Source organism: Marmota flaviventris, chromosome 13 (genome assembly GCF_047511675.1).
Source record: "Marmota flaviventris isolate mMarFla1 chromosome 13, mMarFla1.hap1, whole genome shotgun sequence".
In the NCBI taxonomy this organism is placed as follows: domain Eukaryota; kingdom Metazoa; phylum Chordata; class Mammalia; order Rodentia; family Sciuridae; genus Marmota; species Marmota flaviventris.
In genome coordinates this window covers 17,674,442-17,746,530 of record NC_092510.1, presented here as the reverse complement: position 1 = coordinate 17,746,530, position 72,089 = coordinate 17,674,442, and positions in this window count along the sequence as shown.

The following is a 72,089-nucleotide window of genomic DNA, read 5'->3' as shown; positions in this document are numbered from 1 at the left end:
CAGATTTAGGCCACTCCAACTAGCAGATTGGTGAGCAACACAAAAAGGAGAAGAGGTTAACAACCCCAGCCCTTGCTCTGCCTGCTACTCTCTCTCTCTCTCTCTCTCTCTCTCTCTCTCTCTCTGTCAGTACACAGCCCAAGAAGAAACAGAAACAAGGATAGTTGAGCATAGGTAGTGACCATCCATTCATTTTCTTTAACTGTTTTATTCATCTCAATGGAGAAAATCTTTTAATTTTTCAGTATGAATCTTTTCCATTTTTTGTTCTTGCTGTGTTGATTGGCTTGTAGATATCTATATATATATGTGTGTGTGTATATTACATATATGAATGTAATATACACACACACATATATATACATTCACACACACACATACATTTCTCATATTTAGCATTTTTAAGATGTAGTGGTTTTTCTTTTTTGAGGGTTAGGGCTTTTGATCTATCTATCTATATATTTTTTGTTTTGTTTTTGTTTCTCTTGTTTCTTTTTCTCTCCATTCTTGTCCTGCTAACACAACATTTTCTTGTTCTCTCTCTACTTTTTCTTCTCCTCCTTCCTTATAACCATCACTGGATACATCTTATCTGCATTCTCTGTTCACAATTTGAACATTCTAAACTCTCTTTATTCTATCATATTTTCTTTTCTCTTAATGAACTGTATTTTTAACATCTTTTAGAACTATATGGTTTGTATAACTCCTGCCCCCAACATTTATGTTGTTGTGATTCTTACTACTATGGATGACAGAGTTGACACCTGCTGTTTATATTAATTCCAGATATAGTTCATGGTTATTTACTGTTTTGGCTGTTGACAATTGTTGAACCCATCATTCTTGTTTCTGTGGTAGTGTTGTAGATATCATAGTAGGCACCAGGTATTTATTTATTTTTTTCAGATTTCAGTTTCTTTTTTTAAAATTTTTCTTTAGTTGTACACAACACCTTTATTTATCTATTTATTTATTTATTTATGTGATGCTGAGGATCGAACCTAGTGCAAGGCAAGTGCTCTACCGCTGAGCCACAACCTCAGCTCCTCACAAGGCATTTATTTTAATGCTGTATATTGTTTGCTTCTCTGTGTGCTATTACTTGTTTCCCTTTTTTCTGTGAGGTTCAGGTAATACACAGGGACACTGAAAGTTCACAGGGAAGAGATTTTGATACTGAATTAAACTCAGCCAAAAGAAAGCACACTTTGCTCCACACATAAATTAACCAAACTCAAACTACAGCTATACTTTTCTACAAAGAAGAGAAGAGACTAAAACCCAAAGCTCCAAATAGAAATCTCTATGGGTGGGTTTTCAGTTTCACTATGGACATCCACTTCTACAACAAATAACAACAACAATGACACAGAATTACCACAAAGCCTGAGAATACCACACCTGTGAGGGGGGGTCTCAATCTAGATTACTCTAAGACAATTTGGCAAGGGAAAGCTGTGGTCCAATCATAAGCATGAAAGATATATACATCCCAACAAATGCATAAACTCCAACACAGGAATACAAGAAATGTGAAAAAACAAGGGATAGTTAACTGGCAACTTACCCCAAAGATATTGAAATGGATGAAATATCAGATTAAGATGTCAAAAGAATGATTATAAGAATAATGAATTCCAAGAGAACACAGAAAAATGACTGAATGATTTAAGGAAGTCAATATGAATGAGAAATTCAGTAAGGAGAAAGAGATTTTTAAAAGAACCAATTAGACGGGGCTGGGGCTGTAGCTCAGTAGTAAAGCACTTGCCTTGCATGTGTAAAGCACTGAGTTTGATCCTCAGTACCACATAAAAATAAATAAAGATACTGTGTGTTCATCTACAATTAAATAAATATTAAAGAAAAAATGAACCAATTAGAAATCTTGGAAATGAATGACAGAATAAATCAAGTACAATATTCAGTTAAAAGTCTCTTTAATAGAGTAGACAATGCTGAAGACAGAATCTCAGAGATGGAAGACAAAGTGACTGGCCTTGAACATTTAGAGAGTATTAAAGAAAATAAGTAACCCTAACCATAATGTACAAGAACTCTGGAACAACATTGACACTAAATTTAAGAATCAGAGAAATTGAAGGGGGTGTGAGATGAAGACTCATGTCATGGATAACCTCTTTAAAGAAGTAACAGAAATATTTCCAAGCTTTGAGAATGAATGGACATTCAGCTACAAGGAGGCATTTAGAACCTTAAATAGACAAGGAAAAAAAAAGAACTTCTCAACAATACATCATAATTAAAATGTTTTACATACAGCAAAAATTCTGAAAGGTTTTGGAATGATGTGTTCCAAGTCCTGAAAGAAAATAATGTCAACTTGCTGTGACTTGCATGGCTGAACCTTTAGAAAACCAAAAAGGGGTGATATGGAATTAAGAAAAACACACAGATATTGAGAGAAAGCTGGGATCAGATAGAACACTGCTGTCTGATGGAGAAAGAGTGACTGAAGAGCTGGCCCAGCAAATTTGTTTATTTTATAGGTTCTCATCATCAAGAAGTTAAAGACTATAGAGGTATTGTTTTTTGCACACTAGAAAGTTACCGGGCTACAAACATTCTTGGAGCTATTTCACTGTTACAATGCTTGGAGCTTCCTGCAGCACTTAGGAAGCCCCTTGTCTAAAGTTAATGTTAAGCAGGCAGGTTTGGAAGTAGCAGCACTGGTGAAACATTGTGGTTTTCTTGATATACTCAGAAATCCTCTATTCTCTGGAGCTTTGTGTCTGAGATCAAGGACAAAACTGATAAGATTCTTTCACAGAGCCTCTTCAGGCTGGCCATCACCATAGCAAGTTGGCATCCCTTGCACAGAAACATTCCCAGATAGCCGGCACACCACAGCCATGAATCAATCATGGACTCCCAATCTGAGTCATCACTGTCCACATCAACCAATATTGCTATATCTAACAAAGCATCCTTCAAAATTGAAAAAGAAATAAAAACCTTTCAAGGTAAGCAGAAGCTAAATGAATTCATGACTACAAAGCTGACACTACAGAACTTATTTAAAGAAATACTGCCTACAGATGAAATAAAAAGTGAACAAATCTCATTTGAAGAGTAGCTAAGTAAATGAGAACGAGAACTAAATTACATATTGTAAATCAAAATTATTTTTCTTCTCCCTAAAGAGTTTAATTTAACTTTTATTCCCGTCTATACTTGGCATTGAATCCAGGGGCACTCTGCAATTGAGCCAAATCCTCAGACTTTTTTATTTTTTAAATTTTAGACAGCATCTGGCTAAGTTGCTGTGGCTGTCCTATAACATTGCATTCTCTTGCTTCTACCTTCTGATTAGCTGGGGTTATAGGACAAAACCACCCTACTGGCCCCACATTTTTTGTCTTTTCTTGCAGGATGATTCTTCTAATAATGATTCCTTCTCTCTCTTTCTCTCTTTGTTAGAGAAATATTTCATTTATTTTTCAATTTTGAAGTATAATTTCTCTGGATATAGAATTCGAATTTGACGCTTCTTTTTATTTCAACCCTTTAAATATTTCACTCTACTGTTTCTTTATGTTTGCATGGTTTGTGTTGAATTTGTCCACAATTCTTATCTTTGTTTCTCTCTTGTTTCTTTTTGGATATTGGTTTTTTTTTTTGGTTCTTGCCATTCGAATTTGATATGCTTGGATGTGGTTTTCTTTTTTTTTTTTGTTGTTGTTGTTGATTTGTTTATTTATCTTAGTATATGTACTTTCCTGTTTTGTTTTATCTGAACTTCCATGATCTGTGGCTAATATTTTAAGTAATTTTAGAAAATTCTCAGCCATTATTCCTTCAAATATTTCTTTTGCTTGAATCTTCTCCTGCTGGTGCTCAAATTACTTGTATGTTACATACTTTGAAGCTTGTTCAAAGATAATTTGGATTACAAAATTGTTTTCCCCGTTTCATTTCAGTTTGGGAAGATTCTATTGAGATTTATTCAAGCACACTTATTCTTTGTTTGGCCATATGTAGTCTAGTGATGAGCCCATTAAAGGCTAAAATATTTCATCCAAGAATCGCATAATATACATTTTTCTCAAGCTCATATGGAACATTCACAGATTATTTCTTTGTAAAACTTTTTTTTTTTTGTAGTTGTAGATGGACAGCATGCCTTTATTTTGTTTATTTTTATATGGTGCTGAGGATGGAATCCAGTTCCTCACATGTGCTCTGCCACTGAGCTACAACCCCAGCACTCACAGATTATTTTTTGCAACAGAAATATAGCCAGCTCTTCCCTCTTTGTGTAGAGTCTCTAGTGGCTGCTCTCCTGTTTCTAGGATCAATTACTCTCTAGAGTCTTATTCTGTATTATTAAAAAGAATTTGTAATGCTCCTGCAGTCCAAATGTGGGATCAAATATCTCCTCCACTTCCTTAGTCCCACGCCCATCCCTCAACCAATATATGTCCCCAGCCATAACACAAGAGTCTCTTCTAGTAATCATCACTCAATTCTTTGAAGCTACAGTGGCCAAATAATGTCAAATAGATCCCCATCTATCATCAAGTTCACAGCTGTTTAATGGCTGAACGCAGTGATAGCTGGTAAGAAAAACATCAAAGAAGTTGGAGCACCAACGGAGGAAAGAAATGTGATATAGAAGTAAAGATGTCATGAAATCATCATGAATTGAAAGTGAAAAGAACCTGACATACTATTACCAGTATTCAGACTTGCCAGGTGTAGGGGAGAATTAGGTGCAATAGGGCTCATCCTGGCTCCACCACAGTTTCTCCCCTTTGTCCTGGCTCCCTGACTACATGCCTATAAAAACAACCTTTAGATTCTATGAGACAAAGAGGCTTATTATTATGGTTTGGGTGTGAGGTGTCCCCCAAAAGCTCACATGTGAGACAATGCAAGAAGGTTCAGAGGAGAAATGATTGGGTTGTAAGAGTTTTAACACAATCATTAGAGGGAATGAGTCAGCCAGCTAGCAGAAAAGCCAGTACGAGGAAATTCAGAGCATGTGACTCTCATTCTGGAATGATTTCCATGTACCCTAGACCTGAGGACTCTAATCAAGAGATGTGGAGGATGAAAGAGTTTGAGTGATTGGCTTGAGGTCACATAAGAAGTCATACCTGGCACCCAGATATTCGCTTCTATTCAGAGAAACGTTGGATGAGACAGTTAGAGTTTGCATTCACAGAGCATCTAGGAAGTAATCTCTCCAAATTGAGGTGAGCAAGGGTGAGCCCACATGATGATTATGTAAGTTTACCAATGCCTTACTGTGGGAGAGAGGTTATGCTGGCAACAAGAATGGGTGATTTCCTCTGTAGGGATTCTTGCTCTACCTACTGATACAACTTTATTTAGGTCATCTTCATTTGTGGCATGGTCCTTGACCAAGTTGTATTCTGATGTTTCTACTCCCTACCAGAGGGAACACCCACAGGAATCAAAATTGTTTCCATCTTTGTCTCCCAGAAATTTCTGGGCTCTTGGATCCAAAAGTTATTAATATTTTTCATGTTTCTTAACCTAAAACAGAAGTTTTGAGACAAATGTTAGATAGTGTGTTGGATAGTGCCATCCAGATTTGCATGTGGGAAAGATATTTAATTAGTGTTCTGATAAGGGAAGAAGGAGGAGGGCAAAGTTGAAACAGATCCTAGGTTGAAAGAGGGAGAGCTATTTAATGGTAGTAGCAGCTCCATTGACTTCAGAAAAAAAATATAAAGATGGGCTTCTTAAGTGGATGGGTGCTATGTTGAAGTCCTCTAGGAGGTAGAAGGATTTTTTAAGGGATGAAATGATGTTTGCTGATAAGACTAGTAGTCAAGGCCCATTAGCTTAGGAACTGTGACAAAACATTGCATTGTCCAACGTTGGCATATTGCTTTATACTAAATAAACAGGCAAAAGGTCCCCACGAATGACTAATATTGGATATCTTCCTACTTTTCAAAGTGGGGTTTTTTTCACCAAATTTAATTTAGAAACATCACATACTGCTTGTACTTAAGAACTTTGGAAAACATTTTCTCCTGTTCCTCACTTTTATTTTGTAGTGCTAGGGATTGAACCCAGGGTCTCATGTATGTTAGGCTAGTGTTTTGCTACCGAGCCATCCCCCTACCCCCAAATTTGTGCCTTTATGTATATTGTAACATTTAATCTTCATAAGGCTTTGAAGCAGGTAACTTTTCCTCTTTTTTCAAAAGGGTAACCTGAGGGATATAGAAACTAGTATATTTATTGGGCTAGCATGGAAAAGGAAGCCAGGAATGGACAGTCCTTACTCCCTTATTGTGAGGAATTAGTCATATATAAATCACCTTGAACATTATGGTTTGGATTTGGAAATGCACTCCCCACAACATATTAGCTAATTCAGAAATGTTCAGAGGTAAATGATTAGATTACGAGAGTTGTAGCATCATCAGTGGAGCAATCCATTTGATGGGATCATAATTTGAATGGACCACTGGGTGGTCCACATAGACAGGTAGGGTGTAGCTGGAGGAAGTGGGACACTGGGGACTGTCCTAGGGGAATGTATCTTGACCCTTGATGCTTGGGTGCTTTCTGCTTCCTGGCTGCCATGAACTGAGCAGCTTTCCTCCACCATGTTCTTCCACCATGTTGTTCTGCATCACTTCAGGCTCAAAGCAATGGAGTCAGCTAACCATGAAGTAAATCTCGGAGACTGTAAGCCCAAAATACACTTTTCCTTCTCTAAGTTATTCTTGTCAGGAATTTTGGACATAGCAATGAAAAACTGGCTAGCACAACAAATATAATTCAATTGACTTAAATAAAAAAGAGAAGTTGTCAACTCAGGTATCTGAAAAAAATTGGGAAGGAAGGCAAGCTTCAGGCAGCAGGGTTCATGCTGGGCCTCAATTGATGCCATCAGGATCATTTTTTTATTTGTTTCTATTCATGCCTTTAATTCTAGACTCGCTTCATTTTAAGACTTTGAGTCTAGTAAGTTCATAGCTACATCCTCTAAGTTTCAAGGGTAGGAGAAATGGGTCTCTCACTAGGTCCTTTCAAAAATCCCTTGGATTTTTATTGTCTCCACTTGGTTCCCACACCCTTTCCTTACAAATCACTGCTACCAGAAAAATGAAATGCTCCTTTTCACCATTTCTGAGTTATATATCATCCTTAAAATAAGAGTAGAGAGGAAAGACAACTTCACTTGCTCATGGTCTGAAACTGAGAACGGAGTTAGTTCCCCAGAGGGCAATAAGGCGAGTGAATGCTAGGTGACAAAAACAAAACCCAAACAGATGTCTACTACAGCATTCTTTCTTACCATTCCATTTCTGCTTTATTCTCCAAAGTGATGTCATTTAGTAAGCATAGAGTTGCAGGAAGAATGTTGATTCTGGGGAGTCTTTTGGAGAAGAAAGAGGTGGATTGATTTTCAGAGCAAGGGGCTTTAAGTGGGAGGAATCACTTGGAGGACCCAACATCCAGTTGAATAGGCCATCCAATAACCTGACCTCTCATGCACCCTTTCTCATCTTAGAGCCAGTTACCCTCATTCCAGGTCAGTGATTGCCACTCCATAGAACTTAAAACTAGGAATATCTGTGACCTCTGAAAAAAATACAGTCTGACATTACACACTTTGTCCTTCTGGCTTATGCCCTCAATATGCCAATGTTTCAATCCTATTCATCCACCAATATTTCTCTAAATTTCTCCTCTTTCCAAGAAAAATTTCATAGCCTACCCTAAACCACAAATCTGAATAGCTTCACTTTAAACGGTCTCCCCCAATCTCCTATCATCTTTTCTGTGCAGCAAATCCAACTCTACCTTTTTTGGATCTGTCATCTAAAATGGGGCTACTTCTCTGGGGTAATAAACACACACACACACACACACACACACACACACACAAGTATATTGGTGCCACCATTAAGTCATCATCTACAATTAAATGGTCAGTTTCAATATACCTGAAGAGAATCCTTTCATTCCTTCTGTGATTGGTTTGTGCTAGGCACTTGGGACGCACCAATGAGGAAACAAAGCTCTTATTAGGAGTTTTTATGATTGCTTTCTTAGTCATTTCCCTTGCTTGTCTACTCAAAACTATTTCACTTTCTTAAACTTCTCTAGTCTCCTCCATTAAGCATATGTTTTGGACCACCATAGAAGAATAAAAACTGAAAAGTTACTCCAAATACCTTGAACTCGCATACCTCATTTGCTCTTTCCTTCCTATTATTCTGCAAAAGATTTCCTTGGATGCCTGCCTTGATTCTCCCAGGCTGGAATCTGTCCGTGCTTTCCAATTCACAGCAGTGTGTTGGGACATTAAGCTTAAATTCTACCTCCCAGGATGCGACCATGTCTACCTTATTGATGGATTTGTACCCAGCATTTGGTAATTAGAATCTAGTGGGGCTCAGAAACATCTGGAGGGGTGAAGAAGCAATGGGGAGGATTTCAGATGGATGCACTGGGGTGAGGCGATGCTGGGGGCTGGAGTGATGCCAGGGCGGGCCTCTGCTGGGGGCAGGGCAGGGCTGTGTGGGCGGGGCACGGGGGCGGGGCCAGAGAAGTTGTTGTTTGGCTTCTTAATGTTGGCAGTGGGTCTCAGCTCTGTCTTCTTGATCCCTTTTCCTTTACTTCCTGAAGATAAGAGTTGTGATTTGTCTCCAGATGAGGTTCTGCCAGGGGTTTCTGTCACCTGAGTGACCTTCTTCCTGCTCTGTCTGAAGGATCTTTTTCCCTTCACCTCCATGACTGACCTGGAGGTGGAGCCTACAGGCCGCAAAGCTGCTGCACTCCAGCAAGTCAGAAATGGCTCAGAGGCCTATATGTGGGGCTGTGCCTGGGAAACACTCATGGAGGAAGATTATACTAATTAGAGAACAATAGTGACAGCTATTAAGGCTTCACTTCGCACAGGCTGCGTGCCCTTACCTAAGTCACATAACCTAAGTCTCGTAGCTCATATATGACGTGGGAGATACTAATCCTTAATGACAGGACTGGGCATGAGAAGTGGAATGAACTAGTAGATGAAGAGCTCTGTTCAGGTAGGACCCAAGTTAAGGAGTGGGCCCAGGGCCTTCTGCACTTACCTCATGGGATTTGCCAGGCTCAGAGAGCCCAGTGCCTTGGCAATGCCTGCAGTGGATAGAAGGAACTGTGTAAGGGTCCAAGTGCCAGTCCAAATGCTGCATTAAGAAAGCATCATCCCTAATTCTGTAGGACTAGAAACTAGAAGATGGATGCTCAGAACTCATTGTTTTCATAGGACTCAACAGTTGCTTCAATCTGCTGTCTCACATGGACTCCAGTGAGTCTAGTAGGAGTGGTTGGTGGGTACCCTGGAAAAAGCTTATCAAGACCTAGTGCCAAGGCTGACAGAAATGAGGTCTGCTCCTAAGGTGTAGAAGCAGAATTGTTTGTCACTCCCTTAAAGATCCAGGACAGTAAGATCTGAGGCTCTGCAGTAGATAGGACTGCAAACTTTTTTTAGGTAATTCTTTGTTTAATGATACATTCATTTATTTATTGAATTCCTACTATGTGGTTTTGTAATTCTACCTCTTCCGAATCTAATCATGCTTAGATTTGGAAGACATAGAAGGGAATCCTTTTAGTAATTTTCTGTTTTAGAGAGTAATATGTAGCAAATTTGAAAGAAATGAAAAAGTAGAAGGAAGAACCCCACAGATTTCCAGCCTCAAAACAATTAGTCTTAATATTTTGATGTTTCTTTTCAGATATTGCTAAGTTTATCTCTTACATTGCTTAAAAATATGCCCTTAAAAGGAAAAACACACTATTCATACACATTTTTGTGTTATTATAAGCTGTATCTTTTGTACATTGTCTTCATTTTCTTCAGGTATATATATACCCAAGAACGTTATAGCTGGATCAAATGGTAGTACTATTTTTAGTTTTTTAAGGACACCTCCATATTGTTTTCCATGGTAGCTGTACTAATTTACAGTCCCACCAATAGAATATAAGGATTCCTTTTTTCTTCACATCCTCACCAGCATTTATTTTTTGTTTTATGATAATAGCCATTCTTTTGTTTCCTGAGCTATTAGAATCCTGAGGAAATCTTTGCCTGTGCTGATATCTTAATGTATTTCACCTATGTTTCCTTCTAGTAGTTTCAGAGCTTTGATCTTATATTAAGGTTTTTGGTCCATTTTGAGTTGATTTTTGTACTGGATGAAAGAGAAGGATCTAGTTTCAATCTTTATGTGGATATCTGGTTTTCCAAGTACCTTTTGTTGAAGAGGCTGTCTTTTCTTTAATACATATTTTTGCCTTCTCTCTGATGAGTAAGTTGACTGTTGATGTGTGAATTTATTTTTTGGACTCTCTTGCCGCTGTCTGGCTGGGCACAAAATCACGAGCCACTCACAGCCTTGTAGATTCAAATAGCAATTCTTTATTCTCGAACTGTCACCGGCACTCTACACTCACGTTCTGGGAAAATCCACACACTCCACCGGGCTCTGCATACCAAATACTCTCTGAATCCCACAAGAACTCAATGGGAACTCAAGGAGCGGGCGCCTGAGGCAGCAGGATATGCCCTATTCCCAACAGGATCCACCTTAAACCTGGAACCATCCTATTACCAGCAGGATTGACCCTAAACCCAGATCCACCCTAAACCTGGATCCACCCTGGTCCTTGAGCACGGTCACCTTTCTCAAACATTCATGCAATGTCACTGCAAATGACCTGGGTCCAAGGCAAGCCCATTTCCACAATGGAGAGTCCTCCCTCTAAGCAACATTGGGTAGGCTGACAAGGAAATTGCCATGCGTCATTCCTACTTGGCTATGGCTCTCAGCATCTCCCCCTTTCTGATTAATTAAACAACAAGCAATGTGGCTTAGGGACCGTGCCTGTTAGGTTGTCCAATTCAACATATGGTTCTTACCCGTCATCGGATGATCTGACCTCTAGGCGTCAGCCTCCTGTCTTAGGTTGGTACCACTGCAATTGGATCATACCCGTCACTGAGTACCGGTCCAGCATACAGCCATACTTGTGTATAGGCCTATGCACCAGTGGGGGGGGTGATGTTCTTTGCCTCACCTCTGTTGGCCCCCAAATTTTAGACCATCAATAGCAGAAGGGAGGAGGATACAGAAATGCCATGACAACAAGCCAATTGATGGCTCCTTTGGAAAAATTGTATCACTGGTGACACCATCAGCAAAGATATGCCAGCACTACCACAATTCGCTGCACCAACAGACAGTTCACAATGCATACAAGTGATACATAGTCCAGGCAAGTTCTGCAAGCAGTTCAAAGTGGAGGAATCTATCAATATGTCCATTCCCTCCCAAAATAAATCGACTCCTTGATTGAGCATTACTTGTTGAGTTATTATTCATTGATGCATCAGTTTATACAGTTTACTGTGATAGCTATCAAAGAAGCTGTAGTTTGGTTTTATCTTTGTCTTCACTGGCATTGGGATGAAGATAGGAATTCTGGCAATGAATGCTAAAAAGAAATTATTTAACATTACATTATCCTGAACAGAATTATTAAATATAAGGAAAAGGAAAGGCGAAAGTAAACAAACAGATCTGTTAACCACCTTTAAAAACAATCCTTAACAGCTGTTTACCTAATTTAAATTAAACCATTTAAATCATGTGAATAAAAAAAATTCGGATCTATTTTTTCATGAGCGCTCCTCATATATGAAATATGGACATACGCACATACAGACATACAACACAAAACACAAGAGTGCACATAAATGTACAACACATAAGACAATAGTAAAGGCCTTGTAGCTTTAAACAGGTGAAATTGACATTGCAATGTTTAAAAACTCCACAGTCAAAAAATAAAACTGATCAGAAAAACATTAACCTAGGTTTGTATGAGCTCAAAAAGTAAAGTAGAACTTTATGATGTGGGAAAAGGCAATAATAAAATAGATATTGAAAAAAGCATCCTGGTTAATCACTGTTGCAGATGTAAGAATAGCCTAGCTGGAGCTCTGGATATTAGTTGTTATGGATTTGAGTCAAATCATCTTCTTTTTGGTCTGTAGAAATCGCTTTGGTTAGTCTCTCTTGAATCCAAATCGGCTGCTGTTCTCCCTGTGGAAACACACAAACAGAACCCTGTCGCGACCCCTTGCCCGCAAGGAAGACGCAACACTCGGGAATCTTCTTTCAGCAGTTTATTCAGGTCCCTGATATTTCTTATTCTTTCTTCTTCTTCTCTTCTCTTCTCCGGATGCCCCTCCCAGCCTTAATAAAGCATCCCAAGCCCCAATGCAAAGCTGCCGCGTGGAGCTTTCTCACAGGGTGGTGTACAGGGTGGTGAAAAATCATGTGCCAACTCTCTCAGATAAGGAGTTGTTTGTCACATACCACAGCGGAGCCAGCGCCATCTCATAATGGCGACCATAGTCTGCAGAAACGGCAGAAGCGGCTCACCACAGTTCCCCCTTTCTGTTTTATTAAAACAATACAGGCGAGAGTAGAGGTCCTATCCCACTGTGCAGAAGTGGCTGCATAGTATGACTCAGTCCTAAGGAGGGCCCTTCCCCAGATCCGAGGCCATATCAGCCGACGCCTTTTTTCGTGGGGCGGGGCGTGGATGCGTCTAACCCGCATGCAATAGGACATGCTCTCCTTGAGGTCCACGTCAAGGATCACTCAAGTGCAGTGCCTTGCCTCGCATCCTGTATCGTGACGATGGTGGACGAAGGGGGATAGCTGAGGCTGAACTGTGGCTGTTATTAAAGACAAACAAGTTGACAGCACCCTGAAAGAAAGGCACGGACTTTAAAGCGATAGTAAAGCACTAGTGTGGAAACCCATCTGCGTGCAATGGCAGCAAGACCGGCAGAGTGCAAGGGCTTTCCAACACTAAGAGAATAACAAGGAAAGTCATGTCGATCCCAGTGCAATGTTATAATAACTTGGGGTGCAACGACCATGACAAAGGTTTACTGTTTAAGATGCGCAAGCCAGACTTGAGGTGAGTTGCCATTTTCTAAAGCTGCAAGAGCTTGTATGATCATAGCCTTTTCTTGTGCATGGCGAGTTTTAAGGCGACAGAGAAGCCACAAACAAAGTATAACACTGAAGCAACACATTGCACCAAAAATGCCTACCCCCACCCACTCTTTGAAGAAGGAAAAAGCAGAAGATATCCAATGGGTGAATTGACCCAAAGTTACTGGTTCAACACGGGTACTATTCAAAACAGCAATCTGAGTTAGTTGAGACTGGATCAAGTTTTCTGCTGCCATGGACCAATTTCCGGCCAAATATTCGCCAATGATGCGGGAGGCATTCCTGGAATCATTAAATCTGACAGAGGTTATGCATAAATGTGCACGTTGGTCAACACAACCCAAAAGCACCAAGTCAGCCAATTCTTCTACCTGAGCTTGGAGTAAATCTATCCTTTGGTTGGCAGCTAAAATCCCTGACAAAATATGTTGATTAATTGAATTTTGGGATTCAAGTATGGTGGAAGTTTGTTGAACAAATTGATTAATGGTGGCAGCAGTTTGTACTTGACTGGCCATGGCTACTCCAGCTGTAACTGCTGCAGCAGCAGACACTGCCACAGCTGTCACTATAGCTGCCGTAATTCCAAAATCTCTGCGGACTCTAAGTAGCTCAACAATGGGGAATTTATCTGGGTCCGCAGTGACTGGGATTGGGACAAAGGTTGGAATTTTCATAACCACTGCTACAGTCCAAGAACCATTCCAACACTCAGATAAGAGACAGGTAACACTAGAACAATCCAGCATCCCCGACGAGGTGTTATTAGCCAAAAGGAGCAAGAACGGGGATTGGACGCAGACCATTGCAGGAGGCAATGTGGCATTATATAGCAAAGAGTTGAGCGAAACAGATGTGAGCCTATTACCTCGTTCACTTTTCCTAACAGTGCCAGAAACATTAGCCAGCCAGCTTTTGGCTCCCAGCAATTGAGCCAATGCAGAAATATCAGCTGAAGCCCCCTTCTCATTGGAAATCAGCCATTGAAACCAGGACCAACCTACTCCTGTAGAGGAGTTGGCACTATGGTTAAAATTATAAACATACCTCTTAAGAGAGGGGGAAAAGGAGAAACCCTTAGCAACTTGAAGTTTCTCCCAAGAATGATCCTGACAAGGCGTAAATGTTGGGGGGAAACCAAGATTAGGGGTACAGTAAGGAGAGGCCTTGAAATGAGTGGCATTGTAAGTACTATTAGAAGAAGGAGGCACTGGGATTAATACCTTGGAGATCATAGCCAAGGTAGTTATGTTTAAAGCAGAGCTATTTACAGGGGTCCCTGAACCTGATTGCTTCCCCGAAACTACTTGGCTCAGTACGGCATTAATAATACTCCCTGAGACCTGATTGGACCGCAATGGATCCTCCCAGTTAGTCAAATTTTTGGTCTTAAGGCTAATGCAATTAGCGTTTCCAAGGCTGAAACAAAAAACTCCTGTGAGATTAACCTGAGATTGATTAAAAATGCTCTCCACGTCCCCTCTAGGAGAGGCACAGGGAGCAGACATCTCACATGAGGTAGAGAAAAGAGTGGGGAGGACACTAGAACTACCATGAACCGGCATCGGCATTGGCCAAACCCGTGCCACTGCCCACCACTGCATTGGTGTCGTCTGTGCCATCGGCACCAGCACCAGAACCAGAGCACGTAGCAGAGTGAAGATCCTCATCACAGGGTTGCTGTGGTATCTCTTGTTGCTGGTTGGTTGATGTCAAGACTCTTCTTGTCAGGCGTTCAGGGACCCACAACGGCTCCGTGCGATCCTGGGGAAAAACACATACAGATCCTCGTGCCCATGTCAGCACGGGGTCGGGGCCGTTCCATTGGCCTGTAAGAACATCCTTCCACTTAACATAACCAATCACAGAGGGCTGAGGTGACACATGTCTATCAGCCACAGAGCGACCATGAATATCCAAATTTAAAAAATTAATGGTAAAGAGAGCTAAGGACAGGCGTTCTTTAGGAGTGTGTTCAGCTCCTATTCCCCCTTTTTGTTTTTGTAAAGTTTCCTTTAAGGTGCGATGAGCACGCTCAACAATGCCTTGTCCTTGAGGATTGTAAGGCAGACCATGAGTAAGTTGCACTCCCATGGTAGAACAAAAGGATGTAAATTGTCTGCCAGTATAAGCAGGTCCATTATCAGTCTTAAGGGATGCAGGAGCACCCCATGCTGCCCATGCTTCTAGGCAATGAGTGATAACGTTACGTGCCTTCTCTCCCGACAAAGCAGAGGCATGAATAACTCCAGAGCACGTATCAACAGAAACATGTACATACTTGAGGTTACCAAAGTCAGGTATGTGCGTCACATCCATTTGCCAGACAACCAATGGTTTTAATCCCCGTGGGTTCACTCCATAAGTAGGGGGATGAAGAAATGTGACACAATGGGGACATTGTAATACTATCTGACGAGCATCCGCTCTTGAAATGGAAAAACGCCTGCGCAGCATTAAAGCATTAACATGGAAATTCTGGTGAAATAATTTAGCCCCCTCTAAGGAGGAAGCCAAGCATATCAACTGGCCTCTAGTGGCTGAGTCCGCACAGGCATTACCCTGTGATAACGGACCAGGAAGAGAAGTGTGAGCCCGTATGTGCATTGGATAAAAGGGAGCAGTGCGGCTACAGAAAAGTTGTTGAAGCTGATTAAAGTAAGCAGATACATTATGGGCATTACTAATAGCTCCCACGGCCTCCAGGACTTTGAGTGCTTGTACCACATAAATGGAGTCCGAGATAAGATTAAAAGGAAAAGAACACTGTTTAAAAACCTCAATAACAATTTGCAGTTCAACCCATTGTGGATTACCAGGAGCAAATTGATGCTGAACAGGGGGAGAATCATTAATTACATAAGCTCCCATTCCAGACTTGGAACCATCAGTGAAAATATTAACAGCCCCCGGAATTGGATTGGGTGAAGTTACCTTAGGGAAAATGATGGGATGTTCTTTAACAAAATGGAGTAATGGATGGGAAGGGTAATGATTATCAATATCCCCTTGAAACGAGCAACATAGAATAGCCCAGTTGTCTAGAGTAGCACACAAAACATTAAGTTGAGCCTTAGTATAGGGTATAATAAGAGAAGAAGGTGATTGTCCGAAAAATTGAATGCTTTGGTGAATCCCTTTAAGTGCTAACGCTGCAACAGCATCAGGATAGTATTCTAAAGATTTTCCTGGGGATATATGTGGGTGGATCCATAGTAAAGGCCCATCTTGCCACAGTACTCCAGTAGGCTGCCACATAGTGGCAAGCACACATAACTGGAAAGATTTATCACTTTGGAGCCTGCATAGAGTAGCATGTTGTATAGCTTCTTCTACTGTTATAAGGGCCGCCCTAGCCTCTTTGGTGAGGCTACGAGGAGAAGCAAGATCTGGATCACCCTTAAGGGTAGCATACAAAGGCTGGAGCACACCATTAGGAATATGTAAATATCCCCTTATCCAATTAATATCTCCCAGCAGTTTTTGAAAATCATTCAGAGTTTGGAGATCCTGAGTTCTTATGGTGATTTTTTGTGGTTTCAGTTTATCATACCCAATTATTGCTCCCAAATACTCAATAGAATTCCCCGTTTGAACTTTTTCAGGTGCAATATGTAGCCCATATTGAGCTAACAGCTTTACTAAGTCTTTATAGGCCTCATTAACTATCTGCTCTAACTTAGCGGCCAATAACACATCATCCATATAATGAATAATCTTGATGGAGGAATACTTATGTCTGAGAGGTGCAAGTGCCTTCCCCACATACATCTGGCACATCGTGGGACTATTAGCCATTCCCTGTGGCAACACTACCCACTCAAACCTAAGATCTGGCTCCTCGTGGTTACACGAGGGAAGGGTGAAAGCAAAACGTTGTGAGTCTTTAGGATGCAAAGGAATAGAAAAGAAACAGTCTTTAATGTCAATAGCAATAATATGCCAGCCCTGAGGAATAGAGGAGAGCAGAGGTAGCCCTCTTTGAATGGGCCCCATAAGTTGCATTTGAGCATTAACTGCTCGTAAATCATGCAGTAGGCGCCACTTTCCTGATTTTTTTCCTAATAACAAATATGGGAGTATTCCATGGAGAAGTAGAAGGTTGGATGTGACCCAAGTTTAGTTGTTCTTTGATTAAATTATGGGCCGCTGCCAATTTAACCGAGGGAAGAGGCCACTGAGGCACCCAAACAGGCTCCTCGGTGAGCCATGTTATGGGTATTTGAGCCCCAGTGGCCCCTAGGAAAAACCCAGACCAAATCTGTTAAGCTTTTGATGACCTTGCACAGGATGCCTACACCCCTGTAGGTGTTTTCCTAGTCCTAGACCTGGCCTATACCCCATATTTTGCATAATCTGTTGAGACACCGGAGAATAGTCATTACTAAGAGTGAACCCCATGACTTTCATCAGATCACGACCCCATAAAGAGATAGGTAAATCAAGTACATAAGGCTGAAAGGTGCCATTGTGTCCTTCTGGGTCCTTCCAAGATAGATGTCTACAGCTGATTTGAGGGGCTTGGGCATATCCCAAACCTCTTAGTGATTGATCTGAGAGCTGCACCGGCCACCCCTTTGACCAGTCCTTTTGTGCTATTATACTACGATCTGCTCCAGTATCTAGCAACCCCAAAATTGATTTGCCTTCTATGGTTAAGTTTAAAGTAGGACGGTCATTCATATCTAAGGACAAATAAACAGAATTCCCTCCAGTGACTCCAATCTCATCGCTTGTCCTTGAAAAGGAATCAGCAGGAAAGCGGGTATGCAGACTGGGTAGAATTAGCAATTGGGCAATCCGGTATCCTGGGGAAATAGACACAATACCCCTTGGAGCTTCCACCATAACCTTTACTGATCCTACAGTATCAGGGCTAATGACTCCAGGAAAGACATGAAGACCTTGTAATATAGAGGATGCACGTCCAATTAGCAAACCTACAGTGCCAGGTGGTAAAGGCCCTTTGAATTCAGTTTCCACCAATTGGACTCCCATCTTAGGTGTTAATATGAGTCTGGAGGTGGAACAGAGGTCCAATCCCGCGGCACCTGTAGTGGCTCTCCGCGTCTCATGGGATGGCGTAGAGATGGCCATGTCTCGGGTTCGGGTGTGACATTCTCCATTGCCCCATATATTTGTGGGCCCTGGGGTCGGGGGCCCCTTCGGCCGTTTTTTGGCCCAGCTGAAACAGGCTGTCCATAGATGTCCCTCACTGATCTACACTCTTTTGCCCAATGCTTCCCCTTTTTACATTTTGGACACAGCCCCGGTTGACGAAGGCCATTGGAAGGGCCACCGTGAGGGGGTCCAGTAAAATTATCTTTTTTAGGACATTCACGTCTGAAATGACCGGGTTGACCACAATGGAAGCATGTTCCGGCACCAGGACTGCCCCCTTTTGCCATCCGAAGGACAGCAGCTGCAAGACCTGCATTAGTTAAAGGTCCTCCAATCTCTCTACACACTTTCATCCATGCTTCTATGCCCTTATTTTTATAAGGAGTGATTGCTGCTTTACATTCCTTGGTGCACTGCTCAAAGACCAATTGCTTGATAAGGGGCATGGCTCTATCAGGATCCCCAAAAATCTTTCCAGCGGCATCCACCATCCTTGCTACAAAATCTGAAAAGGGTTCTGTAGGGCCTTGTAGAATCTTGGTCAAATTACCAGACACCTCTCCTCTATTTGGAAGCGACTTCCATGCCCGAATGCAAATGTTGTTAATTTGATCATATGCCTCAAGAGGAAATCCTGTCTGTTGATTTGCAAATCTACCCTGCCCCAAGAGCATATCCTTGTCCCAGTGGGGATGTCCCGCCGCATGGTTTTGGGCGGCCTGCTCTATTGCGCCCTCTAGCACGAATGCTCTCCAGTCCAAATATTTACCCGGGGAAACGCAAGCCCGAACAAGGCTAGCCCAATCAGAGGGAGTCATACAGTATCTAGATAGATTCTCCACCTGATTCAGTGTGAAAGCGGCATCCACCCCATAAGTGCGTACAGACTCCGCCAGGGTCTTTACAATTTTAAAATCTAAGGGTTCATGGACTCTTCCCCTGTTGTCATCCTGAAAAACTGGATAAGCAAGACCCATCTCAGCGTGAACAGCCCTCCATGTTTGGGCATGGATAGCTCTCCCCGAAGTGCCCCCACCATACGGCGGTGGATCCGGGGGATCGTTCTTCCTGAGCCCTTGTTTCTTTTTGTTCCCTTCTCCTATAGCTAAACTCCCTAGCTGACGAGACAGCCTCCCGAGCTCTTCCTCCTCATCCTCCTCCTCCTCTGACCCACTTTCGCATGGGGGTGTACGCAGCGTACTGAGATCTGGGTACAACCGTCTCCTCCCCTGTTTCATGCTCCGCACACTCCCATCCTCCCGAGTCACTTCGCTTTCTGCCGTCTCCGACTTTTCCTCATGTAATCGCTCTAAAACCTCCTGTCCTTTAGCAAGTGCTTCCTGACATCTGCCATCTGTAAGGCAACCACGGACCATTTTCCAAAGGGGTATCACCCCACCCTCTAACATGCCCTGCTCAGAAGCAAAGTCAAGATCTTTGCCTAATTTATCCCAACTAGGTACAGTAAGGCTGCCCGAAAATGCAAACCACGGTGCAGCGATATCTACCTTCTGTAAAAATCTCTGTAAAGTACTATGTTTCACTTCCAGTCCCTTGGAACGTAACAGGCCATCTAGGGCCAGAAGAAGCGGACTTGAAGATGTGGCACCCATGACACAACAACAAAAAAAGCACAAACAACAAAAGCACACTGACACAACGAAAAAAACACAGAAGACGGAAGCGAAAGTAGAAGCGAAAGTACACGGTGCAGCTGCAATAAAATGCAAGGCTTCCTCTTTCATTACAGAGGAACTGCCCCGCTTTAGTCGCGGGTCCCACTTACCTGGGACTAACCCCGCTTTGGTCGCGGATCCCACTTACCTGGGACTAACCGGTGCACCACCCCTGACTGTTGAAAGTTCTGGTTCCCGGGTCTCGGCACCACTTGTCGCGACCCCTTGCCCGCAAGGAAGACGCAACACTCGGGAATCTTCTTTCAGCAGTTTATTCAGGTCCCTGATATTTCTTATTCTTTCTTCTTCTTCTCTTCTCTTCTCCGGATGCCCCTCCCAGCCTTAATAAAGCATCCCAAGCCCCAATGCAAAGCTGCCGCGTGGAGCTTTCTCACAGGGTGGTGTACAGGGTGGTGAAAAATCATGTGCCAACTCTCTCAGATAAGGAGTTGTTTGTCACATACAACAGCGGAGCCAGCGCCATCTCATAATGGCGACCATAGTCTGCAGAAACGGCAGAAGCGGCTCACCACAGAACCCCGACTCCAGACAATCACTGGCTTAGGACCTTTCCATTGTCCTGTTAGAATATCTTTCCAAAGTACCTTAGGCTTATGTTCATTTTTTGGATACATATGCCTTTCCACAGCACTAAGTCCTGATGAATCCAAATTTAAAAAGTTTAGAGTAAAAATGGTTATTTTAAGTTTATCTTTGGGGGATATATACCCCTTTCCAATTCCCTTCTTTTGCTTTAATAAGTATGTTTTAATAGTTTGATGAGCTCTTTCAACTATGCCTTGTCCCTGTGGATTGTATGGGATTCCTGTTATATGAGTAATACCAAATGATGAGCAAAATTGTTTAAAAGAGGCAGAGGTATAGCCAGGACCATTATCTGTTTTTAACTGTTTTGAAATGCCCACAGTGGCAAAATTTTGTAAGCAATGAGCTATAACATCTTTAGTTTTTTCTCCAGCATGAAGAGAGCCCATCAAAAATCCGGAAGAAGTATCAACTGTAACATGCAAATATTTTAATTTTCCAAATTCTGGCAAGTGTGTGATGTCCATCTGCCAAATATGGTTAGGTATCAGTCCTCTAGGATTGACTCCAAGATTAACTTGTGGTAAAAAGGTCACACAATTTTGACATTGTTTTATTATATGTCTGGCTTGTTCCTTAGTTATTTTAAAATGCTTTTGTAAAGTATTAGCATTGACATGGAATCTTTTATGAAAATTTGTAGCTTCTTCTAGTATAGAGAAAATATGTATGTTACGTGAAGTTTTATCTGCTAAATCATTGCCCAAACTAAGGGCTCCAGGCAATCCTGTATGTGTCCTGATATGTCCTATAAAGAATGGATCTTTTCTGTCCCAGATTAGACTTTGTATAGTGGAAAACAAAGAGAAAACAGTAGAGGAAGGAGAAATCCTACCAGCATCTTCAAGGGATACTATAGCATTAACTGTATACTGACTATCAGAAAATAAATTAAATATAGAATCTTTAAACATCACAAAAGCTTGTAAAACTGCATTAAGCTCTACCTTTTGAGCTGATTGTTTGGGTACTAAAAATGTAAAAGTTTGATCAGGGGTAACAACTGCTGCTGTACCATTATTTGACCCATCAGTGAATATATTTGGAGCATTCATGATGGGGTTTTTCTTGTCATTTTTGGAAAAACTATAAGATGCTTAGACCAAAAAGACAACAAAGGATTAGATGGTAAATGATTATCAAATGAAACATTAGATTTACACATGATTATTGCCCAAGTATTTAAGTCATTAGCTAACTCATCAATTTGATCCATAGTATATGGAGTAATAATTTTCTTGGGAGAAATTCCAAACACTCCCTTCACTGCTTTTATTCCTTTGAGTATTAATTGTCCTACAGCCTCAGAATACCTAGTAAGAATAGTGTTAGGAGAATAAGATAAATGTATCCACAATAATGGACCTTTGTGCCAAAATACTCCTGTAGGAATATTTTTTGTTGGTAGTACAATAAATAATAAAGCAAACTTATATCAATTCTATCCAAATGCATATTTTCCATATATGTTTCAATAATTTTTAATGCCTTTCTTGCTTTAGGAGTTAACATGCGGGGTGAATTTGGATCTGATGGACCTTTTAGAATATCAAATAAAGGTCCCAACTCTCCTGTTGGTATGCCTAGATAAGGCCTTATCCAATTTATGTCTCCCAATAACTTTTGAAAGTCATTAAGTGATTTGAGTTGATCTACTCGTATTTGAATTTTTGGTGGATGGACCATGGTTGAGGATAATATTACTCCTAAATAATTAATTAGAAAACTTAATTGTACTTTATCTATTGCTATCTCTAGACTATAATTTTTTAATAAGTTTGTAAGTGTGGCATAACATTCCAGCAATGTGTTTCTATCTTTATGTGCTAGTAATACATCATCCATATAGTGAAATATTTGTAGTTTAAGATTTTGATTTCTAAGTGGCTGGATTGCTTTGTTAACATAAATTTGACACATAGTTGGACTGTTAGCCATCCATTGAGGAAGTACTTTCCATTCATATCTCTGATCAGGACCTTCATGATTTAATGCAGGGATAGTAAATGCAAAATGTGGACTATCCTTGGGATGAATTGGAATTGAAAAAAACAATCTTTAATATCTATAGCTAAAACATGCCAGGTTTTTGGCAAAGCAGACAATTGAGGAATCCCCGATTGAGCAGGTCCCATAATAACCATCTCATTATTAATGGCTCTTAAATCTTGCAATAATCTCAATTTACCAGATTTCTTTTTGATGACAAAAATGGGAGTATTATGGGGAGATATGGAAGGTTGTATATGTCCTTCCACTAATTGTTGTTTGACCAGGTCTTGGGCTACTTGTATCTTTTCTTTAGTCAGGGGCCACTGAGGAACCCACACTGGTCTTTCTGATTTCCAAGTAATTTTTATTGTCTCAGTGGCCCTTTCTGAAAACCCAATCCATGTCTATTTATTCCTTGATCTATTTGAATTGGTGCTGCTATACCTTGTTCTTGTTCTCCTAATCTTTTTTCTTTCCTGAAACCTTGTCTAGCCCTAGTAGTGGGCACATTAGGATTGATGTTATTTGTTAACGTCAAACCTAATTGATCTAGGACATCTCGTCCCCATAAATTTATAAGAAGATGATCCAATACATATGGCTGTATAGTTCCTTCACATCCTTCAGGATCCTTCCAATCTAATACCATTGCACTTCTATGGGGATTAGTCTCCACTCCTAGGCCTCGAAGCGTTTGACTGGCTTGTTGTAATGGCCAATGTTTTGGCCATTCTTGACGAGAGATGATGCTAAGGTCAGCACCTGTGTCCAGTAGCCCATTAAATTCATGTCCTTGAATATTTAGTTTTAGCATTGGGCGAGAATCTAAATTTAAAGACAGCATAACCCAATCCACACCTGTGGAGCCTAATCCCCTGGAACCTCTTTCTACACTATGACTAGAAAATTTATCATGTAGGCTGGGTATTATTAACAACTGTGCTATTCTATCTCCTGGTGAAATTACTGATATACCTCTTGGAGAACTAGCTATAATTTTTATTTCACCTACATAATTGGGATCAATTACCCCAGGACTTATCATAAGTCCTTTTAGTGTAGAAGAACTGTGTCCCAATAATAAGCCTACTGTTCCTTGGGGAAGAGGTCCTTTTACTCCTGTGGGAATGATTTGAACTCCCATCTCTGGAGTTAGTACTGCTCTGGCAGAGGTGCAGATGTCCAACTCTGCACTCCCTCTGGTTTGTCTGATGAGGGATTTAATGGACAATGTGTCCTGGGCACTACCCTGATGGTGTTGCTGGGTTCCTCCACTGCCCCGTATATTTGTGGTTGTAGGCCCCTGAGCATTGGGCCCCCAAGTCCATTTTTTGGAAATGGAGCCTGGTGCCTTTCTCCATGATATCGTGGGTAAATACCTGGTCCTTGTCCATTTTTGATAAGGGAGTACCCTCTATGGTGGTTTGAGAACGGCATTCATTAGCCCAATGTCTCCCTCTAGGGCATCATGGGCAAATACCCGGTATTCTATTCCTTTGATACCTAGTTTCGTTAAACCCTTTTCCTATGGGGCAATTCCTTTTAAAATGTCCTGTTTGTTCACAATTGTAGCATGTTTTTGGCCTGGCATCTAAAGCCTGTTGTACTGCAGCTGCCAAGACATGACCTTGTTCATTAATGTCTCTACATAATTTAATATATGTGTTTAAATCTTCATGTCTCCATGGTCTAATAACCTCTCTGCACCAATGATTTGCTTGGTCATAAGCCAGTTGTTTTATTAATGGCATTGCTTGTTCTGTATCCCCCAAAATTCTGGCAGCTGTTTGAATAAGCCTATCTACAAATTCACGTAAGGTTCATTAGTTCTCTGTATTACCTTAGATAGCTGACCTTGTAAATCTCCATGTCCTTGTAAAGTCTTCCATGCCCTAACTGCATCTCAGCAATTTTGCGTATATATCAGGATCATATTCAATTTGTTGCCATTGACCCTCATAAGGTCCTTTTCCTAATAACATATCTAGATTTCTTTGAGGGTAACCGGCTGCTGCATTTCGCCTAGCTGTCTCTGCAAAATTCCTCATTGGCAACCTTCCATAACAAATATTGTCCTCCATTTAGCACAGATTTACACATGCTAGCCCAATCTGCTGGCGTCATGTCCAAGTTGGTAACAAATTTGACCATGCTTACTGTGAAGGGTGCTTGGGGACCATAGGTTGTTACAGACTCCTTTAACTGCTTCACTGTTTTGAAATCTAAAGCACGGTGAATTTGCTGCCCTCCTGTCTGCTCAAGTACAGGGCATGCTAATCTTTGAGGTCCTGTCTCAGGATCCCATTTATCAACTACGGGGGTTGAGGGGCACTCAGCTGTCTCCATAGGTGGAGCTGTTGGTTGAATTACGCCCACCTATGGAGTTAGTAGCAGCCTCCTGTTGTAGCCTTTTTCCTAATAGCCCCTTTTCCTTTAAATTTTCTTCCTCTGTCTGACTAGCTCGAGAGACCTTCTCTTTTGCTTGATCTAAAATGTCTTTCTCCATGGTCTGAACCTCTAACAATTTACTTAACACTCTTTCGTTTTTTTTTTTTTACTAATTTCTAATCTACTATAAAGATAACGCAACCCAATAAGATAACACAAAACAAAACCGAAACTGAATGAAACAAAAACGGAATAAAAAATCGTTGTATCAATTTTCTCTTCCTCAGGGCCGACAAACTTCATACCTTGAGCCAACCATTTTTCCCAGTTTGCCTGAGAAATTACTAGGGATGGGCAGCTTGAAACAAAAACAAAATAAATCAAAACAAGAACACATTGTTTTTTGAAATGGTCACCCATTCTCTCGCCTTCCCTCAGGGGCGAGCAATTTCACTTACCTCTAAGCTTCAGGCATCCCCCGCAGGGTACACCAACTGCCACAGTCTGGCTGGGCACAAAATCAAGAGCCACTCCCAGCCTTGTAGATTTAAACAGCAATTCTTTATTCTCGAACTGTCACCGGCACTCTACACCCACGTTCTGGGAAAATCCACACACTCCACCGGGCTCTGCATAACAAATACTCTCTGAATCCCGTGAGAACTCAACGGGAACTCAAGGATCGGGCACCTGAGGCAGCAGGATACACCCTATTCCCAGCAGGATCAACCCTAAACCCAGATCCACCCTAAACTCGGATCCACCCTGGTCCTTGAGCAGGGTCACCTTTCTCAAACATTCATGCAATGTCACTGCAAATGACCTGGGTCCAAGGCAAGCCCATTTCCACAATGGAGAATCCTCCCTCTAAGCAACATTGGGTAGGCTGACAAGGAAATTGCCATGCGTAATTCCTACTTGGCTATGGCTCTCAGCACTCTCTATTCTACTCCACTAGCTTATATATTTATGTTTATGCCAGTATAATTTTATTTTTGTTACTATGGCTCTATAGTATATTTTGAAATTAGGTATTGCGATGCCTCCAGCATTGCTCCTTTTGCTCAGAATTTGTCTCTTTGTGCTCTTTTGTGCTTCCATATGAATTTTAAGATCCCCCCCCCAAGTTCTGTGAAGAATGTCATTGGTATTTTGGTGGAAATTGCACTGAATCTGTAGATTTCTTTGGATAGCTCAGCAATTGTAACAATAGCAATTTTCCTAGTCCATGAACATTGTGTGTGGGGGTGGGGGTGGGGGTGGGGGTGTATCTTTCTACCAAAACCAAAACAAAACAAGACACCCCAAATAACAAGTACATTTCCTCATTTAAAAAATTAAAAGTCTCATAAGACTAAAGATCACACCTTCCTAGGAGGTAGACACTCTATTACTACATCAGTTTGATGTGCATTCTGTTTTGACCTAGAATATGGGTAGTTTATTTATTTTACACTAAAAGGTATCATGTGTGTGGCTCTATAGCAATAGTTCCTTTGTTCAACAGATATCTTGTCAATCAAGTTCCGTGTGTGTGTGTGTGTGTGTGTGTGTGTGTATTTAACTGCTACATAGTTTTTCTTTAGATGGATTTTTCATGGCATGTTTTCAGATTATTTTACTTGTATTTCCTGTTTTTATCATTATAAAAATGCTGCCATAAATACCCTTCTAGATGCCTCATTGTACATTCAAGTGCTTTTCTAGGTTGTATACCTAGAAATGGAATTTCTACATCAGACTGTTCAAAATTTTTAAAAACACGTATTCTTTATTTAAAAATTTCAGTGAAGAAGTTGTTTGATATATGTAATCTATGTGATAAATGCACGTTAGAAAATCATTTTAAATTTTTGTAATGAAAATTAGTCCTCTCAGTCTGGAACCAACATAGTTGATGCTTAACTTACAATGAGTTAAATATTATAAGCCAGTTATTTTAATTATGTCTTTCATTTTGGGTTTGTGTGACATTTCTCATGTTTAGTTTCATGTTATATGTCTTTGGTAGGAATAGCACACAAGTGAGACTGACTTCTTATTTCATCCAGTCTGGTATTACATGATTTAAATTAATCCCATTTCTAATGTTGCTCAACTGAATCACTTGATTAAAGTACTGCCTGTTGGACTTTTTACTAAAAATTTATGTGTTTTTGTTTGTAACTGCTATTTTGTATTCTTTGATACTAGTGCTTATTTTGTTTTTCATCAAACTTTTCATTTATTTATTTATTCATATTTAAATGGCCTAATGGTTTCTATTTTATTTAGTTAATTATATTTCATTCTTTTAATATTCATTTTGATGTTCATATTGTCAGAGATTTGGACAGTTGGAGACATTTCAAATTGACTTCTTGGTCCTTTTGAGGTATCTTCATTATTCTTTGAACACTTTCTTATCCAACAACACATATAAGGGTCATCTTATATTTTTTGCTGCACCAGTCCTACTATCAACTGTTTCTCTATGAAGCCTTAATTCTATTTGCTGGAGAATAATAGTTAGAATACAATATTTAGGGAATAAGTATATTCATTGCTATTGGGATATCATTGCTACCATGATTTCTTAGTGGACAAATCTTGTTAAATACATATAAAATGTATTCATATTTATTTCTATATATTCATTGAAAATCAGAGTTTACACCTATATTCAATTCCAATTAAATACTCTATACTACAGGGTTCATTTGTTTTCTCCCTCTCCACATATGTGACTCTTTTCATCAAAGGTAATTCTTTTCTTAAAACAGGGAAGACTAATGCTGTGTTTTGGTAGACCAATATTAATTCTTACTTTCTCATTTGAGGTATGTCAATGACAGTAATCATGCAATATGAATGCAATGGATTATAGAGCTTTATCTGACAGTTGAATGTGCATGTATCCTCTTAGGACATGTCAAAAGGAGTAAAATATTTAATTTCACATTTGTAGATATTTATACTGTATTTTGACTGCCAAAGAAGCAAAATATTAATTCAGTATCTCAGTCCACCAATTGGACTCCCATCTTAGGTGTTAATATGAGTCTGGAGGTGGAACAGAGGTCCAATCCCGCGGCACCTGTAGTGGCTCTCCGCGTCTCATGGGATGGCGTAGAGATGGCCATGTCTCGGGTTCGGGTGTGACATTCTCCATTGCCCCATATATTTGTGGGCCCTGGGGTCGGGGGCCCCTTCGGCTGTTTTTTGGCCCAGCTGAAACAGGCTGTCCATAGATGTCCCTCACTGATCTACACTCTTTTGCCCAATGCTTCCCCTTTTTACATTTTGGACACAGCCCCGGTTGACGAAGGCCATTGGAAGGGCCACCGTGAGGGGGTCCAGTAAAATTATCTTTTTTAGGACATTCACGTCTGAAATGACCGGGTTGACCACAATGGAAGCATGTTCCGGCACCAGGACTGCCCCCTTTTGCCATCCGAAGGACAGCAGCTGCAAGACCTGCATTAGTTAAAGGTCCTCCAATCTCTCTACACACTTTCATCCATGCTTCTATGCCCTTATTTTTATAAGGAGTGATTGCTGCTTTACATTCCTTGGTGCACTGCTCAAAGACCAATTGCTTGATAAGGGGCATGGCTCTATCAGGATCCCCAAAAATCTTTCCAGCGGCATCCACCATCCTTGCTACAAAATCTGAAAAGGGTTCTGTAGGGCCTTGTAGAATCTTGGTCAAATTACCAGACACCTCTCCTCTATTTGGAAGCGACTTCCATGCCCGAATGCAAATGTTGTTAATTTGATCATATGCCTCAAGAGGAAATCCTGTCTGTTGATTTGCAAATCTACCCTGCCCCAAGAGCATATCCTTGTCCCAGTGGGGATGTCCCGCCGCATGGTTTTGGGCGGCCTGCTCTATTGCGCCCTCTAGCACGAATGCTCTCCAGTCCAAATATTTACCCGGGGAAACGCAAGCCCGAACAAGGCTAGCCCAATCAGAGGGAGTCATACAGTATCTAGATAGATTCTCCACCTGATTCAGTGTGAAAGCGGCATCCACCCCATAAGTGCGTACAGACTCCGCCAGGGTCTTTACAATTTTAAAATCTAAGGGTTCATGGACTCTTCCCCTGTTGTCATCCTGAAAAACTGGATAAGCAAGACCCATCTCAGCGTGAACAGCCCTCCATGTTTGGGCATGGATAGCTCTCCCCGAAGTGCCCCCACCATACGGCGGTGGATCCGGGGGATCGTTCTTCCTGAGCCCTTGTTTCTTTTTGTTCCCTTCTCCTATAGCTAAACTCCCTAGCTGACGAGACAGCCTCCCGAGCTCTTCCTCCTCATCCTCCTCCTCCTCTGACCCACTTTCGCATGGGGGTGTACGCAGCGTACTGAGATCTGGGTACAACCGTCTCCTCCCCTGTTTCATGCTCCGCACACTCCCATCCTCCCGAGTCACTTCGCTTTCTGCCGTCTCCGACTTTTCCTCATGTAATCGCTCTAAAACCTCCTGTCCTTTAGCAAGTGCTTCCTGACATCTGCCATCTGTAAGGCAACCACGGACCATTTTCCAAAGGGGTATCACCCCACCCTCTAACATGCCCTGCTCAGAAGCAAAGTCAAGATCTTTGCCTAATTTATCCCAACTAGGTACAGTAAGGCTGCCCGAAAATGCAAACCACGGTGCAGCGATATCTACCTTCTGTAAAAATCTCTGTAAAGTACTATGTTTCACTTCCAGTCCCTTGGAACGTAACAGGCCATCTAGGGCCAGAAGAAGCGGACTTGAAGATGTGGCACCCATGACACAACAACAAAAAAAGCACAAACAACAAAAGCACACTGACACAACGAAAAAAACACAGAAGACGGAAGCGAAAGTAGAAGCGAAAGTACACGGTGCAGCTGCAATAAAATGCAAGGCTTCCTCTTTCATTACAGAGGAACTGCCCCGCTTTAGTCGCGGGTCCCACTTACCTGGGACTAACCCCGCTTTGGTCGCGGATCCCACTTACCTGGGACTAACCCCGCTTTAGTCGCGGATCCCACTTACCTGGGACTAACCGGTGCACCACCCCTGACTACTGAGAGTTCTGGTTCCCGGGTTTCGGCACCACTTGTCGCGACCCCTTGCCCGCAAGGAAGACACAACACTCGGGAATCTTCTCTCAGCAGTTTATTCAGGTCCCTTGATATTTCTTATTCTTTCTTCTTCTTCCCTCGGATGCCCTTCCCAGCCTTAATAAAGCATCCCAAGCCCCAATGCAAAGCTGCCGCGTGGAGCTTTCTCACAGGGTGGTGAAAATCATGTGCCAACTCTCCCAGATAAGGAGTTGTTTGTCACATACCACAGCGGAGCCAGCGCCATCTCGTAATGGCGACCATAGTCTGCAGAAACGGCAGAAGCGGCTCACCACAATATATGCTTCTTGTTTTTGTTCCTGCTTTCAACAAACATGATGAAATTTTTATTTTGAGATAATTGAGGAAATTTGAACATGGACTATTTATTAGATGATATTAAGGAATTATTGCTAATTATGTGAGATGTAATAATGGCATTATAATGTCAATTTAATGAAAAGACTGATACTAGTACATTTTTTATCATTAATGGATGAAGTGAAATGTTATCTTGGATTTGCTGTCAAATACTTGAAAGAGAAAGAGTATGTGCTTGTGGTGTAGAAGAATGAGATTGGCAAAATGTTGCATTGCGTGTTGTATACATGAGCGTTCATTTTACTCACTTATGTGAATGTTTGAAAATGTTTGAAACAGAAAGCTGAAAAAGAATTCAAAACTAAAAAAGAATATAGCATAAAGCTTTCTAGTGACCAATATTAGAAAGAAAACTTGTATTATAATTTATATTTTCCATATGATGAAAACAAAACATCTGCTAAGGAAAAACATGACTCTTGCTGATTGATAGTAAGAACCAAAATTTTTTTTCCTTGATTTTGTTCTTGAGTATAATATGTAAAGTATTTTAAGCCACGTCTTCCAACAAATAGAATGGTTTTTTTTTGTTTTTTTTTTTTGGTACTTGGGATTGAACTCAGGGGCACCCGACCACTGAGCCACATCCCCAGCCCTATTTTGTATTTTATTTAGAGACAGGATCTCACTGAGTTGCTTAGCAACTCACTTTTGCTGAGGCTGGCTTTGAACTCTTGATTCTCTTGCCTCAGCCTCCTGACCTGTTGGGGTTATAGGTGTGTGCCACCACACCTGGTTAGAATTTTTTTTATATAAGTTTTTTTAAAATGGCTGTGGAATCACATCATTATTAATTCCAGTGAGAGCAGCCTTATGGTGAGCCAATCCCCTACATCCTGGGAACTTCACACCTTGTTGTGCATAGTGCCTCAGTAGAGTTCATCAGAAGTCTCCTTCTGTTGTTATTTTGGATGATGATGATGGTGATGATTATTATTATGATGTTTTTTTTTCTTTTTCTTTTCCTTTTTTTTTTTTGTAGTGCTAGGAATTGAACCTGGGCCTCATACATGTTAGGCAAGAGCTCTATCAATGAACTATATTCTCAGACTTATGGTTTGTATCTCCAAAGGCTCCTGTGCTAAAGGCTTGGTTGTTAGCCTGTGGTGTTATGGTATGGTGGCAAATCCTTTACAAGGTGGGGCCTAATGTATAGAAGTTGGGTCATTAGGGGCATACCCTTGAAGGGAAATTGTAACCCTGGACCCTTCCTTGCTGTTTCTGGATTCTGCAAGGTCAACAGACCTCCTCAACTACATACTCTCCATCGTGATCTACTGTGCCACCACAGGCCTGATAAGGCCAAGTAATGATGGGCTGAAACCTCTGAAATTGTGAGCCAAAATAAATCTCTCCCTTTAAATTAATTTTCTCAGGTATTTTGTCACAGTGGCAGAAAGGTGACTAACACACCACTTCTTTTTATACAGATTTACACATTATTAGACAAATATTTCCCATCCATTCACTCTTCTTCCTCTTTAATTCTGCTATGCTTTCTTCCCCCTGACCTCGTGTTGCAGATTAATATAATACATAATGGAGAGAAATTTCATCATATCTATTCCTATTTTCTAAGTTTTATTATATCTATTCCTATTTGCCAACTCCTTGCTCTCCAAAGAATCATAAGTTTTAGAGTAACTACATAGACTGTATCAAGTATCCTCTAGACAGTTTTCCATATGCATAGTTTATCAGGAACATTTTTTAGTTATTGAACAGCCGTGAATTTGAGATATTTCCAGACAATTATCTGAAATACAGATAATCTTTGTTGTTGATTATATCTGTACCATTATACCATGAATCTATGTCAAGGTTTACATTGTTTTCAAAAAAATGAAATGCCTCATAAAATAGTGCAGTTCATCTAATTTGAGATGAACCCACCGAGTACTCATTGGTGAGGCTAAGAGTCTCTTTTTTTAATTACTGTATTTTCTATTGATGTGTAAGAAATTGCCACAAATATAGCAGTTTGAAACAACCCAGATTTGTATTCTCACAGCTTCCATGGGTGGAGAATCTGGGCACAGTTCAGGTGAGTCCTGTGGTCAGGGTTTCATAAGGCTCCAAATGTTAGTATTGGTCTGGACTGGATTCATGTTTGAAGTCCTCTTGCAAACCTATGTGGTTTGTGAGCTGAATTTATTTCCTTTTAGTTGTGGAACTTATGGCAGCTTGCTTTTCAATGGTCATTAGAAGAGTCTCTGACCTCTCTTAAGGTGTTCATCTGATTAGCAAGGCCCATTCAAGATGATTTCCTTTTTGGTTAATTTAGGGTCAGCCAATTAGGAATCTAGTGTCTCAAAATGAAAAATAAAAAGGGCTGGGGATGTGGCACCATGGTTAAGCACTCTTGGGTTCGATCCCTGGAACAGGGAAAAAATAAGTTTGAAGTACATTTTTGATATTAGAAACTTGAAGATAATATATCTAGGTCTTTTTGAATATTTATTTTATTTGGGCTACTCTGAATTTTTTTGCATTTGTGATTTGATTTGTTTTAAAATTATTTTTGAAAAATATACTCAGAATGACCTCTTCAAGTATTTTGTATTTATGTTCATTCTCTTTTTATAAGATCCCAGATCATTTACAATGTTCTGTATACTTGATTTTTTCCCCCCTGTTTAGTTTCAGCTTTGGCAATTTATTTTGACCTATCTTCAGGATTATTGATTTTTTTTTCTCAGCTGTCAAAAACTTTTTACAATTTCCATTATTGCATTTCTTAATTTTAGCAAGTTTGACTTTTATTTTTAACATTACTGTTTGATTCTTGTAGTGTGTTTTCTCTGTTATTTGCCATTTGATCATGCATGTTGTTTACCTGTTTCATTTGATCCTGTGTTACCATTTATAATTATTTTGTATTCCTTGGCTGATAGTTTCAGTCTCCAAATCTGCATCAGTTGATTGCTTTGTCTCCTAACATGATGTTTTTGTGGTTATTTTATGTGGTTATTGCTTTTAGGTTGAATGCCAGCCAGTGTTAGTAGGCTAGTAGAGATTGAGGTACGTAGTACTTATGTACAGAATCAGGCATGATTGTGACTCTTGTTCCACCTAAGTTAACATGGGGAAGAAGCTGGATCAGTTTTGCCTAGAGTTTATGTATATTTGTTTTTTCTTTTATGGCTCTGATTACTTTTAGTGCATTGTCAATTTCAGATATTTCTCTCATCACCCAGTGCTTAAGTCAATGATTTGTTGGAAAGTTTTGACAGTGTTTTTAGTACACCTATTTTTTGAGCCTTATTTGCATACTTATATTTCAGAGAGGGTCTTTCTCTATTCTTTTGTTAGTTTTCTAGTGGTAGAGTGTGGTTTTTATTATGGGAAGATGGTTAGATTTGTTGTGGTGGGATGGGCCATTCTCTTTTGTCCTACACCAATGTATGCAGGCTGTTTAACTCCAGTCTCTCTCAGTAAAACTGCTTCTCCTCCAGAAGTAGGAAACTTGTATTGTTTTGTATCCAGAATGCTTTCTGATCCTTTCCTTGGAAACAGATACTATATTTAATTTTGAAGAATTTATTAAGTGTGTTCACACCCAATAACAAAACTAATGATTTTATATCCATCTTTGACAAGTATATGAACTTTTCCAGATAGAAAAGTTTATTTTAACTTTATTTTTATCAAGTTGGGTATTTCTTACGAAGTAGTGACATCATTTGTAATGGGGAAAATGGAAAAAATATGAGGCCATTTCAGTACCCTCTAGGAAGTATGTCTTTAGGTTGAAAAAAAAAACCTGCATAAAACAAAAGTGTACAATAGAGAGTATTTGCATTTGCATAAGGTATTCAGGCTTCATAATGTATTCCTGAATGGAACTGAACCTTTGAGGGAGAAATAATTAGTATTCATGTTACAAGTAATAATGATATAATAATATATAATAATATAATAAGGGAAGGGTAAATAGCAATGTTTGTTAGAACTACAAATGCTTTGCAAATTTTTGCAATTTATTTTTACATATTTTACACTGGTATAACTGTCATCCATATCAAGACCCAGGATGTTTCTGGCACACTCATACCACTTCATAGTCTTTGTCAATATGTTAGATTTGCTGTACTTCTTTCATTTAATCACTCATTACATTTTTCTTATATTTTTTTCATTTAACCATTTGGGAATAGGATGACTACATTATTTCTTATTTCTGATCCTATCTGTCTTCTTTTTGTGGTTTGCTCCATTAAAAATTTTGTTTTCATTTTTATTCTATCCCTGTTTTCTGAAACATTTCTCTCAGGATTCAAATGTTTACATCTTTTCCATCCTAAAACTCTCTGCTTGAGTAGACTCAAGCACTCTTTCACTCCTGTTCTCCAGTGCTGTTGAAGAGAGGCTCTGGGCAGTTGACTGTCCAAAGCACCATACTTTTTCTTATTTCTATGTTTTTTAGGCTTTTCATTGAGGATGATTTCCAGTGAGTGGAATTATGAAATGATTTGTTTAAGGCTATCATCAGTAAAGATGGTCAGCTTGCTTCCTAGAAGTGTATTACCAAAGTCATATTAGTACCACAACAGAATGTATACTTGTTTCACCACATCTTTGCTAATTCTTGTTTTTCTTTTTTCATCTTTGTTAATGCATAGAAGGCATTATATCTGTTTTGTAATTCTTTTATAATTAAGAAGGGATACATTAACAGATTCAGATTTTTAATTATAAAAATTGGAATTATAAAACTACTTAAAGAAAATACCAAGGAATATCTACATTGAGTATTTTCTAGGCATGACTTAAAATATCAACAAAGAGGTATTTGACAGTATGAAATTTTAAAAAGTTGTGATCATAAAAGAAAATAATTGAAAGTGATGGAAAGAAGCATTAATGTACATTTAGATATAAGCAAATGAAATGGTTAAGATAATTTTTGTAGTTAGGTTGGTTGGAAGAAAAGGCATTTGGAGAAGCTATTAAAGACAAATAAGAATGTAAAAGTATACAAACTTAAAGGTTTCAAATATAAAGATTTATGTATAATTCAGAGTATCAGAAAAGTTCTTCCATTTCAAGTTAGTTCTGATATCTGATGTATTATTTGTAAATGTTTTATGACCAAACTTGGAAAGCAGAGGAAAGTAGCAGTTCTACAATGATGTTTAAAAACAATTGTTTTAATCAGAAAGTACATATTAATGATATGTCTATCTTCTGTGAGATCTTCTTTTTTGTGTGGTACTGGGGATTGAACCCAAGGGCACTCTACCACTGCTCTACATCCCTAGCCCTTTTTATTTTTTGTGTGGAGACAGGGTCTCACTAAATTGCCCAGGCTGGCCTCCAACTTTTGATCTTATTTCCTCAGCCTCACAAGTTTATGGGATTACAGGCACATGACATTGAACCTAGCTTATTTTTCAGGTTTTGAGTTATTGCCATATGACATGAGAGTGTACGTTGCTTCTTGTTGAATTACCTGGAAGTCGTAGAAGCAAACTTATAAGAACTTAAAATATTATGTCAGCTCATACATATTATAAAAGACTCCTAGAGAACCAAAGTAGTTTGCTGAAATTATTCAGTAGTAAGTGTACAAGTTATCTAGGTTTCCTTGACTCCTACTCTTTCATTAGATCATGTTATGTGACTGTTAATTTCTATTGTGCTGTATTTGGGATATCTACCCAAGTGGTTGCATGTTTTATTAAAAATTATGATGGTTAGCCTTCTGAATGTTTCTCCTCTGTTTATTTTTAGGTAATATCAGAATGTGCTCTGGAGTAACAGGCTGTTTGGGGTGATAGTGACATGAATTTTAAGTTTGTAGTTAATTTTTTTTTTTTGGTCTGATCTTCATTATGTGTCACATGTGATTTTTCAAGAGAAACCTCTGGTTTCCAGACACTGAAATTCTGTGAATGTAGGGGTTTGTAATTGGAGCACTATTTTATAATACTCTCTAATTGAATAAATAAATTATCTGTAGTGGTGAAGCACATGTGGAGCCAAAGACTTTGCTTTCCTTTATATGGAGTAATTTGTTTTTATTATATATTTATGTTTTGTGGCAGGTTATAAATCTCATAATATGTAATCATGTGGATTTTTTTAGAATGTGACAAAGAAAGGAATGACCAAAGATTCTCTATATTTTACTGCCCTGACTTGTTTTGTTTCTTTGAAACCAGATGCCATTAATTTGAGAAACATACCCCAGAGATGTGTGTTCTTGATCATAAAGTTCCTTCATAATGTAAAATCAAACTTAATCTGTGAAGAACATCAATGGAGTATAGTTAGCATGCTGAGATTTTGGAGTCACTATTACTTTTTAGTTTATATTTTACTTTGGTTTCTCTCATTTATGGCTTTAATACAGTTCAGAAACTATATTAAATGAAATTTTACTTAATGAAATTTCATGATTACAGGACTACTCTCAGGCATTTTAGCTCTGCTGCTACTAACATGGCTATAGTAAAAGGTGGTGGGACCAATAGAAACATGACCCTTGAGAAAACTAACTTGTTTGCAAAGTGCAAACTTGAATCTAGAATATTTTGATGGTAATTTTTAGTTGGAACATTTCTTTTTTAAAAAAAAAAATATTTACTCTAATTTGTTATATATGGTGGTAGAATGCAAAGTTGGAGCATTTCTGAGAGGGGCATTGAACAGAGAAAAAGTGCTATAGGACACCCTGGAGAAAGAACCTCTGTGTGTGCTAAATGAAAATTTTTATTTCTTTGTTTCTTGTAGTTTCTCACTCATCAGATTAGGAATTTTCAAATGCTGTGTGCATTCTTGCTAAATTTCTAATGTTTTATCATTAAGAGTCAAATTTAAGTCTTCCCTTTAATAGTCAACAGAAGTGATAGATTCCTTTGCATCCAGAATTTAAAGTGGAAACGGGGTAGCAGATATAGACAATGTACTATTAGTCGATAGATTGCTTATTTTTCTTCCTTTCTTCTTTCTCTCCTTCCCTTCTTTCTCATGGTATCAAGAACATAGAAAGTTACTTTTGTGTGTTGGCTCTATCAAGGACATCATTTGAGACTGTTCTCTTTAGAAACCTAAAAATAGACTGGTGTTTTGGATATGCTCATAGGATCATTTTTGGGTTTGTATTAAATTGGTAGTTTGGTAACAAAATGAATGTTTTTCTTGTGAATTGTAACTTTCTATATCTGTTCTTTAGAAATTTCTGTGGGAACAACTTTGCTTTTCTGCCAAAGCACAAGCATTTGAAAGCTTAACATTGTACCTCCGTAATGAAATGAGATAATGTATGACATTATTATGAAGACAGTGAATAACCCTGTAGGAAGAATAGGAACCTCTTATTTATGTCTCTTGATTTAGAGATTCTAAGTTCCTCTTCAAGCTCTATAGGTTGAGTAGGAAGGTCCATGCCAATACGAGGTATATAACACGAGAGCACTTTGTATTTTACCTAGGGCAGGAGAGTAAGGGGCCCGAGGCAGGCTTCTTCGCAGGCCACAGAGAGTCTTTGTTACATACTCTTTTGTTTATTTGGATTTTGCCATCCTTTAAAAGGATATAAAAGCCAGTTGTAGCTAAGAGCTGTACAAAAGACAATGGGCTAAACTTAACCTGCAGGTCACAGTTTACTAAACCCTGGCTTATAATACTAAAAAACTATAGTTGGGAAGACAAGGTGAGAATAAATTGTAAGTGAATGCTAGGTTAACTAGGGAATGTGATTTGGAAGCCACTGTGGGCAACTGTATATTAAGAAGAGTTTTACATGAAGATGGCCTATTAGAGCCAGATTTAAAACACACTGTAAGAAGATCCAATTTCTCAGAAAAATATAGAACTTCAGTTATTTGAGAAAGTAAATCTTATCTGTTCTCAGGCCTCCCTTACCTGTCCTTCCAGAACCAGTTCATGAATTCAATTCTTTGGGGAATCTGCACTGACATCATCTCCTTCCCAGGTGACAAGTCACTTCCATGCCTTCCTAAGGCACTCTGCTCACCTAGGTCAAAGAATGTACCACACTGCACCTAGATCCTCTGGTTATCTGTGGACCTCCTGACTAAACACTGCCATCCTTCAGGAAAAAAATTGTGCTTTCCAACTCTTTGTATTCCTAGCACCCAATACAATAAAAACCAACAGTAAATGACTGCTAACAATTGAACAATTCTGATTAACAATTGAACAATTCTGATTAACATGAACTTTAAAAGTGCAATAAAATTCCACGTTCTCAACATATCCCAAGTTGCCCATGGTCTGAAATGCTCCAGTAGTTCCAGATAACCTAGCAACACTGCAGTATGGTATTCCCATGAAGTGGGCCCAAGAAGATAGGAACTGAAAAGGACATATAAGACTTAAAACAAAAATCAGGCCTAAATGTACAATAGCATAAGAATGGCAGGTTGTAGGAATCAAAAAGTCATTCAGGAAAAGGTATGAGGACATCAAACTACCAATGGCTTTCCAATTATTCATTCATTGGACATCCACTGAGTACACACTGTGCACCTGTCTTAGGCTAGGTCCTAGTTACAAACATAATTAAATAAGTCTCTGTCCCTAGATATGTCGAAGTGTAGTTGTAGAAATAAAAAGAGATGAGACACCATGAAAAAGCATAGCTTTCATATAACTTGATGTTGTGGAATCAGATGCAGTAATGCATGCCTGTAATCCCAGTGACTTAGGAGGCTGAAGCAGGAGAATCACAAGTTCAAGGTCAACAAGTTAGCTAAACCCCATCTCAAAAATAAAAATAATGAAGAAGGCTGAGGATGCAGCTCAGTGGTAAAGCACCCCTGGGTTCAATCAATGACCTACTCACTCCCCTCCATCTATCTCTTCCTTCCTCTTTTCATGCTCAATACTGAGTGTGCACTAGGCCTATAATTGATATGAGGAATACAAAGATAAACTAAGACACAGCCTCTGTCTTTGAAGAACATGTACCAGTTTTTAGGTAATGGCTCTATGCAGAATTCACCGACACAATGTCCATCATCTGCAGGCACTTAAGACTGATAAGGTCCACTAGGTAGACTTATTGTTGTTGTTGTTAATAAACACAGCATGACTTTGAACCTAAAGCTAACATTTAGAAAATGGCAGGTGACTTAAGAAAACCCAGCGGATACCTACAGAGTGAGGTGGAAAAATCAGAGCTTACCTACAGTTTATGTTGCTAAAAGCAACTATATAAAATATTAGGAAAGTCAAGAGAAAATTTATTGATATATTTTTAGCATTTAAGTTGGGAGATTGAAAACAATTTATTTGCGTAATGAAAGACAGATATTCTTTTTAGGTTCCCATTTACTAACTCACCCCACTTTCCCTCCATTTCTTCCTTCTCCTTTTCATGCTCAACACTGAGTGTGTCCTAGGCTGGAAGTGGTATCAGGAATATAAAGATAAACTAAGACATAATCTCTATCTTTAAAGAACATACATCCTAACAGAAAAGTCAACCCAAAAGTAATCCCAGTGGCTCGGGAGGCTGAGACAGGAGGATCGCAGGTTCAAAGCCACTCTCAGCAAATGCTAAGTAACTCATTGAGACCCTGTCTCTAAATAAAATACAAAATAGGGCTGCGGATGTGGTTCAGTGGTCAAGTGCCCCCGAGTTCAATCCCTGGTACCAAAAGAAAAAAAAGAAAAAGAAAAAGTGAACATTTATAAAATGTGACAGACATATAAAAAGGCAATTTCAAAAAGAAATATGAAATGTAAATGAGAAATTTAGAAGAGTATATGGGGACATTGAAAAAAAAATCTGGTTTAAGGTGACAAAAAAAAAAAGGTGTCATAAAGGAGGTGATAACTGAACCAGGACTTGCAGGGGGACCAAGAACTCACGTGGAAAAGGGAGGAAGAAAAAACCTGAGGCAGAGAGAACATCTTGAGGAATTAAACAAAGGCTTGCATAAAAGAGAATGTTCTATGGTCACAACTCTCAATCTTTTCTTGTGCTTCAAAATACCTCAGGAACACAATATATTCTTGCCAAAAACAGTGGCTCAAGACTTCAAGGAGTCTCCTGGGGTAGAGAAACAAATGCAAAGCAGCAGCTAGCAGTATGTTTGGGGATAACAGAAGACAGTTTCTGAAAAAGATCAAAATACCCCAGGAGTTTGATCCCCAAGGCTAAACACTGTTCCTCCCCAAGTCTCCCCACCACACAATTCCTAGAACAGCTCTTGGTGGTGGCGGCAGTTGTGTGTGTTTAGGCAAGGGACTGTCCTGCAGGAGATGCAAGGGAAGGCTAGGCCACCACGGGTGCCAGGTGGAGAAACAAGACATTGTCTTTAGGCCAGTGCTTCTCCAACTGGTCCATGTGTCCCAGTACACAAGGCCTTCCAAAGGCACACACATAGAAATATAGAAAATTGTTCCTCTGCTATCTTCTCTAAATATTTTTTCCTAAAACTAATCTTCTTGAGAACATGCCAGAGGTCAAAGTGTGAATCCCGCTCTTTCTATCAATGACCTTTATCCACCTACACTAGAAAGACAGCCTCTCACTATTCCTGAATATGACTCTAATAGGTTGTCCCAGTTTCTATAAATCAACAACATAACAAAGAACAATCCAAAATATTGAGATATAGTAGGACTCCAAGGACTGGATAACAAATTTCTTTTTGCATGACACAAAGTTTCCAAATCTTTGCTCAACAAAATTTATTAAGGATCTAATTGAAGTGTCAGCTGATAAATCACAGAAAATAATTTTTCAATAATAGTTCACTATACAGGCTGGGGTTATGGCTCAGTGTCAGTGCTTGTCTCGCACATGTGAGGTACGGGTTCCATCCTCAGCAACACATGAAAATAAATTAAAAATATTGTGTTCATGTAAAATTTAAAAAAAATGTTTAAAAATAGTTCATTATATAATTTTTAGTCTATAACTTGGAGGACATTCAAAGAATTGAGTGGTCATGTGACAACAAAGCCCCCACCACTTATCTAAGTGAACAAAGTTTTTAAGTATTTATGCCTACAAAAATATAAACTATCAAAGAAAAAGAACCCATAGTGGACACAATCTCAACGTGACCATAAGTAAGTCATCCAAGGGCACATAAAACAATTAAAAGCAACATTTAAATCCCTATTCATCTCATTAAGATGTGCATTTTGAACTTAATTTTATTTTTTAAATAACTATCAAAAAATGTAACACATCTATGTTGCTCTGATACATACTGCAACAATACAATGATGCAATAATTTTTTTAAAAAAAAAATCTTACAACCCTATGGTCACAATTTTTAAATGTTAATTTCTATTTATATAATTATTTCTGATATAGAGAAACAGATTTTTAAGCATGAATACCTTGTATAAATACAATTATATGAAAGTAAGGATTGAAAAACTCCTGGTACAAAATGACTCCATTCAAATCCCTGCACTTATAGACCTGACCAAACTCTAGCATGGCCCCTAGTCCCCTTGATAAAATGCCTGCTGAGGTAGCTCCAAGTTGCCATTAGAATTTACTATTTGTTCCAGCCAGCACCAGTGATGGGCCAGTAGGCCCCCTAAATGCCTTTAAGAGCAATTATTTTAGAAAGCTCCTTATTAAAGTCCTTTCTCTTCCCCTTTGGGTTGTCAACCTTCCACCACCCAGCACTGTCTCTGGGAGGACCTGGAGCTGTCTCTGAAACAAACACGCAGAAGATAGCTCTCATTCTCCTCCCAGTCCTGGTGGAAGGGAGAGACCTTGCAACTTGCTCACTTACCTTCTGTAGTGAAGGTACAGGAGAGAAGTTTGTCTCTCTGGATTAGCTCCAATTAGCAAGCATGGCTGGTCCAGCCAATTCGGCTCAGTGCCCTTCAGCACACCCCAGCAATCCCAACAAAGTTGAGCTCGATTTATAATGATCATTCTTCACTCTACAGCACCTCTTACTAGGTAGAACCCATCTTTACCCCCCCCCTTTTTTTTTTAACTAGGCTCCAGCCTTACCTCCCTTGGAAAGAAAGAGTGAGGAAAAGAAATGATGTATCCTTTTTGACTACCATGGACCTGCTTATTCTTATACTTTTTAAAGGGATAGAGATAAATAGCAAATTACGACAGTAATTTGCATAGCTTACCCTGGATATAAACAGGGCTATGGAACAGTTTTACTTTACAGTTTGTTTTTTCTGAGGAAGTTTTAATTTTAAATGTCAATATTTAAAACAGGCTGGAAGTTATGTTCTGCTTTGTAATCATTTTAAGTTATGATCAAATATCATGTGTGTTGGAGGGGATTCAAGTTATTCTCTTAGGTATTACATGAGTAAAAAAGGTTCAAGTCCACTGCTTCGGAAACCTCTCTCCCTAAGGTGTTATGTAGAACACCTGTATCAAAATCAAAAAAGCACGTTAAATTCCTGGGTCCTCATCAGACTTACTGACTCAATCCATGGCGGGGGGAGGGGGGGACCTTGGTATTAGTGGAAATTATATTCTGCATATATACCTTTATTATTTTTAATGTGGTGCTGGGATCAAAACCAGTGCCTCACGCATGCTCTGCAAGTGCTCTACCACTGAGTCACAACCCAGGCCTCTGTTTGCTGTTTTTAATGCTGATCACAATGCTCTAAACTAACAATTTATAACACACAGTTTGTAACACACCTATATATCAGGATAACTTATAGGGGCCAGCAAACAAACAATTATAAAAGAGACCAAATTATCTAGGCTATCTTTAACTGATTTTTTTTTAAAAAAAATATTTTTAGGTGGACACAATATTATTTTGTTTTTATGTGGTGCTGAGAATCGAACCCAGTGCCTCACACATGCTAGGTGAGTGCATTACCACTTGTGCCACATCCCCAGCCCTTTAACTGATTTTTTTTCCAGAAAGAAATCACTTTTTGCTAATAACTGAATAGCTCATCTGTGCTCTACCAGCAAACATTGCAGGTGGCTTATTTATGCTCACTCTCCTCACAGACTGTGAGGCCTGAGTGCCTAGTGCTTAGTTATTCCTTTAATTTGCAGTGCTTAGTTCAGTATATCAGTATTATTTTAAAATTATAAACAAAATATTATGAAACAGTGTTTTAAATATGCAACTTCAGGTGAAAATTAAGTTAAAATGTTTGCTTTTATACAATTGAGTATAATTCAAATACAAAAATACAACTGCCTATTTTATCACATTTGTTTATACACTTAACAGGAAATCAACAATAATTCTTTTTTGCCTTAATTATCCATTACTTATATAAGAGAGGCTCAGAGGCCACTCTTCTTTGCCCTTTGCTTTCCACAGTAACCACAGAAAGGGATTCTTTCGTCAAGTGCAAGCACCCACTCTTTGAGCAATGACATAAGCTAACACAGGCCTAAGTTCTTCAACAGTTTGAAGGTCACCTTTATCTTAACTGAGGCGGCACGAAGAATGTTAGAAATGGGATGAAATGTGGCTGCAATTAGCAAAGAATTCTACTATCAATCTTTGTTGTGCACACACAGGTTTTAAAATTTGAAAGCATTCATAGCGTGGCACAATGGTCCATTCCTCTAATTCCAGAGACTCAGAGGCTGAGGCAAGAGGATCGCAAGTTTGAGACCAGTCTCAGCATAATTTGATGAGACCCCCAACTCAAAATAAAAAAAAAAAAAAGTGGCCGGGGATATAGCTCAGTGCTTTTAAAGCACATCTGGGTTCAATTCCCAGTACCAAAAAGAAAAAAAAAAAAGCATTCACATTTTCCATTTAAAGGTCTCCTATCACACGCATGCCCATGATATATACAACTGTTATGATTAAGATCAAAGTACATCTTAAGTAAATTTCTACAAAACCAAGTGTAGATATGAAAATCTAGATCCCTACCCTCCCCACCTTTTGGCAGTGCTGGAGAGCAAACCTAAGGCCTCACACTCACTAGGCAAGAAAAGGAAGGTGAAAGTCCTCAACCTGTTCCTATATTACTGTGCTGCTTCTAGAAGAACTAGTGATGTATCTAAGATCTATCAAGATTCAGTTTAATTCACCATGTTGAGAGGCTACAACAGGATGAAACTACCCAGATTTCCTTGGGTCCTTGTTGATTTAAAATTGCTTTGCTCTGCTCTCTCCAAGAAAATTTTTCTTACCTGGGGACCAAATGGCATCAATTACTCCCACATAAAGGTGGCATGAAAAATCCCACATCAGACCAGGTGAACTGGACATGCAGTGGTTATATGATGAAGGAGCTTTGATAGGTGACTAAACAAAAGGCTAACTAGTAGATGGAACTTTTCAAAGGATATTTACATAAACACATTATGAAAACAAACACAGACACATGCACTACAATAACGATCATAAAGCTAGCGCACTTGGCCCGGACACCAACACTTGGCCCTTCACCCCTGGTCCTGTCAAACATTGCAGGAGCCTTCACATGGGGGGTTTCCCCGTCTCCAGGATGGCACCTTCTACTCCCTTATCCAATCACCTAGTGATCTTTCTAAAGTAAAAGTTTGACAATATCACTATTTGGTTTAAAACCGATGTCCTACTCCCAGGAACAAGTCTAACCCTTCAGCCAGGTCTACAGGCCCTTCCTCACTTCTAGCCTCACCCCTTCACTTCCATTTATCCCACATTACTTGTAGTTAACTGAAAGAACTATGTTATTTCATCCTTTTATTAACATTACTAAATCTGTCTGAACTATCCCTCCCCTTCTACTCTTTCCCACTATGGTGCTCAAAACACACATTCTCATTGGTAAAGACTTAGCTGCAATACCTCCTTTACCACAGGGCCCTTCCTGACACATCCCTGGCCCTACTGACTCAACCATGAACCATTTCTACCTTCCTGATGACCATCTTTCACTATTTACCACCTTCATCTCCAAAGAGCGCCCCTTTGCTGTCAAGCAGGGGAAACTAGTATCCTAGGTTGAAATGCTACAGGATCTTCCCATGGGTGCCAATACCTGACAAAGCAGAAGGCATTCAGATGAAAGAGCACAGCTTTTGATTATAAATCCCTTCACTGCATGGGCAGAGTATATTTATAAAATAGCAATTAGGAGATAAATCTGTAAGTTTGAAGGGTACTTAAACAGCAGTGGGGAGCTTATAGGATGAACGCAGAATTGAGGGATAAGGAAGACCACATCACTGCAGATTTATAGTTGAATAATAAACAGCTGTGGAACTATGAAGTCTGCCAGAAAGAGAAGACCACTTCAGGAAAGAGGTTATTTTCAGACTCCTTCCCCCCCCACTGCTTTTTTCATGTTAAAATATGCTTTAATATTGGCTGCACATTATTCCAAGATCATTTATTTATTCCTCTGTCTTCCCCAAGATTTACACCCGCTATGAATTCAGAACCCACATGCTTCATGGGAAGAGGGTGCAGTCCTTCTTGCAGCCGGTTAATGAAGAGTCTGTGAGGGCTGCAGAAATACACCACTGGGGCTCAGCGGCCTGCCAGACTCCTCCTTGGGAGCTGAAGGCATTATCAATTATGATTGCGCTGCACACATGGTCTTTTGGTCAATTTTCAGTCTCTTACTAAATTATTACTTTAGTCAATTTGAAATAATTTTCCAAGCACAAACAGAGAATGAGTTCTCAGCTTGCCCATTAGGCCAATAATCACGATCACCCCAGATGGGCTTACACAGCCAAATTTCTCAGGCAAGGGAGGTAGTGGAAAGCCAGACTTCAGGAGCAGGCCTATATGTGAATCCTGATTTTGTCACTCCTAGCTCAGGAAACACTGGAGCAGTTACTTTACTTTCTTGGGACTTATTTTTTATTCCTGTTAAAATGGTGATAAGATTATTTACTTCACAGGGCTTTTGTGACAATTCACAAAGTAATATTCTCTTCCTACTCTTACAGTATCTGGATGTGAAGAGGGAGATGGAGGGAAGTGCTTAATCTAATCCACTATTCCAGTGAAGTCTGGTTGATGATGATAGACTTTTGGAAACATTAGTTCCTTGTTATCATAAGGTGACACTGACAGACATTTGAGAAGCAATTCTCAGCCTTTTCTATTGTTCACAACACTCAGAATGAACGCTATACCCAAAACTCCCTTTGAGGAAGCAACCAGAAGAGCTTGTTACAAATAGTTCACCTACTTGGCAATAAAAATCATTCATAAATGCCTCAGCCAGCCAATGCTGTGAAAGGCAGCCATGGAGACTGAGTAGTGTGCTGTGACGTGGCTAGCCACAAGAGCTGTCCTTCCAGGTTCTACACTGGAGTAACACACAACCAAAAAGGATCATCTCTTGGGAAATGTTAATGTGTCTTGGTTGGAAGAAGAGTGGGCAGGTTCATGCCTGCATGCCACAACCCATCAGCCATCTGGGCAGCCTTGCTCAATGAGATGGCTTCCTCTCATCCTCAGGGTTCATACTTTGTTATTCTTAATAAAAACATCCCACTAACTGGACAGTATGTGTGGGTTCCTTGTAGCTCAAAAGAACTAATCATTCATCAGATGATTCTAATATATAAAGTAGACTTTAGGAAAGAAAAGTGTGACTGTCCTTAACTTGCAATTGTTGCTCTCTCACCACACAAAGCTGCAACTTTCATTCTGTATTGTTCATGTATTTACAAGTAAGATCTATACAGTACTGGGAGATCTGAGGCTGATCCCCAGGTCCTGCAAACTTGTCCTTTCAAATGCTTTTCAGTGTGAACATTTCCAGGTGTCATTTCCGTTCTGTGTTTTTGATTCCTGTCCTCCAGCTGCCCTGCTAGCCTCTACAACATACAACCTGCTATCAGTTTTAAGTCATCAGGTTATTTTTTAAAAAATAGTGAACACATGAGAGTCTAAGGTAATTTGTTGAGGGCGGAACTGTGACCACGGACAGAACAGGCCCAGTGGCCCGCGGAGGGGCAGAGCTGCCAACCACGCCTGCAAGGTAGGCGGACCTGTGATCCCCCGGCAGAACAGGCCCAGTGGCCTGCTGAGGGGCAGAGCCGCCCCCTCCCCCTGCACCTGCAAGGTAGGCGGAACTGTGACCACCGACAGAACAGGCCCAGCAGCCCGTGGAGGGGCAGAGCCACCCCACGCGTCTGCAAGGTAGGCAGACCTGTGACCACCAACAGAACAGGCCAGACCTGCAACCGACAGACAAAACAGGCCCAGTGGCCTGCGGAAGGGTAGAGCCGCCCCCCCCCCCCCACCGAGCCTGCAAGGTAGGCAGACCTGCGACCCACAGGCAGAACAGGCCCAGCGGCCTGCAGAGGGGCAGAGCCACCGCCCACACCTGCAAGGTAGGCAGACCTGATACCGACCAGCAGAACAGGCCCAGCGGCCTGCCAGCGTGGTAGGCACATTGCCCCAATTGGAGGAGGGGCAGAGCCGCCGCCCGCACCTGTGAGGGAGACTTTGCAACTATACAAGAGCAATATAAATATATAGGGGGAAAATTCAATAGCACAACAGTTTCACCAAGCAGAAAGAAACTCGAACAGTATGAAGAGACAAGGAAAGAAAGGACCACAAGCAATGCAGGTCAACTCAACGTTAGAAGAGGTAATATCTGCAGCAGATGGAATGTCAGATAAAGAATTCAGGATATACATGCTTCAGATGATCTGGAGTCTCAAGGAAGATATTAGACAGCAAAATCAGACAATGAAAGATCACTTCAACAATGAATTACATAAACAAATCCAAGAAGCAAAAGATCAACTATACAGGGAGATAGAGGTTATAAAAAACAAACAAACAGAAATCCTAGAAATGCAGGAAGCAACAAAGCAACTTAAAAACTCAATGGAGAATACTACCAGCAGAGTAGAACACTTAGAAGATAGAACATCAGACAATGAAGACAAAGTATTTCACCTTGAAAAGAACATAGACAGCTCAGCAAGACTGTTAAGAAACCATGAGCAGAACATCCAAGAAATATGGGATAACATAAAGAGACCAAACTTAAGAGTCATTGGGATACAGGAAGGTATAGAGGTCCAAACCAAAGGAATGAGCAATCTATTCAAAGAAATAATACGAGAAAACTTCCCAGACTTGAAGAATGAGACAGAATCCCAAATCCTAGAAGCCTACAGGACTCCGAATGTGCAAAATCATAAGAGATCCACACCTAGACACATTATAATGAAGATGCCCAACATACAGAACAAGGAGAGAATTTTAAAAGCTACAAGAGAAAGGAAGCAGATTACATTTAGGGGGAAACCAATCAGGATAACAGCTGATCTTTCAACACAGACTCTGAAAACTAGAAGATCCTGGAATAACATATTTCAAACACTGAAAGAAAATGGGTTCCAACCAAGAATTGTGTTTCCAGAGAAATTAAGCTTCAGGATGGAAGATGAAATTAAAACCTTCCACGATAAACAAAAGTTAAAAGAATTTGCAGCTAGAAAACCATCTCTTCAAAACATCCTTGGCAAAACATTACAGGAAGAGGAAATGGAAAATAACAATGAAAACCAACAGTGGGAGGTAGTACAGTAAAGGGGGGAAATAATCAAAGAGGAAAACAAACCATATTTAGTAACATAAATAAACAAATATGGCTGGAAGAACAACCCATATCTCAATAATAACCCTAAATGTTAATGGCTTAAACTCACCAATTAAGAGGCTAGTAGAATGGATCAAAAAACATGACCCAACAATATTCTGCCTACAGGAGATGCATTTGATAGGAAAAGACATAAATAGACTGAAGGTGAAAGGTTGGGAAAAATCATATCACTCATATGGACTTCGGAAACAAGCAGGAGTGTCCATACTCATATCAAATAAAATAGATTTCAAGCCAAAGTTAATCAAAAGGGATAAAGAGGGACACTACATACTGCTCAAGGGAACAATACACCAACAAGACATAACAATCATAAATATATATGCCCCAAACAATGGTGCAGCTATGTTCATCAAACAAACTCTTCTCAAGTTCAAGAGTCTAATAGACCACCATACAATAATCATGGGAGACTTCAACACACCTCTCTCACCACTGGACAGATCTTCCAAACAAAAGTTGAATAAGGAAACTATAGAACTCAATAACACAATTAATAACCTAGACTTAATCGACATATATAGAATATACCACCCAACATCAAGCATTTACACTTTTTTCTTGGCAGCACATGGATCCTTCTCAAAAATAGATCATATATTATGTCACAGGGCAACTCTTAGACAATATAAAGGAGTAGAGATAATACCATGCATCTTATCTGATCATAATGGAATGAAACTGAAAATCAACGATAAAAGAAGGAAGGAAAAATCATGCATCACTTGGAGAATGAACAATAGGTTATTGAATGATCAATGGGTTATAGAAGACATCAAGGAGGAAATTGAAAAATTCTTAGAGATAAATGAAAACACAGACACAACATATCGGAATCTATGGGACACAATGAAAGCAGTTCTAAGAGGAAAATTCATTGCTTGGAGTTCATTCCTTAAAAAAAGAAAAAACCCACAAATAAATGATCTCATACTTCATCTCAAAATCCTAGTAAAAGAAGAGAAAAACAACAGCAAAAGAAGTAGAAGGCAAGAAATAATTAAAATCAGAGCTGAAATTAATGAAATCGAAACAAAAGAAACAATTGAAAAAATTGACAAAACTAAAAGTTGGTTCTTTGAAAAAATAAATAAAATCGACAGACCCTTAGCCTTGCTAAGGAAGAAAAGAAGAGAGAGAACTCAAATTACTAGCATACAGGATGAAAAAGGCAATATCACAACAGACACTTCAGAAATACAGAAGATAATCAGAAATTATTTTGAATCCTTATACTCCAATAAAATAGAAGATAGTGAAGGCATCAATAAATTTCTTAAGTCATATGATCTGCCCAGATTGAGTCAGGAGGATATAGACAACCTAAACAGACCAATATCAATTGAGGAAATAGAAGAAACCATCAAAAGACTACCAACTAAGAAAAGCCCAGGACCGAATGGGTATACAGCAGAGTTTTACAAAACCTTTAAAGAGGAACTAATACCAATAGTTTTCAAGCTATTTCAGGAAATAGTAAAAGAGGGAGAACTTCCAAATTCATTCTACGAGGCCAACATCACCCTGATTCCTAAACCAGACAAAGACACTTCAAAGAAAGAAAACTACAGACCAATATCTCTAATGAACCTAGATGCAAAAATCCTCAATAAAATTCTGGCGAATTGGATACAAAAACATATCAAAAAAATTGTGCACCATGACCAAGTAGGATTCATCCCTGGGATGCAAGGCTGGTTCAATATACGGAAATCAATAAATGTTATTCACCACATCAATAGACTTAAAAATAAGAACCAAATGATCATCTCGATAGATGCAGAAAAAGCATTCAACAAAGTACAGCATTCCTTTATGTTCAAAACTCTAGAAAAAATAGGGATAACAGGAACATACCTCAATATTGTAAAAGCAATCTAAGCTAAGCCTCAGGCTAGCATCATTCTGAATGGAGAAAAATTGAAGGCATTCCCTCTAAAATCTGGAACAAGACAGGGATGCCCTCTCTCACCACTTCTGTTCAACATAGTTCTCGAAACACTGGCCAGAGCAATTAGACAGACAAAAGAAATTAAAGGCAAAAAAATAGGAAAAGAAGAACTTAAATTATCACTATTTGCAGGTGACATGATTCTATACCTAGCAGACCCAAAAGGGTCTACAAAGAAACTATTAGAGCTAATAAATGAATTCAGCAAAGTGGCAGGATATAAAATCAACACGCATAAATCAAAGGCATTCCTGTATATCAGCGACAAATCCTCTGAAATGGAAATGAGGACAACCACTCCATTCACAATATCTTCAAAAAAAATAAAATACTTGGGAATCAACCTAACAAAAGAGGTGAAAGACTTATACAATGAAAACTACAGAACCCTAAAGAGAGAAATAGAAGATCTTAGAAGATGGAAAAATATACCCTGTTCATGGATAGGCAGAACTGACATCATCAAAATGGCGATATTACCAAAAGTTCTCTATAGGTTTAATGCAATGCCAATCAAAATCCCAACGGCATTTCTTGTAGAAATAGAGAAAGCAATCATGAAATTCATATGGAAAAATAAAAGACCCAGAATAGCAAAAACAATGCTAAGCAGGAAGTGTGAATCAGGCGGTATAGTGATACCCAGACTTCAAACTATACTACAGAGCAATAGTAACAAAAACAGCATGGTACTGGTACCAAAACAGGCGGGTGGACCAATGGTACAGAATAGAGGACACAGAAACCAATCCACAAAACTACAACTATCTTATATTTGATAAAGGGGCTAAAAGCATTCAATGGAGGAAGGATAGCATCTTCAACAAATGGTGCTGGGAAAACTGGAAATCCATATGCAACAAAATGAAACTGAATCCCTTTCTCTCGCCATGCACAAAAGTTAATTCAAAATGGATCAAGGAGCTTGATATCAAATCAGAGACACAGTGTCTGATAGAAGAAACAGTTGGCTACGATCTACATACTGTGGGGTCGGGCTCCAAATTCCTCAATAGGACACCCATAGCACAAAAGTTAATAACTAGAATCAACAAATGGGACTTACTCAAACTAAAAAGTTTTTTCTCAGCAAAAGAAACAATAAGAGAGGTAAATAGGGTGCCTACATCCTGGGAACAAATCTTTACTGCTCACACTTCAGATAGAGCCCTAATATCCAGAGTATACAAAGAACTCAAAAATTAGACAATAAGATAACAAATAACCCAATCAACAAATGGGCCAAGGACCTGAACAGACACTTCTCAGAGGAGGACATACAATCAATCAACAAGTACATGAAAAAATGCTCACCATCTCTAGCAGTCAGAGAAATGCAAATCAAAACCACCCTAAGATACCATCTCACTCCAGTTAGATTGGCAGCCATTATGAAGTCAAACAACAACAAGTGCTGGCAAGGATGTGGGGAAAAGGGTACACTTGTACATTGCTGGTGGGACTGCAAATTGGTGCAGCCAATATGAAATGTCCTTCTTTATCCCTTTTCACTAACTTTGGTTTGAAGTCCACTTTATCTGATATGAGGATGGAAACCCCTGGTTGTTTACATGGTCCATGTGAGTGGTACATTTTTTTTTTTTACCAACCTTTGACCTTCAGTCTGTGGATGTCATTTCCTGTGAGATGAGTTTCTTGAAGGCAACCTATTGTTGGGTCTTTTTTTTTTCTTTAAATCCAATCTGTCAGTCTATGTCTTTTAATTGATGAGTTTAGGCCATTTACATTCAGGATTATTATTGAAATATGATTTGTATTCCCAGACATTTTGGTTTACTTTTGGTTTTTAACCTGACTTCCTTTATCCTTTGATTGGCTTTTCCTTTATTGTAATTCCTTCCTTTGCTGATTTTCATTGTTGTTTTTCATTTCCTCCTCCTGAAATATTTTGATAACGATGATCTATAGTGCTTTCTCTCTGTAAATTCTTTTAACTTTTGTTTATCATGAAAGATTTTTATTTCATCATCAAATCCGAAGCTTAATTTTGCTGGATACAAGATTCTGGATTGGCATCCATTTTCTTTCAGAGCTTGGTATATGTTGTTCCAGGATCTCCTGGCTTTGAGGGTCTGGGTTGAAAAATCTGCTGATACACAAATTGGTCTCCCCCTATATGTGATCTGATTCCTCTCTCTTGTGGCCTTTAGGATTCTATCCTTATTCTGTATGCTATTCATTTTCATTATAATGTGTCTTGGTGTAGATCTGCTGTAATTTTGTAAATTTGATGTCCTATAAACCTCTTATATTGATTTTCTAATTCATTCTTCATGTTGGGAAATTTTCTGATATTATTTCATTGAAGAGATTGTGCTTTCCTTTGGTTTAAATATCTGTGCCTTTCTCTATCACAATAATTCTTAGATTTGGTCTTTTGATTTATCCCATAATTATTGGATGTTCTGCTTAAGGTTTTTTACCATCTTCACTGTGTGGTCAACTTTATTTTCAAGATTGTATACTTTGTCTTCATTATCTGACATTCTGTCTTGTGAGTGATTTGGCTTATTGTTTCCTTCATTTCAAGAATGTCTGATTTTGTTTTCAGAATATCTCTCTTTCTTGAAGCAATCTTTTGCTACCTGTATTTGCTCCCTTATCTCTTTGTTGGTGTGATCAATTTTTGCCTGTGTTTCTTCAGTTAGGTCTTTCTTTAATTCACTGATCATTTTAATTCTGTATATTCTGAACTCCTCTGACATTTCATCAACTGCTCTGTCCATGGATTCTATTATTGTAGGATCCTGGTTTGTTTAGTGTACTTTCTTCCCTTATTTTTTCATGTTGTCTATTGTCTTCCTTTACTGCCGTGCGGATCTGAGACATTATACATTTCTTCCTTATAGTCTTATAGTATCTGTGCAGATTATCTGTACCTCACCTTGATGTTGGGCTTCCAGACCCTGCTGGTGTCCTGTGATGGATGCTACTGGAACTAAAGGTAGTGGTTGCAATAGCAGGGGTAACTTGAGATGGAGGGGGGTTCCCAAGGTGGCTGTAACCACTTTTAGAGATGGGGCTGAAAGGGTGGGCCTTGCAGTGGCTTCAAGCTGCCTGTTCCAAGATGCAGCTGCTTCTGGGCCCTGTCTGTTGTCACAAAGTGGTGGTTACTGCATGAGGAGGGCTATGGCCATGGCTGCAGTGTCCCAAGATGGAGGTGGGCTAGGCCTGGGCTCCCAGGTGGGCCCAGGGGATGGTGCTGGGCCTAACCTGGGCTCCCCCACAGGTGGTGGGGGCAGTCCTAGGCCTGGGTCAGGGCTCTCCTGCCAGGTGGCAAAGGTGGTCTTATGCTAGGGCCTGGGCTCCAGAGTGGATCTGCTAGTCAGCGGGACGGACCTGGGGCTAACTTAGGCCTGGACTCCTGCACGAGTGGCAGTGGGCAGTCCTAGGCCAGGGGCGGTGGAGGCGGTCCTGGGCTGGGGCCTGAGCTCCAGCATGATTCTCCATTTTCTCTCTTAAAATTTTATTTTTTTACTTTTTAACATTTTTAAATTGACAAATAAAAATTGTATATATTTATAGTGTACAAAGTAAAGTTTTGACATTTGTATACAATGTGAAATAAAGCTCATTAGCATTCATCATCTCAATATTTATAATTTCTTTTATATTTATAAATATAATTTTTATAAATATTTATAATTTCTTAAATGTTATGAAACATTTAAGATCAATTCTTAGCAATTTTCAAGCATATAGTACCATGATGACATTATCTTTTTATTTAATATCTCTTCCTTATTCTCTCTAATAATTCCTTGTTCAACTACTTTAAATTCTCCACTTAAGATTCTTTAGACTTTCACAGTTCTATAAGTTGGTACCATAGATCATGGGGAGGGCCACCTTGTGGGTATTAACCTTCAGGAGACGTTTTTCTTTCTGTTTCTTCATTTTGCATCAGGATGGGGTAGGAAAGTTTACTTTTCATGTACTTTCTGTGTGGTAGAGTTTAGTTCTTTTCCTCCTCTACAGGATGTCTCAGCTTTATGCAGCTATTTTACATCACAGTCTCTAGTTTGGGAGGCCTTGGGCTTCATCACTCTGTACCTCTCTCTCGTGGTATTGGGGATCGAACCCAGGCATGTCCTCCACTGACCTACATCCCCAGCCCTTTTTATTTATTTTGAGCAGGATCTCACTAATTTTTTAATGCAGGTCTTCAATTTGTGATCCTTCTGCCTCACCCTCCCCATTCCTAGGATTACAGGTATGTGCCACTGGGCATACACTACTATGTCACTCTTTATCACCACCACCCCCCTTTCTCTTTGGTACCAGGGATTGAATCCAAGGGCACTTAACCACTGAGTCACATCCCCAGCCCCTTTTATTTTTTGAGACAGGGTCTCGCTAGGTTGCTTACAGGCTTCTAAGTGGCTGAGGCTGGCTTTGAACCTGCGACCCTTCTGCCTCAGCCTCCTGAGCCACTGGAATTACAGGCATACACCACCATGCATGGCCCTTCATCATCGCTCTTAATGTAATACCTTCCCCTGGCAGACAGAGAAGTAGTAGCTTAGTGACTCCAGGAATGCACAGAAAACTTCACAGGAAGTTAGGTTTGTTATTTGCCTATTCCCTTCCCTAGGAATTTTAGCAAGGTAAGTGACTTATGCACAGAGATTCTGAGTGGACTTGGTTGGTTAAAATGGGCAAAAGAGATGGCAGTTGTTCCAAAGCCATGATTATCAGAATCTTACACTCAAGGAAAGCTTCTTCCATTCAAATGATAGATATCTGTGGGGAGGTTGTGGTGGGTGGGTGGTGGGTATTTAACTTTAGATGTAGCTCAAAGTTACTTGATTCCTCTTTTGATGAAGAAACAGTCAATTTTTGGAAGGATGTACCTATTTAAACTTGACATGCCATCATCCATACAGAAAAAACAGGGCTCTATAAAAGGTTAAATAGAAACTTTTATTTCTATTCTAGGAAAGCATTCTGAACATATGAAAACCTATTGCTTAGAGGATGATATGTAATCTCAAGCCTTTCTCCTCTTTAGAATTGTGTTTATACTGGCTAAAACTATTCATTTAATTTATGGCAGAAATAATTTGTAAGTGTAGTTTTTATCCTTTGTTAGCAATACTTAATAGTTTCTATAAATATTTCAGAATGTCGATAAAATACCACTTACCACTTGATTACATTTATTTTGGTTGCATGTGCCAATGATATTTGATCATCTCTAAAAATAATTTTCTTGCAGAGATTTTTTAATTTGTTCTTTTTAAATATACATGAGAGTAAAGTGTATTTTGACATATTATACACACATGGAGTATAATTTCCCATTCTTGTGGTTATACAAGATGCGGAGTTACACTGGTCGTGTATTCATATATGAACATGGGAAAATTATGTTCAATTCATTCTGTCTTTCCTGTTCCCATCCCTCCCTTATTGTGTGTTAGCATCCACATATCAGAGAGAACATTTGGCCTTTGATTTTTTGGTATTGGCTTCTTTCACATAGCATGATGGTCTCCATTCCATCTACTTACCAGCAAATGCCATCATTTCATTTTTCTTTATGGCTGAGTAATACTCCATTGTGTATATATACCACATTTTCTTTATTCATTCATCATTGAAGGGCACCTAGGTTGGTTCCATAGCTAAGCTATTGTGAATTCAGTTGCTATAAACATTGATGTGACTGCGAGACTATAGTATGCTAATTTTAAGTCCTTTGAGTATATACTGAAGAGTAGGATAGTTGGGTCAAATGGTTGTTCCATTCCAAGTTTTCTGAGGAATCTTCCATACTACTTTCCATAGTGGTTGCATCAATTTGCAGGCCCACCAGCAATGTATGAGTGTACCATTTTCCCCACATTGTTGCCAACACTTATTATTGCTTGTATTCTTGATAATTGCCATTCTGACTGGAGTAAGAAGAAATCTCAGTGTAGTTTTAATTTGCCTGTCTCTAATTGCTAAATATTTTCCAAATATTTGTTTACCATTCATATTTCTTCTTCTGTGAAGTATCTGTTTAGTTCCTTAGCTTATTTATTGGTTGAGGGTTTTTTTTGGTTAGGTTTTTTGAGTTCTTTATGTATCATAGAGAGATTAGTGCAGGTGGCAAACATTTTCTCCTATTCTGTAGGCTCTCTCTTCATGTTCTTGATTGTTTTCTTTGCTGTGAAGAAGCCTTTTAGTTTGATGCCATCCCATTTATTGATTCTTGATTTTATTTCTTGACTTTAGGAGTCTTATTGAGAAATTCGGTTCCTAAGCCGACATGATGGAGAGTTGAGCCTACTTTTTCTTCTAGTAGGCACAGGGTCTCTGGTCTAATTCCTAGGTTCTTGATCCACTTTGAGTTGAGTTTCATGCAGAGTGAGAGATAGGGGTCTAATTTCATTTTATTACTTACGGATTTCTAGTTTTCCTAGCACTGTTTGTTGAATAGGCTATCTTTTCTCCAATGTATGTTTATGTGCCTTTGTCTAATATGAGATAACTGTTTAAGTGGGATTGTCTCTGTGTCTTCTCTTCTGTACCATTGGTCTTTCTGCCTGTTTTGGTGCCAATACCATGCCATTTTTGTTATTATAGCTTTGTAGTATAATTTTAAAGTCTGGTATTGTGATGCCCTCTGCTTCACTTTTCTTGCTAAGTATTGCTTTGGCTATTCTGGGCCTCTTATCTTTCCAAATGAATTTCATTACTGCTTTTTGTATTTCTATGAAAAAAATGTCATTGGAACCTTAATAGGAATTGCATTAAATCTGTATAGTGCTTTTGATAGTATGGCCATTTTGACAATATTCTGCCTAACCAAGAATGTGGAAGATCTTTTCATCTTCTAAGGTCTTCTTCAATTTCTTTCTTTAGTGTTCTGTAGTTTTCATTGGAGAGGTCATTCACCTCTTTTGTTAGATTGATTCCTAAATATTTTATTTTCTTTGAGGCTATTGTGAATGGGATAGTCTTCCTAATTTATTTTTCAGTTGATTCATCACTGATGTTTAGGAACACAATTGATTTATGGCTGTTAATTTTATATCCTGTTACTTTGCTAATTCATTTATGAGTTCTTGAAGTTTTCTGTGGAGCTTTTTGGGTCTTCTAAATACAGAATCAGCAAATAGCGATAGTTTGAGTTCTTCCTTTTGTATTTGTATCCCTGTAATTTCTTTCATCTGTCCAATTGCTCTGGCTAGAGTTTCAAGGACTATGTTGAATAGAAGTGATGAAAGAGGGCATCCCTGTCTTGTTCCATTTTTTAGGGGCAATGCTTTCAATTTTTCTCCATTTAGAATGATGTTGGCCTTAGGCTTAGTATAGATAGCTTTCACAGTGTTGAGGTATGTTCCTAGTATCCCTAGTTTTTCTAGTGTTTTTGACATGAATGGATGATGTATTTTGTCAAGTGCTTTTTCTGCATTTATTGAGATAACCATGCAATTCTTGACTTTATGTCTGTTGATGTGATGAATTATAATTATTCATTTCCATATGTTGAACCAACCTTGCATTCCTGGGATAAACCTCACTTGATCATGGTGCACTATCTTTTAAATATGTTTTTGTGCAAAATTTGACAATATTTTATTAAAAATTTTTACATCTCTGTTTATTAAGGATATTGGTCGCAAGTTTTCTTACCTTAATGTGTCTTTATCTGGTTTTATCTGGTGATACTAGTCTCATAGAATGAGTTTGGAAGGGTTTCCTCCTTTTCTATTTTATGGAATAATTTGAGGAGAACTGGTATTAGTTCTTCTTTGAGGTCTGGTAGAACTTGGCTGATTTTCTGTCTGGTCTCGGGCTTTTCATTATTGGTAGGCTTTTGATGGGTCTTCAATTTAATTGTTTGAAATTGATCTGTTGAAATCATGTATATTTTCCTGATTCATTTTGGGTAGGTCATGTATCTGTAGAAATTTGTCAATATCTTCAAGATTTTTCTATTTTATTAGAGTATAGATTTTCAAAATAGTTCCTGATTATTGTCTAATTCAGTAATGTCTTTTATGATATTTCCTATTTCATCATTAATTGTAATTGTTTTGCGTTTTCTTTCTTTCTTTTCATTAGCTTGGCTAAGGATTTATCAATTTTATTTATTTTTTCAACTTTTAGTTTTATTATTTTTTTAAAAAAATTGTTTGTTTTAATTTCAGTGATTTTTGTCTCTGATTTTAATGATTTCCTGTCTTCTGCTTTTGGTGTTGATTTTGTCTTCTTTTTCTAGACCTTTGAGATGTAATGTTAGGTTATTTACTTGGTGACTTTCTATTCTTTTAATAAATGAGCTTAATGCAATGAATTTTCTTCTTAGAACTGCCATCATAGTGTCCCAGGGATTTTGATATATTGTATAACTATTCTCATTTACCTCTTAAGTTTTTTTTTTTAATTTCATCCCTGATTTCTTATCCATTTGCCATTCGATAGGGTATTATTTAGTCTCCAGGTGTTAGAGTAGCTTCTATTTTCTGTCATTGATTTCTGATTTTATTCCATTATTATCTGATAGGATGCATATAATTTTTTTTTGTATTTGCTTAGATTTGCTTTATGGCATAAGATATGGTGTATTTTAGGGAAGGATCCATGTGCTGCTGAGAAGAAAGTGTATTCAGTCATTAATGGATGAATTATTCTATATATGTCTGTTAAGTCTAAATTATTAATTGTATTTTTTAGTTCTGTGTTGGAATCACTTTTGGTTCACAGCTAGTAGCTATGAGCAGCTCAGAGTGCTAGGAAAACCTACGCTCATACAGGTCTGACAGGAACACCTGCAGGACGGGGCACTCTGCCCTAGCAAGCCTTCTGTGAAACCACACCCTCAGCACTTGTGGTCAGCGTTGCCAAGTTACCAGACTACCAGGTCAGGAAACCGAGAGTCAAATGCTTCAGGGCATGTAACCCCCCAACTCAGAGCCCCCCTCCCTTAGGACAAAGACCCTTCCAGACTGCTTCCATCATGACAGCAATATTTAGTGCTTCCTCATAGTGCGGTTACATTAGGCATAAGATGATTGGCTTATAGATGTTAAGAATCTATAAATCATAAAGTTGCCAGTAGGGTTAAAAATTAGCAATATACAGTACTATGCCTATCAATTTTTTTTCCTCATAAGTTATATTTATAACAAAACTATAATTAAAATATTTACTATACTTGCTTATTACACATTCAGGGACACAGCAGGGACATATGTGTTTGATGGTTTAGCATTCACCTTATTGTGCTTACTTATTTGTGTAATGAACAAGCAACACATACCACATCTTTCCAACATTCAAGGTATTGCAATAATAACATAAAAGTCTCCAAAGAAAATAACTGGAAATTGCATCCAATACTGCTTTAATTAGATATAACTGCTATAGTAAAACAAATAATATTATACAGTAGTTTTTCAATGAGCTTCGGCTTGAAAACTGAACAACAGAAATCAATCTCAAGATTTGAATCATGGCAAAACTGGTAGTTCTTTGAAATCTGGGAAATGCATCAGCATAACCACAGACATAGTCTATCCCTCACCTGGAAAAAAGCCATTTATTAATTTGGGGGAATAAGACTGAACATTCACTAATATAAACTCGATGAAGTCTAAAGCCACCTGGAAAACTGGCCCAAGGAATGAATAGATTTCATGGTACTGGTGGCAAGTAAGAAATAAATAAAACTTTGCATTGGGCTGACCAGTTGCATATTTCATAATCACTTTGAATAAAAAAAAAATGTGAAATGCTTCATTGTGTTTTCTCAGAAACGAATCAAAAGATTACAGAATCCTACACAATTTAGACACAAAGTGGATGCTGAGCGACTAGAGGTCACTCCAGGCGTGGAATTTTAGAAAGTTAGTCCTTGGAGTAAATGGCACCGTGGCTCTGGCAGCAGATACAAAGGAATGATGCTCTGGAGAGGAGGTAGGGACACTCTGGGATCAGCCAGTGGGTAGATGAGGGTCCCAGCTGGATGTGGGATCTTCTCATAATGAGTTTCCATACATAAGAAGATGGTATATGCTGTTAAACAAGCCAAACAGCCTTCAAGATACGATGGGCCCCCAAGCTTCTCTGCTTCTGCAAGAAGGTTATTGAGAGTTCGAACTGTCTCTTCAAACTGCTGCCTATCAATCCGGTTCTCCAGCTCCGCGGGGAACTTGGTCTGGAAGGGCAGCGTGTACCACTGCTGTAGTCTCCTTGAATGAATACCTTCCCGGACACGGGCGCCTGCTGCGGCCTCATGGCCGGGACAGAACCGGCTGCGCTGCGAGTTCGGGGAGTTGGGGAGGAGGCACCATGGGTCAGATCCCCGGCCTGGACCCGGGACTCTGGCCCGCCTGCCCTTCGGACCCACCCACCACCCAAAGAAGCCCAAGGCCTCCCCCTCGCCGCTCCCCTTCACCCAATGCTGTCGCAGCGGGCTCTCAGCTACTGCCCCTGCCCAGGCCCCGCGCCCCCTCATCCCGGTTCGGCCCAGGAAACACCAACCCTAAGAATAAATTTTACAGGATAACACAGCATCTGCTGTACACACACACACACACACACACACACACACACACCCCTATGGAACTGTGCCATGCCATCAATGTAGTTTTCATTTATTTTATTTATTTATTTATTTTTTTTCTGGCAGTAGTTTAACCTGCTCTGGTAACACACCTTCCATTGTCAATATTTTAAAAACTAGGCAGGACAGAGTCATCCCTGAACCAGTCATATAATGTAATGGAGGACACACACAGCTGCAGCAACACCAGGTAATTACTTTTTTTTTTTTTTTTAAGAGAGGAGAGAAAGAGAGAGATAATTTTTAAATATTTATTTTTCAGTTTTCGGTGGACACAATATTTTATTTTTATGTGGTGCTGAGGATAGAACCCAGCGCCCCACACATGCCAGGCAAGCGCATTACCGCTTGAGTCACATCCCCAGCCCTTAATTTGTTTTTGACAGCTCCAGTTTACACAGGAAGGTATGAACCACACTTGAGCAAAGATCTTATATAAGTTTGTTGTGAATTTTTTTTATGAAATAGCATAAAGTACTAGATGGAGAATCAAAGCCAACATCACCCCTTCCTTAGTAAAGCAATAGCTCAAGGTGTCTGCTGTCCTTTGAAGTAAAAACTCAAGTCAGTGTTTTATCACCAGATGGAAGAAATATTAGATTAGTAAGTTCTTATGATATAGTGTGGTAGAATGAGTTGAAAATATAGACTTGCTTATAAGAAGGAAGAGCCCAAGTTAATTTTTAAAATTTTTATTTTTATACTACTGAGGATTGAACTCAGAGATCCTTTGCCACTGAGCTACACACCTAGCCCATTTTTTATTTTTCAGTTTGAGGCAGGGTCTCACTAAGTTGATGAGGCTGACTTTGGTCCTGCTTTAGCCTTCAGAGTTGCTGGGATATAGGATGTGCCACTTACTTTTTTTTTTTTTTTTTTTTAAGAGAGAGAGAGAGAGATTTTTTAAATATTTATTTATTTTTATTTATTTATTTATTTTTAGTTTTTCGGCGGACACAACATCTTTGTTTGTATGTGGTGCTGAGGATCGAACCCAGGCCTCACGCATGCCAGGCGAGCGCACTACCGCTTGAGCCACATCCCCAGCCCTGCCATTTACTTTTAATGAGCAAATGGAGCACAGGACAGCTATCACATTTATCTCAGAGTTTCTGAAACCACCTTTTTTACAACAGTTTTTTGTTGGATAGTGTGGTGATTCTTGTTGTTTTTGTTATCCAACTCGGGTTCCACAAATACCACTCAGGTAACGAATTTCCTCCTGAAGTTGATGGGGCTTTGGTATGTTCCCTGAGTCCCCCAAGGCGTTTCTTGAATTGTGTGGGACTGACTAAACCCTTTCTCTAATTCCACTTCAGGCCCTTGGTTTCCCTTTTCTCTTTAGTACCCCACGGCCTCAGGTCTTCCAGAGCAGCTGGAAGGGTGTTAGGATTATGTTTAAACCTCCCTAAACTGAAATGGAATGTATAAAATGGAAAGTACTGAAGGTTGTGGGCCTTTTATCCTCTCTTAGTCTTATGTCCTCATTTTCTCATTTTCAAGGTCAGCCTTTTAAAAAGCACAGTTTAAAGCTATGCTACTTAAGGTAGTAATATTTTTTTTCCTATAGACCTGTCAGAATGTTATTTGATACTTTCATTAGGAGCACATTTATATATGTTTACTTGAACTTTGAAAGTAATTTTACTTGCTGAATCTAGGTGGGTTAGTGTATTCCCTAAGTATTTATCTGAAGGTGTTATTGAACCCAGGGCCCTTATACATGCTAGGCAAGCACTTTATCCTGAGCTACACCCCCAGCACTTGATGAAGTTATTGTCAAAAGCCTATGGTATGTCATTGATTTTCAGTTAAAACTTGGAGGGCTGGGGCTGTAGCTCAGTGGTAGCACACTTGCCTGGCATGTGTGAGGCACTGGGTTCGATTCTCAGCACCACATATTAATAAATAATAAATAAAGTAAACTATGGTTTACATATGGTTTGAGTATGTACATAAGGGTTCATGTATGGTGGCTTAGTCTTCAGTTTGGCCTAGAAAGACCTAGTGGGAAGACTTAGGTTAATTGGATGCATGTCTTTGGAAAGGATTGTGAGACTCCAGTGTCTCTTTGGCTTCCTATTTTGAGATAGGATATCTTTTTCCCACACATCCTCCTACTCTTGTTATACCATCTTCCATGAGATCCTCACTTGAGCTGAACCAATGCTGGTACCTTGCCCTTGCATCTCTAGAACTGTTAACTAAATAACCCTCTTTAAAAATAAAATTAGCCAGCTTTGGGTGTTTCATCACAGTAATAAAAATTGAATTTCTACAGCCTCTATTTTCCATTTACATATTTTTTTCTGTTATTTACAAGGGTAGGTTATGATCATTATAACTAATAAAAATTACAAAATTTTAAGTAAAAATTAGTGATGTCCTCCAACTCCATTTGCAGTAACTTAGTGTTAATATTCTAGAATGTTTCCACTAATTTTCTTTAAAACATACACACACACACACACACACACACACACACAAACACACACCCCAGCTACACACAGACACGACAGATAAACCATGACTCCTACATGGGGAGTCATGGTTATTTGTTTTTGTAAAATGAGGATTATAATATACAGATTCTATTGCAAATTTCCTTTCTTATTTTAACAATGTACATTTACCTCTGGAATGATAGTTGTAGATCCAAACTCATTTTAAAAATTTAAAGTATGGACTGAGGTTGTGACTCAGCAGTAGAGCACTTGCCTCGCATGTGCAAGACCCTGGGTTCAGTCCTCAGCACCACATAAAAAATAAATAAATAAAGGTATTGTGTCCAACTACAACTAAAAAATAAATATTAAAAAAATTAAAGATGTGGGTCAGCAATATGGAAGAATATGAGACTCCTGATTATCCCTCCTTCCACAGATGCAGTAAATACCTACACCCAAATCAGTTCTCCCTAAGGGAAAGCTAGAATCCAGTTGTAAGATTCCTACACACTGGGCAACTATGAAAACATCCACATCAAAATGGATAGAAAAGTAGAGACAGACTTGTGTATTAACCTCACCCTGAGTATAGCACCTTACAAGGTTGTTAAGTAGCAACGTGAAAATATGTGAAAATGTGAAACTCACTGGTAATAGTGTATAGTCAAACTCATAACACTCTTATACTTTACTGTTGGTATAAAAATAATATCTTTAATATGAATATTAAAGACAAAACTATTGAAAACCATTATACCTACAATAATTTGTTAAGGGACATAAACTATATAAAAAATACAAAATGTGTCATCAAAAACAAATTGGCACTGGGCATGGTAGTGCATGCCTGTATTCCCAGTGACTTTGAAGTCTGAGGCAGGAGTATTGAAAGTTTGAAGCCAATCTCAGCAACTTAGGCCCCAAGCAACTTAGTGAGACTCTGTCTCAAAATAGAAAGTAAAAAGTTTTGAGAATGTAGCTCAGTGATAAAGTGCCTCTGAGTTGAATCCCTAGTGCCAAAAAGTGAGGCAAAAGAAATCAAAATAAAACAAAGCAAAACAATTGGGGGGATTATATGTGTAGTTTGTACATGTGATGAAACTTAAGTCATGATTAGCCTAAAGTAGCCTGTTATTTGTTTAAAATATTTTAGTAAGCTTCCTAGTAACCACAAAATAAAAAACCCTTAGTAGATATGTAAGCACTTAAAAAATGGGATTCAAAGCATACCACTTTGAAATTATTAAACCACAAAGGTAGATGGAAAAGAGATGACGATAGCAACAAAGGATCCATAAATAAATCAGAAAATGATATAAAAATTGCCAATAGTAAGTACCTATCAGTACTTGGCTTTTTTTTCAGTAATTATTATGATGTAAATGGATTAAATTATCTAATCAAAAATCATTGAATGGCTGAATGGACTTCAAATAAGACTCAACTACATGTTGTCTTCAAGATAATCACTTCTTCTTTAAAAATATACATAGACTGATAGTGAAGAGGTAGAAAAGAATATTTCATGTAAATTGAAGCTGAAGAAAGCACGGATAAATATACTTATGTCAGAAAAAATATAATTTAGGTCCAAAACTGCAAAAAGAAATGTTATTACTTGGATATGAGGTGTTCCCAAGAAAATCCTGAGACTTGGACTTGGGTTTTTGGGCAGTGCTGGTACTCTTAAGATTATGGAGACCCTTGGAAATGAACTAAATGCATTTTGCATTGTGAGATGGACATGAGATTTTGGGGGCTGGGGCAAAATGTTATGGTTTGGATATGAGGTATTCCCCCAAAGCTCCTGTGTTATTGTAGGAGGTGAAATGATAGGATTATGAGAGCCATAACCAGTTCATCTTAACTTGAATGGACTAATTGAGTGGTAATTATAAGGAGGTGAGTTGTGGCTAGATGAGGTGGATTATTAGAGGCATTCCCTGGCAGGGTTCATCTTCCATGCAAGATGAACCCTTCCAGTGAATGCCTCTAGTAATTGCCCCTAACAACTTTGCTTCCCAGACACCATGAGAGAGCAAATTTCACTGCCATTCTCTTATGCCATAATATTCTGCCCCACTTTGGACCCAGTGTAATGGAGCGTGCCAACGATGGACTCAACCCGCTGTGAACCCCAAATAAACTTTTCCCACTCTTAAGTTGGTCCTGTTGGGTATTTTGGTTAAAGTGACATAAGGTTGACTAACACAAGAGACAAAGTTGATCATCATATAATGGTAAAGGTCAATTCATCACAGTGTTATGAGAGTATAAATCAATTGCAAGAATCTTGGAAAATTCACAAATATGTGGAAATTTTAAAAAAAATGCTCCTCAATAACCAATGGGTAAAATAAGATATTTAAAAAGGTAATTAAAAAATATCTTGAGACAAATGGAGACACAAAATACCAAAACTCATGGGGTACAATAAAAGCAGCCCTGAGAGGAAATTTTATAGCAATAAATGGCTACATGAAAAATGAAGAAAGACCTCAAATAAAACTTAGTGTTATATCTAAGGAACTAGAAAAAGAACAAAGTAATCCCAACTTTGCCAAAGGAGAAATACAACAAAGAGCAGAAATAGACAGAACAGAGGCTGGAAAAACAATAGAAAAGATCATGAAACCAAAAGTTGGTTCTTTGAAAAGATAAGGAACATCAACAAACTTTTGGCTAGACTAAGAGAAAAATAGAAGACTTAAGTAAACAAAATAAGAAATAAAAGAGGAGACTACTGCCGCAGTCTGGCTGGGCACAATCAGGAGCCACTTGTCAAAAGAAACTAACTTTATTTTTAGAACCACACACCAAACAAACAGCCTCTCAGGAAAAACCCCTCAGAGCCTCAACTGCCACCACCGGCTTTTTACAAGCCTGTCTCTCCCCCCCACAAGCTTCTCTCCACCTCCCACAATCCTCCTGCTCTTGAGGCCGATTGGCTGGGTCACGTGGGCAGAGCCAAAAAGTCCCCCAATGAGCAGCTCCGTGGTCTGAAAGGGCAGGGAAACAGTCCAATGAGCATCACCGCAGAGGAGCCAATCAGCTAGATGTTGCTGGGGCCGAGGAGCCAATCAGCTAGATGTTGCTGGGGCCGCTGTGAGCCAATCATCAGCCGGCAGCTGGATTGCTGGCAGCTGGAAGTTTGCTGGGGCCCCTTCGGCTGTGGCTCTCAACATCTCCCCCTCTCTGTTTAAACAACAAGCATGTGGCTTAGGGACCGTGCCTGTTAGGCAGTCCAATTCAACATATGGTCCTTACCCGTCATCGGATGAACTGACCTCTAGGCGTCAGCCTCCTGTCTTAGGTTGGTACCACTGCAATTGGATCATACCCGTCACTGACTACCGGTCCAGCATACAGCTATACTTGTGGATAGGCCTTTGCACCATTGGGGGGTGAGGTTCTTTGCCTCACCTCTGTTGGCCCCCAAATTTTAGACCATCACTAGTAGAGGAGGATGCAAAATGCCATGACATTAAGCCAATTGAGGGCTCCTTTGAAAAATTGTACCACCGGTGACATCATCAGCAAAAATACCCCAACACTACCACAAGTCGCTGCACCAACAGATAGTTCAAAATGCATACAGGTGAGCTCACAATGTGTCCAGGCAAGTTCTGCAAGCAGTTCAGTGATGGCTATTGTAGAAGGTGTAGATTGGTTTTATCTTTGACTTCACCAGCACTGGGATGAAGATAGGAATTCTGGCAATAATGGCTAAAGAAAAAATTATGTAACATTACAGAAGGCACTAAAAGAAAACAATTTTCTTAACAATTTACATTGTCTTCACCGGCACTGGGATGAAGATAGGAATTCTGGCAATAATGGCTAAAGAAAAAATTATGTAACATTACAGAAGGCACTAAAAGAAAACAATTTTCTTAACAATTTACATTATCTTTAAGAGAATTATTAAATATAATGAAAAGGAAAGGTGAAAGTAAACAAACAGATCTGTTAACCTTCTTTTTTGTTTACATATTAAAACAATCCTCAACAGTTGTTTACCCAATATAAATTAAACCATATAAATCACGTGAAAAAAAAATATTTGGATCCATTTTATCATGAGTGCTCATCATATATGATATATGGACATACATACATTCAAACATATAACACAAAACACAAGTGTGCACACATAACATAATACATACAACACATAACATTATAGTAAAGGCCTTATAACTTTTTACAGGTGAAATCTCCATTGCAATGTTTAAAAACTCTATAATCAAAAAATAGAACTGATCAGCAAAACATTAACCTAGGTATGTATGAGCTCAAAAAACAAAATAGAACTTCATGATATGGCAAAGGGCAATAATAAAATAGATATTGAAAAAAGCATCCTGGTTCTGTTGCAGATGTAAGAATAGCCAAACTGGAGTTTTGGATATCAGTTGTTATGGATTTGAGCCAAATCATCTTCTTTTTGGTCTGTAGAAATCGCTTTAGTTAATCTTTCTGGAATCCAAATCGGCTGCTGTTCTCCCTGTGGAAACACATAAACAGACCCCCGACTCCAGACAATCACTGGGTCAGGACTTTGGTTAATCTCTCTGGAATCCAAATCGGCTGCTGTTCTCCCTGTGGAAACACACAAACAGACCCCCGACTCCAGACAATTACTGGGTCAGGACCTTTCCATTGTCCTGTTAGAATATCCTTCCAAAGTACCTTGGGCTTATGTACATTTTTTGGACACATATGCCTTTCCGCAGCACTAAGTCCTGATGAATCCAAATTTAAAAAGTTTAGAGTAAAAAGGGTTATTTTAAGTTTATCTTTGGGGAATATATACCCCTTCCCAATTCCTTCTTTTTGCTTTAATAAGTACATTTTAATAGTTTGATGAGCTCTTTCAACTATGCCTTGTCCCTGTGGATTGTATGGGATTCCTGTTATATGAGTAATGCCAAATGTTGAGCAAAATTGTTTAAAAGAGGTAGAAGTATAACCAGGGGCATTATCTGTTTTTAACTGTTTTGGAACACCCACAGTGGCAAAATTTTGTAAGCAATGAGCTATAACATCTTTAGTTTTTTCTCCGGCATGAAGGGAGCCCATCAAAAATCCAGAAGAAGTATCAACTGTAACATGCAAATATTTTAATTTTCCAAATTCTGGCAAGTGTGTGACGTCCATCTGCCAAATATGGTTAGGTATCAATCCTCTAGGATTGACTCCAAGATTAACTTGTGGTAAAAAGGTCACACAATTTTGACATTGTTTTATTATTTGTCTAGCTTGTTCCTTAGTTATTTTAAAACGCTTTTGTAAAGTATTAGCATTGACATGGAACTTTTTATGAAAATTTATAGCTTCTTCTAGTGTAGAGAAAATATGTATGTCATGTGTAGTTTTATCTGCTAAATCATTGCCCAAACTAAGGGCTCCAGGCAATCCTGTATGTGCCCTGATATGTCCTATAAAGAATGGATCTTTTCTGTCCCAGATTAGACTTTGTATAGTGGAAAGCAAAGAGAAAACAGTAGAAGAAGGGGAAATCCTACCAGCATCTTCAAGAGATACTATAGCATTAACTACATACTGACTATCAGAAAATAAATTAAATACAGAATCTTTAAACATCACAAAAGCTTGTAAAACTGCATTAAGCTCTACCTTTTGAGCTGATTGTTTGGGTACTAAAAATGTAAAAGTTTGATCAGGGGTAACTACTGCTGCTGTACCATTATTTGACCCATCAGTGAATATATTTGGAGCATTCATGATAGGTGTTTTTCTTGTCATTTTTGGAAAAATTACAGGATGCAATGACCAAAAAGACAATAAAGGATTAGATGGTAAGTGGTTATCAAATGAAACATTAGATTTGCACATGATTATTGCCCAAGTATTTAACTCATTAGCTAACTCATCAATTTGATTCATAGTATATGGAGTAATAATTTTATTGGGAGAAATTCCAAACACTCCCTTTGCTGCTTTTATTCTTTTGAGTATTAATTGCCCTACAGCCTCACGATACCTAGTAAGAATAGTGTTAGGAGAATAAGATAAATGTATCCATAATAATGGACCTTCTTGCCAAAATACTCCTGTAGGAATATTTTTTGTTGGTAGTACAATAAATAATAAAGGCAAACTTATATCAATTCTATCCAAATGCATATTTTCCATATATATTTCAATGATTTTTAATGCCTTTCTTGCTTCAGGCGTTAACATTCGGGGTGAATTTGGATCTGATGGACCTTTTAGGATATCAAATAAAGGTCCCAACTCTCCTGTTGGTATACCTAAATAAGGCCTTATCCAATTTATGTCTCCTAATAACTTTTGAAAGTCATTAAGTGATTTGAGTTGACCTACTCGTATTTGAATTTTTGGTGGACGGACCATGGTTGAGGATAATAGAACTCCTAAATAATTAATTGGAAAATTTAATTGTACTTTATCTATTGCTATCTCTAGATTATAATTTTTTAATAAGTTTGTAAGTGTGGCATAACATTCTAGCAATGTGTTTTTATCTTTGTGTGCTAATAATACATCATCCATATAGTGAAATATTTGTAGTTCAGAATTTTGATTTCTAAGTGGCTGGATTGCTTTGTTAACATAAATTTGACACATAGTTGGGCTGTTAGCCATCCCTTGAGGGAGTACTTTCCATTCATATCTCTGATCAGGACCTTCATGATTCAGTGCAGGGATAGTAAATGCAAAACGTGGACTATCCTCGGGATGAATTGGAATTGAAAAAAAACAATCTTTAATATCTATAACTAAAACATACCAGGTTTTTGGCAAAGCAGACAACTGAGGAATCCCTGATTGAGCAGGTCCCATAATAACCATCTCATTATTAATGGCTCTTAAATCTTGCAATAATCTCCATTTACCAGATTTCTTTTTGATGACAAAAATGGGAGTATTATGGGGAGATACAGAAGGTTGTATATGTCCTTCTGCTAATTGTTGTTTGACCAGGTCATGGGCTGCTTGTATCTTTTCTTTAGTCAGGGGCCACTGAGGAACCCATACTGGTCTTTCTGATTTCCAAGTAATTTTTATTGTCTCAGTGGCCCTTTCTGAAAATCCAACCCATGTCTGTCTGTTCCTTGATCTATTTGTATTGGTGCTGCTATACCTTGTTCTTGTTTTTCTAATCTTTTTCCTTTCCTAAAACCTTGTCTAGTCATAATAGTGGGTGCATTTTGGTTGATGTTATTTGTTAATGTCAAACCTAATTGATCTAGGACATCTCGTCCCCATAAATTTACGGGAAGATGATCCAATACATATGGCTGTATAGTTCCTTCACATCCTTCAGGATCCTTCCAATCTAATACCATTGCACTTCTATGGGGATTAGTCGCCACTCCTAGGCCTCGAAGCGTTTGAGTGGCTTGTTGTAATGGCCAATGTTTTGGCCATTCTTGACGAGAGATGATGCTAAGGTCTGCACCTGTATCCAGTAGCCCATTAAATTCATGTCCTTGAATATTTAGTTTTAGCATGGGGCGAGAATCTAAATTTAAAGAAAGCATAGCCCAATCTACACCTGTGGAACCTAATCCCTTGGAACCTCTTTCTACAGTACGACTGGAAAATTTATCATGTAGGCTGGGTATTATTAGTAACTGTGCTATTCTATCTCCTGGTGAAATTACTGATATACCCTTTGGAGAACTGGCTATAATTTTTATTTCACCTTCATAATCGGGATCAATTACCCCAGGACTTATCATAAGTCCTTTTAGAGTAGAGGAGCTGCGTCCCAATAATAAGCCTACTGTTCCTTTGGGAAGAGGTCCTTTCACCCCTGTGGGAATGATTTGAACTCCCATCTCTGGAGTTAGTACTGCTCTGGCGGAAGCGCAGATGTCCAACCCTGCGCTCCCTCTGGTTTGTCTGATGAGGGATCTGATGGACAATGTGTCCTGGGCACTACCCTGATGGGGTTGCTGGGTTCCTCCAGTGCTCCGTATATTTGTGGTTTTGGGCCCCGGAGCATTGGGCCCCCTTGTCCATTTTTTGGCAATGGAGCCTGATGCCTTTCTCCACGATATCGTGGATAAACACCTGGTCCTTGTTCGTTTTTTGATAATGGAGTACCCTCTATGGTGGTTTGAGAACGGCATTCATTAGCCCAATGTCTCCCTCTACGGCATCGTGGGCAAATACCTGGTATTCTACTCCTTGGATACCTAGTTTTGTTAAACCCTCCTCCAATGGGGCAATTCCTTTTAAAATGTCCTGTTTGTTCACAATTGTAGCATGTTCTTGGCCTGGCATCT